Genomic DNA, 72089 nt, shown 5'->3' with positions numbered 1-72089 from the left:
ATTGGGGTTCACCTGTGCACACGTGAGTTTTGTCCTGTCTTTAAAAATATTTGATAGTATATTGTGAGCATTTCCTTTCACGGCACTTTGAATAAAAAAAGGAAACACAAGATTTTATGTAAAAAATATGACTGCACACTAAAAATAGGAAAATAACCTGTTAACCTTAGTGCACTTAGCTCAAGAAACAAACAAATCATGTAGATTTGAAAAAAAGCAGGGAGCTTGAGCTCTTTCCTCAAGAAGAATTATGGGATCTTCTGAGATAGTGATGGTCTCCTGTGAGCTGGGAACGCAAAGGCATTACTGTGCCATAAAGGGAATTTGGAAACTGAATGTAATGGATTGTCTTAGGACCATAATAACCAAAGGCTGATTCAACATACATATGTAGTCCGGAAAAGAGGCTAAAACAGTAGCACACTTTAGCTCTCAAAACCCCCACCAATTCCAATGAGACAAACTCAGATATAAATGACTAACATTTAGAAAATGATTACTTGTCAGCCACTGTTCTAAGCAATTCACGTGGATTAACTCATTTAATTCTTTTTTTTAAAGATTTTATTTATTTATTTGACCGAGAGAGATCACAAGTAGGCAGAGAGAGAGATGAGGAGAAGCAGGCTCCCTGCTGAGCAGAGAGCCCGATGCCGGACTCGATCCCAGGCCCATGGGATCATGACCTGAGCCAAAGGCAGAGGCCCAACCCACTGAGCCACCCAGGCACCCTAATTCTTAAAATAACTCTTCGAAGTCAGACTATTAGTTCTCTTATTTAACAAGATGATAGATTCAACTTTTGCTGTTCAATTCCGGAGAATGGCGACACGAACCACCGGACTTTACCTCTTCCCAAGATCGAGACAAGCAAATTGCTTTCTCGCTCCCTCTGGTCTCGCTCCCCTTTTTTCCCTTCCTTTTCTGCCCACCTTCACATGCTTAAATCCATTTTGTAAACCCGCCGGGCATTAAGGTTTCAAGCAAATATCCTGGTTCCGCTCTTGATGAATGACATCACATTGAGACTATGAATCATGGAGCAGACGTTTGGTTCTTAAATTCTTCAGAGCATGGTAGTTACAAGACAAAACAAAACGTCTTCCTCTTGGCAATCATTGGTATTATCTTCATCGAGTGTCGATCTTTTTTGTTTTTGTTTTTTTAAATCAGTTCTCTCTTTCCACAGAAATGGGCAGAGCAGCGAAAAAGGAATGGAGGAGAGGGAGAACCCCAACTTGCTACACATGTAATTGAGAACAAGGAAGGAGCAAAACAAAATAGTCCCTAATAGTTTTGTAAAACTACAATCTAATCATACTTGAATTGATGATGGTAAGTTATTCTGATGGCGTTTGCAACAACAAAGGTAATGTTTTGTTTTATGTTTAGTTTTTGAGCTGGGAACTATTGATTGCCAAGTCATTGAGGCACATCTCCAAGATTGCTTTTGCTTGGAGCTGGTGTTTTGTTTATCTGAAAGAAAAATACTGCCACTGTTGTTGACTGTTACAGACTTGTAGATGGGACATTTTATTTCTTTTGTCTCATTTCTGATTGATTTGGCAAAATGTATTGAGTGCTAAAAATATTCCAATGCAGGGAACGAAGGGGAAACAGGACATGGAAGATATGAATTGCACATTGAACGTGCACATCACTCTATTTAGCGTGACAGGACAAGGACATACTTGTATGTATGCAACAACTGGTTGAATTCCAAATTGCAGCTACAAATTCCAAAGTACAATTACTTGTGTGCGTGTCAAGCAGATTGTTATTTACCTTGTGGCTTCTGGCAGGAAAAAAAAAAAAAATAATTCTTCCCTGTAAGAGAACACTCACATTTCTGGGATAGAAACATAAAATCGACAAGATGGCTTGTGTGTTTCCTTTATCTCTACTCTGAAATTCAAGCACTGTGTTTCACAAGATCATTTTTTAAAAGATTTTGTTTATTTATTTGAGAGAGAGAAAGAGAGCACGTAGGGAGAGGGAAAGAGGGGAGAGGGACAAGCAGACTCAGCACTGAGCACGGAGACCTCCATGGGGCGCAGTCCCATGACCCTGAGATCACAACCTGAGCAGAAACCGAGCATCAACTGTCTAATGAATGAGACACCCTGGTGCCCCTACAAAATTATTAAGCCAGTAGAATGTTCTCTGTTTTCTTGGGGTAGTCACTGAAAAGATGGAAAAGGAGCTGGAAACCATATGATCTATGTAAGCAGTACTGTTGAATGATCTAGGTAAGCAGTGCTGTTGTATGATCTAGGTAAGCAGTGCTGTTGTATGATCTAGGTAAGCAGTGCTGTTGTATGATCTAGGTAAGCAGTGCTGTTGTATGATCTAGGTAAGCAGTGCTGTTGTATGACCCTGAAGAAATACTCCTTTTCTATCAGAGAAGTAAATTCTCTTTGAGCAAAGCTCAGTGTTTAGAAGCCAGTCTTCTTTTCTTTATAGATTTTACATCTGGGGAGGAAAAGGCTATAGAGAAGAAAGTTGCAGAATGGCTCCCCCTCCTTTTGCACATCTTTCCAATTTTGGAGGGCTTTGCCACCATGGAAGAGTGACCCCAAAGAACTCAGGAAGGTCCTTTGCACATGGAGGAAGGTTGTGGCCGGGACTTAGTCTGTCTCTACTTGACGATCACAAGGCATGTAGGTTATGCAGGGCCCTTATCTGCTCTGTCTCAGTGGCCTCATTTGGGGAATGGGGTTAGTGACACCGGCACAGGGTTATATTGTCATGTACGATTCAGGAGCACGTGCAAAACGCCTTGAAAATGTGGAAGCATGTTATATGTACAATGTACTGTTCTTTGCTGATGGAGACTCTGCAACAAACATTGAGATGCTTTCTCATGTAGGAAAACTATCTGTGGGTCATGGGGGTGAATATTTTTGAGAAATACTGGTTTGGATTCTGTTTCCTAGAGGCCAGTGCTATCTTCTAAGTAAACGTCACTACCCGATTATTTTGATCTGGGTGTTATTCTTTCCTAACTGAAAGGCAAGACAAGTGTTTTCTTCTACCCGGGGCATCTCCAGTGTTTTAAATTACGACTGTACTCTGTCATCATTTGGGGAATATTTGGGTAAAGTGGCAGGAATCAACCTTGTAAAATAATTCATACTTAAAGAGCACACTTTACTTCAGAATATCAAGTCTTGCTTTCAACTTTAGCATCCAATGCTGGTATCATCCACTGTTTACATTTAATGTGTTTGAATTTCATGTTTTTCAAAGTTCTAGAGAGGCAGAAAGAGAAGTAGGAAGAAGGGGATTGCTCCGATAGCTCATTCCCAAAGCGAGATTAACACTGATGAGTCCTGTGGGAATTAAGGCTTGGCAAACAGAAGGAATGGAGGCCAGTGGTCTTGTCACGTCCACCTCAGCCCCACCTAGGTCAGAGAGTGATGACGCATACCTGGGGGCCACCCAGACAAATGAGAGCTAAGTTCTAAAGCCATCTGTTCTCAGTGTCCCTAGATACTGAGCCCAAGATGTTTCCGTCCTGAATGTGACTCATCCAAACTCCAAGCTCTGTGACTTCACTCCCTTCGGTTTCTCCACCTTGACTTCAAAACGTCTCTCAATGTTCAAGCACGAATCAGGTCTTCAAGGGCGAACCCGAATAATTTGATAAAAATGTGGTGTGATACGCCTGACCATTCTGTCCTTCCTCAGTGTGTGGTCTTAGTCTGTTTTAGGACTGAAGGTGGTCTCCCAACTAACTAATGGCAGCTCTGAGAGACCTCCACAGGATTCATGAGTCTCCCGGGAGACACAGCTTGGAGAAAGGGAAGGTCACCTTTATCTAGTTGGAAATAAATTTGAGAGTCTCCCAAACATGAACCCAGAACATTATTAAAAACAAAGAAAGAAGCTCTGCCAAGAATGTTACCCAAGCAAATAGCTCAAGGGCCAGTCTTCTGGGACTGATAAAATCACGTACATGTGCTTAAAGCCTGTAGGAATCCTCCTGTGTCACAGCTGTGCACTAACTGAGTTTACTGACCCCAAATACCAAGTGTGAGAATAAACCTTCGTAGGAATGAGCTCGAAGCCAACAGCAGGCTTGGCGGGAAAGACAAAGGGATGGGTAGGTTTTCTTCCCCCCAAATCTGTTTTAGATGCTCAGCAATGGGGCAGGAATGAGGTTGAGGAGAAAAGATATGAATAAAGGTAGCTACTGGTGATAATTCATTTTTAAAAGAAAAGTACCCAGATGGGGAGGTATTATCTGTAAATGCAATCTCAGCTCCGGTGGCTATGTCAGACTTTGACAGTATACTTTGGGTCAGTGTTCCTCTAGGGGCTTTTCTCAGAGAACAAATTTATCATCTATCTTTGTGGCCTGTTTTACGAAAACAACTGAGATAGACTTCTAGGGGACAAAACTAGAAACAAGAAGAATTATCTAGAATAAGTCCTTACAAGGAGTAAACTATTCTATTCCTGGGCAAGTTCCCCTTCTCTCTGGCTCTCACAGGTCATGAACACTAGGCTTTGTTCCCCCACTGAGCACAGAGCACCCTGAGACTCCCTGATTCATGAGCTGACCTAGAACTTTCGCACGGTCTGGCCAGGCCACAGATACTTAAGTAGAAATGCCTGCTTTCAGCTAATAATTGCCCAAATAACTACCCAAAATAACTACTCAAGCTCTTCCCAGGATACTTGTTCAAACTATATGATACTTTAGTTAGGACAGAAATCTAGCTTTCCTTCAGTATTGAGGGAACACATCGAGAGCAAATATTCGGCCCCAATATTCCAAATATTGACTTCTTGGTTTTTCTTTTTCTTTTCCCTTTTTCATTTTTTTTTTTTTTCAGTTCAAGTGGGTATGTTGTTTTTTATTTTTCAAAAAAGTATTTTTTTATAAGGAGAAAAAAATGAATGTTTTGAAAGGGAGTTTTCTATTGTTCGCCTGTTACAATAAAGAAAGACACTTGAGGGTAGAGGAGAATAAGTAGTGTGTGAAATAATAGCTCACATTGTTATCAGTTTTAATGAGCTCCTCCTGAGTTTCAGGTAGATACCGGTACTCACTCATGACATGCAAGCAAAGGATGGTGTTGTTCGTCCCATTGATAGATAAGGAAACCAGGCTTCAGAGACAGGAAATAAGATCCTACAGAGGAGGAATGTGGATTTGAACTCACAGTGTTTTCAGACAAGCTTGTGTTTTCTCCCACTTTACCACGTTACTTCTCCACTTACTATGTTTATTAAGATAAGTATTTTCTCTCATGAACAGAGAGGACATGAAGGAGCCATGTTTTCTTGGAAGTGAGTAGCTGGGGATGATCCTTCACCTTCTCTCCTCCTAGTGGCTGGTGTCACCCTGGATCGAAAACCTCAAACACCAAGTACAACCCCTTAGCCTTTTCAGATTTCCAGCCTCCATCATCCTACCTTTGGCCAGCCAACTTCCTGTGATACGGCCCAACCCTACATTTCCAGTCCCTTCTGCCATGATTTCCCTCCAGGCATGCAGGACACAGGTCCACCCAGTGACTAGTGTCCTCTCTTATTCTCAGCTCTCCCACTTCCAAGACTCTTCTGGAACTGCCAGCTCTCCCAGGGAGACCCTTCCCTCTCCCCCTTCCATGTACACCAGCCTCACTCCTGCCATTTTGCCCAGCCCTCCTCAGAGTCTTCCCTTACTTCTCATGGCTGGAAGCCATTTCTCCCTCTCATGAACTTTCATAGCCTTCTCTCTGTATGTTTTGCATACACTTATCACTTTTCACATTGTAATATGATTACTGACATTTGAGTCTTCTCTCACCCTTTAGGGCCAGGGTAGGATCTATACCAGATTCACCGTAATCCATAGAGCTCAGCTCTTCCTTGTAAGGATGTTAGATTTAGAAGAACTGTATATTTAAAGAGGACATCTAGCTAAATTTGAATTTCAAATCAAATATACTTTTTAAGTATAATATTTGAATATGCACAATATACTTCATGGAACATCCTTGTATTTAAAAAGAGTCTTCATTCTTTATCTGAAATTCAAATATAAGTAGGTAGCCTGCATTTTACTGAGGAACTTTACTAATAGATGCTCAACACATTGCTTTTAAATGAATGGATTTCATCCTAGTGATCCAAGTCTGTGGTACCCTTAGCACTTACTGAACTAAGCTCAGAGAGTCATAACTGATATATTTGGAAAGGATCATGATGGCAATTGAGCCCGACCTTCTTGTTTTAGGATTATTTTTAAAAATGGGATCTCTCCAAGACTTGCTCCAAATCATGCAACTAACTGATGTTCTAGTGTACACGTCATGGAAACTGGAATAGATCACCAAAGTTTCGGAGAGAGCTAAGGATGGAGAGAACTTGAACCTCATGTCTGTACGTGCTCAGTGGCTCCTTTGGGATCTTCCATTTACAAGTGTTTTAGCCCCTGTTTTACTGATCTTTATGTCTCTACACATTTGCACGTTGTTTCAAACTGTAAAGTCTTAAGAATCAGGGACCGTCCTGTCTGGTCACTGGTCAAACCTGCCTGCTAAATGGAATAGAGTTATGAGAAGACCCCTGATAGACATCAAGGGAATGGGGACGAACCTCAGTAAAGTGATCAGGCCCTAGTTTCGGCTGCCCCTCCCACTCTGGCAGCACCTCCTCCCTCTCTCCTCGCCCTTTGGAGACTCAGCCCAGCCCACCGGGCTTCTGTCCTTGGTGGGCCTCCTCCCTCCCTCCAGCACTTCTTCCCCCCTTCAGAGCCCTCCCGCTTTCTTTTAACTGCCAGGCGGAGAAAAGAACCTGACGAACTCCTCTGAATATGGATTTAGAGGGCTTAATGGGCTCCTCCTCCCAGGATCAGCTTAAATGTCCTGCTTTGTGTGAAGACTATTGATTCCCCTGGAGATTCGCAGCTTCCTCCTGGGAGCTGTCATCACCTACCTTCCTTCCTTCCTTCCTTCCTTCCTTCCTTCCTTCCTTCCTCTCTTTCTTTCTGATTTTATGCATTTATTTGACAGAGAGAGACAAAGGGAACACAAGCAGGAGGAGTGGCAGAGGGAGAAGAAGGCTTCTCCCCAAGCAGGGAGCCTGATGTGGAGCTTGATTCCTGGACCCTGGAATCAAGAACTGAGCTGAAGGCAGATGCTTAATGACTAAGCTACCCAGGAGCCCCTGTTACCACCTATCAGCCCTCTGGTATCCGTCTTCTCTAGTTGAGGTATAATTAGCCGTTCATAAACATGCACATGCCCAGAGGCACATGTGCATGCACACACACACACACACACAATGACTTTTTCAAGAACATGGACCATATCTTCTACACACTTCTACTGCCCACATCTAATATAACGCCCATCTAATACTAGGCAATCAATATACATTTGTTAGATAAATATTTTGATAAATTTATGGAAATGGGATACCTATGTCTAGAACAGCCAGTATAATGACTCTTTAATGATTAGAAGCTCAAACACTGAAAACAGCCCCAAAAGACAACTTATTTTGGTCTCATGTTTTAACAAGCCGTCTTTAGTTATGTCTAGCAGTCAGGCCTGGAGATTCCATCTAAGAATAGGATCATTACTGGCTCAGGAGTGTTTACAATGCCAAGCACTATAAATTCTAAACTGTTTTGTTTCCTTTAATTATTGCCTCCAACTATGCTATTTTGAATCTCTCTCTTTTGTTTCTTTAATCGCATCTTGGCAGATTCCACAACTTTTGGGCCACTTTCAATCATTAAAACATAGATTTACCAATTCAAAACAGGAGGGGAGAAGGTGAAGCTCTACCCCTACTCCCCTCTCTTCTTTCTAGGCCCATTTTCTTTGAAGCTGAAGGCAGGAAGGAGAAACAAGAGACCCAGAGTTCATCCTACAAAACCAGCTCTATTCTGGACCAACATGGAAGGCATTTCTGGAATCCCCCTGGTCTGAAGTGGCTCTCCTTTGCTGGTGGCTTCTGTGGATGTGGTGGTCTCTGTAAGGAAGGAACACTTAGTTTCTTGGAGAGGTGTTCAGTTGTCCTCAGGCTAGACTAACTCCACCTCTGATGTAATATTTTTGGGAGGAGGAGGGCTCCCTGCCTTGGTCCTATGGCTGCTTAAGCTGCTCTAAAGATCCTGCCCCCGACCCAAACACTCTATCCTTTCATTTGGAGCCTCAGGTTTCATATCATGGGTTCTCTTCCCAGGTATTTATTTCAGTGCCGTTGAGCCCTGCAGGTACAGGCTACACCAGCGTACCCTACGTATTCATAATGTCTACAAAAGAAATAGGCACTTTCTGTCATGTTACAAACATGTTCTTACTCTGGATTCCTTGTCAGGTTGTCCCAAGGGTTCTCTCCCCACAGTGATCTACTGTTCTCCAGTGGGAGCTCTGTGGTGGGCCACAGGTTCTGCAGATCAACGAGGGAGAAGAAGACAGAGTCTCCCGTTGGTGGGCACCTCCATTTTTACTTGGGATTCCCTTGCGGCGTACGCCCCTTGACCATCCTCTCAGGCAGCTTTCCTTAAGTAGGGTCACTGGTCCTCAGCTGGTCAGCTCTGAGAGATGCTCTGGACCGGCGTCACTGTACGTGGTGCCCCCTGGTGCTGGTCTAGAACTGCCTGCAGAGCTAACTAAGGTGGACTCTGTCACAGGGCTCCCTGAAAACAAGCTCTTTCATGGTTAGCAAAGTCGCATGTTATCAGCAGCCTGGGGCTTGGGAACCCTTCTGAAGTTGTTTCTAAACCCATACTTTGTTTATCTCTGTGTATTCACCTTTATCTTTATCTCTGTGTATTCACCAAGTGCCTAGTTTAGAATTCACAGACACTGTCAGTCCTGGGGAAATTTAAAGCAATCCTCCAGGCTCGGTTGCATAAAACCCCATTTTTTTTTTTTCCTCCATGAAAGAGATCCAAAGAGTCACCAGTTCAATTAACTTTCTGTTTGTTCATTCTGAAGTTATCCAGACTGCTTTTTAAGAGCGCAGTTTCTAAGAAAAATAAAGTGGATCATACGGATTCAGCATGTTGCACTCAAAGAGCATTAGTAATATAAAAATAATAAGTAATTAGCTCTCGGTTTTCCAAAGTATGAATCCAGGAACTGTACTGTGCTCCGAGGGGAGCTGGCACATTTGTCCTGGCTTGAGCCCTCAGGCTATTTATAGACCTTGTGCAGGAAGGCTTTTCGTTCATGATGTTGTGATCCATCTTCTATGGGTTAAATTGTGTTCTCCAAAAGAGGTGCATTGAAGTCCACATCCACAAAAATCTCAGAATGTGACCTTATTTGGAAACAGGGTCTTTCTGGGCACAACCAAGTTAAATGAGATCATTAGAGTGGCCCTTACTCCTATATGACTGGTGTCCGTGAAAGAATGGGAAACTGGGACCCAGACGCACATACACAAAGAATGTCATGCAAAGATAAAGGCAAAGATTGGGGTGGTACATCTACAAGCCAAGAAAAACCAGACATGGCAGCAAACCGTCAGCCTCTGGGGAGAGGCACAGAACGGACCCTTCTTCATAACCTGAGAAGGAACCAATACTGTTGATACCTTGATCTTGGACTTCTGGTCTCCATACTGTGAGACAGTGAGTTTCTGGTGTTGAAGCCAACCTGTTTATGGTACTAGCTATGGCAGCTCTAACACATAACACGTTTTTCTTAATCTCTTAATTTCTAAACTCATATACCAAGAGCCCTCACCTCCCATTTGGGAGCAACAAACGCCATAGGAGGTGAGGCTAAAGCAGGGGGCAGGGCTACTGGGATTCTGTGGCCAGGCTGCCCAATGAGTGGTCTTCCCATCCTTACCTCTCCAGCCCCTGCTACCTCTCTCCCTCATCCGCTTTCTGGGAGATGTCATCATCTAGGAAAAAAACCTTTATTTTCCCTGAAATGAAATTGTTTCCCCCAACTCAAATGTAGAATTCTCCATTGGCAAAGCGGTAAATAGTTGGGAACTTAATAAATAAAATATTCATAGTATTATTTGTGAAATAAAAATGAGAATCTTTGTCTTTTTTTTTTTTTAAACCTATCTAGAAAAGGCCTCCATTTCTCTAAGAAGGAAACAGAAATAATAGGCAAAATATATGGTTTCTCTCCTCCTGTCCATGCCCGCTCCACCCCCTGGTTCCTGGCACAGAGCTTTTAAAACCTTGTAACATCCTCAGCAGTACAAACACTAGGAGCATCTTTTGTTCTTGTTTTTGACCCTAGTTCCTGACACGGGGCTCCTAAATTTCTTGGAATTTCTTGGGAGACAGGAGTTATCTTTTATTCTAGTGAGGTGACTCTGGGTGGGCTCTGGATGGCTTCAGAATGGAGCTGGTCATCAGAATGACCAAGTCATGATTAGAAGCTTAGAACTTTTCAGCCTTTCCCCCATTCTTAGGATAGGGAGAAGAGATGGGGATCGGGTTAATGATCAATCATGCCTATGTGATGAAGCCTCCATAAATATTCCTATACGATGGGATTCCGAGAGCTTCTGCTTGGTGACGGTAGTCACTCATCAGGAGGTGGCACCCCAACCTCATGGGGCCAGAAGCTCCTGCACTCGGGACCACCCTAGACCTCCTTCTGTGTGTCTCTTATCATATCCTTCATTACGCAGTAAATGGGTAAATGCATTCCCCTTAGTTTTTTGAGCCATTTTAGCAAATTATTAAACCTGTTGAAGGGGTCATGGAAACCCCAATTTATAGCTATTGGTCAGAAGCACAGGTGTCAAACCTTGGGACCTATATGATTGGTATCTGAAGTGGGGCAGCCTTGTGGGCTGGGTTCTTGTGGGACTTGATGCTAATCCCTGGTAGTTAGTGTCAGAACTGAATTGAACTGTAGGTCACCCAGTGGGCATTGGAGAATTGGTCAGTGTGGGGGAGAAACCCGCACATTTGGTGACTAGAATTGTGATAGAATGTGGAGAGGAGAAGCAGAGTCTTTCCTTTGCACTGGCCTAGAAAAGAATAGAAAGTTAAAACAATATTTTGCACTGGTAATATGTCCTAATTTTTGGTCCTGAAAATATAGTGTCAGACACATACAAGTTTTCAATGAATTCCCACGGACACACAGTATATGTATAGTCTATACAAAATCTTTGTAATGCTTGTTGAGTCTGCTTTGTCCTGGGGTTAGAAGCTTAGTTCTAGCCAGGTGGTTTGCCACTCTGCTTTCTGTCTCCATGCTTAAAATGAAAACATAAGAGGTTAAATAGAATGTCCACATTCTCCCGCATGACTACACACTTGCTGTGGTTAGGGGAGAAATAAAGTGACTTCAAGATAAATAATTCCTTGTCAGTCAAGGTAAAAAAAAATCCCTTAGCAGAAGACAGTTGGTTTGTTCCCAAGAAATAAGGTCAAAACTGTATAAACATTATGATTAGGAATTTCTCATGGAAAGCAAATAGTGGTTTTCTTAAGGAAATCAACTCTTGGAGTAGGAGAATTTATTAAATGTGTTATGTTTTAGTTAATATTAATCCCTGGAGAAAAACCCCGAAAGGAGAGCATGTCAATGAGCAGAACCAGAAGCAAGTGGCAATCAACAAATGGCGATTCTGTGAGGCTTCCTTTTAAGACAAAGGAAGAACCCAGGAGAGCCTAGGACTTTGCCCTCTTTGGAGTGATGGTATTCCTAGAGAAATAGGGAGACTTGGAAGCTGCCAAATTGTGGAAAAAGAGGGTTAGGTATGAGAGAATATCTACCTAGGACATCTCTGAAGGCCTAGAATCTTCTTGTGAGGCTCCCAACCCACCCCAAAGCCTTCAGAGGGTCATGATCCCTGGAACAACACAAAGAAGCCAAGAAGTTGGGTGAAAGGATCCATCAACTAAACCCGAAAGGAGCCACTCAATGCCCCATAGCCCCTCTCATTGGTTTTGTGTGTGTGTATTGCAGGGATGTGGGAGAGGATAGAAGGTATCTAGGGATACAGCCTTGCTACAAGGACCTAGGGATACAAGCTACAGAACGGAAAGAGAAGGGGTCTGCTGCACAGGCTACAGGAATCAGCCCTGATCCTACTGCTACGCTGCAGGGGTTCATAGGTGGTGCAGTGGAGCAGCGCAGGGCAGGTCTTCTACCATGAGAGTACTTGGGTTCAACGTTCGGCTCCCTGATCTCCTAGCTATATGACTATGAGTAAATTGTTAGTTTCTTTGGTGATTTTCACTTTTGGTTTTTCATCTGAAAATGGGCATAGAAACTACTTCATGTAGCTGTTAGCATTAATGAGGTAGTGCATGCAGAGGAACTGGTACCTGGGACATTTTTTGGAAACGCAATTTCTTACTATTAAAGCACCACAAACAAAAGATATTATAAATGAGATATATAATAATGGGCTATACTAGCAGCAATATTCAGTATGAATTTTGACTCTATATGGCCAAACTCTTATTTACCAGGTTGAGTCTGCTTAATAAGTAGTGGATGAAAATTGACAGGTGAAATTTTTCTAAATACCAAGGATGAAATTAGATACTATTATTTCGTACTTACACCAAAATTTTTTGATAAAACACGCAGAGTATCTTTCTTGAGAGAAAGCAGAATTAGGGTCTATGAAAAGATGTTGGGAACTCAGAAATGATTTCCCTCTCAGGCTTCACTAAACAGAGTCTATATTAGACTTACTCTAGATAACAGAAGTCACTAGCATTAAGGGATCCATTGACAATGTGATACTAGAACTGTGACAAAAGCTGTTTGTCCCCAGAGTTTTCTGATTTGTGCTACTCTGTCATTACTGGTTTCATTGTAACTTTCTCTTCCAAAATTTGTTATGAATGATTAATTTTAACATTATTATTCTTTAATTTTTTTCAATGTTTTATTTAAATTCCAGTTATTTCACACATAGTGTGATATTAGTTTCAGGGGTAGAATTCAGTGATGCATCCCTTGCATACAACACCCAGGGCTCATCACAACAGGTGCCCTTCTTAATACCCGTCACCCATCTAGCCTGTCCCCTACCCACATCCCTCCCTTATTATGTTCTCCTATCATTGAGAGTCTCTTTTCTGGTTTGCCTCTCCTCCCCTCATCATCTGCTTTGTTTCTTAAATTGATTAACATTAATATTCTTTCTCGAGACTCTCACGAGCTCCCTTGAAATAACTGGAAACACTACAAGATATTTTAATGACAACACTGGAAATACCCAGGGCATGAAAATTATATTTGGAAAAAAAAAGTCACATTGGACAAATATTTTTATCAATGTCGCATTCGTTTGAGCTATTAATCCCTAAGGTATTCTATATTAACATCTTATGTTAAAACAAGACGTTGGTGTGAAAGGTGGTGAGGAGGATCCTAGAGGGGTTCGAGTATAACATACCATGTGTTTTCTCCCTTGGATCTGGTTTAGAGCTCATCAGAAATGAGCAGAGGACATGTGTTTTATGGTTTCAAACTAAAAATTCCATTTGAATCCACAACAAAAATTATGTTTAAACCATTGCAAATGTAGAGTTCAGTTCCCAAATCCACTAACAAAGATGTACACAACTGAGGGATGAAGTACATCAATGGGTCTGGAATGATTAAAAGATAATCAAAGCAGACAGCTACTTTGACTTCAATGCTGTTTTTCTTAAGCCTGAACTCTGCACATGTATTTTAAAGTCAATAAATTTAGAATCTAATTTTTCCCCCTAGAACATTGTGTTTGATGTTTATCATTCTACTTCCGTTGATTTTCAAGGGGCATAAGGTTAACGTTAATACAACCACGCCACCCAGTGAACATGCCATGCATACAGAAATGTTACTCGAATTTGCTATTTTCTTTAAATATTCACACATTTTCAGTAGCTCTATAGCCCCAAACTTTTATATCAAATTATACACAAAATAGTAATTCAAAAATCTATAAAAGCATTGTATATCTTTAGTTATTCATTTTAATTAACTGTTAAAACGTGCAAAGGATATTCCAACACTTGTGCAAAGGGCTTTGCATATCAGATATAACCTGTGATGTTGCTGAGAAATAGATGTTAGATAACACATTGTCTTCTCTCTTATGAAATGTTAGGGAGGCATAAAACTACGAGACTCCTTTGCACTAGGTGTTATCTACATCTCTGGATATGCAGCTTCAAATATTTTGTCTGATGCCCTTCATAATTTTACTTCAGTGGGCTACTCATGATTAGTCATCATTTTAAAGAAATGAATAAATATTATTAAGTGATTTAAATAATGGCATCAATGATGCAACAACAAATCTGTGAATCAGTCCGGGATGTGGTCAAAAATGCTGTCATGATTTCAGACATTACCATCCTATCTTACACTGACCAGACCCTAGTCAGAGTGTGGTTTTCAGTCTAATGTTCAGAAAAGTTGAGCAGAACACTTTTTTGGCCATCCTTTTATTTTTCTTAAGAAATATAAGCACATAGAGGGGGGACCATAAGTATATACAATCAGAATCTGCTTTTACTCTGACTCAGCCTCCCCTTTTCCCTCCTTAGAGGCTACTATTACTGATTTCTCCTGTTAGATGAACCATTTTTTTTTTTTTTTAGATGAACCATTTTAAAAAAGTAGCTCCTTTCAACAACAAACATTAACTGGGTGCTCTGTTTGTGCCAGACGTGGTGTTAGGTGCTTGGGAATCAAGTCATTAAGAACAGCCCTGGATAGTCGTTGAGACAGACATGAAACAGACTATTTCAGTATAATAGAAACTTTTATTTATATATTTGTTTATTTATTTATTTCTATGTATACAAAGAATCCACTGATCTCTTCCAAATGCCATGGATCTGGACATTTTCATGTGTATCTCCCACAGGCGCGTCTTGAGTTTGACATGCCTAAAACTCAACCACCACTCACCACCAAATGAGTTTCCCTCTATAAATCAGAATGACCATTTGTCTGGGTGCTTGAGTCAGAAAACTCTCACAGAACAACATTTATCAAGCATCTACCCTTAAGGACCTGTACTAGGCTATGAATATATGATAGCTGGACTCAACCCCAGGTCCCTGGGATTATGACCTGAGCCGAAGGCAGATGCTTAACGACTGACACCCAGGTGTCCGCACCACTTTTTCTTAAATTCCTTTGGGATCTGTTTCCTTCACACTGGCAATACCCTTGTACAGGCTGCGGTCTTCATTTCTCTGGATTACTATAATGATGTCCCAACTGGTTTCTCTCCCTCTTGAACTCGTTTCCCTGCCACTCTTGAATTCCATTTTTCTCAGACTAGCCGGAATCATCACCTAAAATATAAATCTAGTCATGTCAAAATCCTTCAAGCTTTCTATCGTCTTTAGTAAGAACTCCTTAACATGACCAGAATATTCATGATCTGGTCTCTATTTACCTCCTCAGCCCGTTGTCTGGAATCTGTGTTCCCAGACTGTGCTCTCCTCTCCTGAAAGGGCCTTCAAATGACTTATTACCTCTATCTGCAGCACCTGTCTCGCCTCCGTTCTCTCCCCCCGCCCCCATCTGTTAAAGCTGGCCAATTCCCAGATATTCTCAAGCACGGAGCCAATCTGGCTTAACTGCATTCTTTTAAAACATCTTTTTATTACCTGCATCCCTTCCCTATGAGACTGTCAGGTCCACTGTTGGATGGGTTTCTATCAATCTGTTCACTATTATGTTTCTAGTATGTAGCTCAGCATCTGGCACAAAATTAGGGGCTTAATAAAGTTTTTTGAATGAAAAGATGATTGCCAGTAAAAGCCAGGAGGAAAGTCAACTAATTCAGACTGCAGATTGGGTAAAAACTTCTTGAAAGGCCCTCCAAAAAAATAAGTAAGGATAACTAAAAGTCAGGCAAAGAAAATCAGGATAGCCCAGACAGTCAACAAAAATAAGGTCTCAAAGTATAAAACAGCCTCATGACCCGGAAGTGGGTGTGGTGAGAGGTCAGGTTGGAAACATCAACAGTGACAAGATCATGAAGTTCTTAGCATGGCAGGCTATGAAGTTAAGACTTTACCTTGGAGGTGACAAGAAAGATGAATGGAAGAAATATAAGCAGACAAGTGAAACGTTTAGATTTACATTTGGGACTGATCATTATGGTTCCTACTTACAAGATGAATTTGGGGGTGTGGGCAGGGGTGGTAAAGCTAGAAACAGCACCAAGATAATGGAAATGAACAGGATAAGTTAAAGTTGGAGTGGTTCATGCACCCTCCCAAGTGGATCTATCTAGAAGCCAAGGAAATTATTGGAGTCACCAAGAGGACATGACCACTGGTTGACCTGTGAGCTGGACACTGGCAACTGGAGGCTTCTCACTCCACCCCCCGTTCTTGGAATGGGTGTCCAGCTTGCCTTCTCTGCACCCAGAAGCTGCTCCAAGGACACAGCCTTGAGATAGTGATGTACTGTCGAGACCCATCTGGATTGTATACGTGACTTAAAGGATATAAACTTTCAAGATTTGGCAGGCAAGTCAAGAGATCTTCTCCTCTTGCAGCCACCCAAGACAAGTCTTGTATATAAGTTCCTTTGCTTATTCAACCCGCCACCTACCAATCCAGCATGGCCTACCTCTTTCTTTTGCCTTGTCCTGCCGTCCAACTGTGGGCCTGGTTTCAGAATACATCTAGGAAGGCCCCAAGGAACTTGTCAACCAATAGAAGTGAAAGCCTGAATCTCAAGGGAGAAGTCCGGAACAACAGTAGTTTTAGGCTTCGTGAACAAACAGATTAAAATGGTGAGTGGATGATACGCCCAAGGAGAAAACAGACAAAATAACAGTAACGATGATGATGCTGCTGGAACTTACACTATTTAAAGAGAGGAAAGAGCCAGCTAAGAAGTATGAAGTAGCGAGAAGAAAAAGGAGCAAAGCAAAGGGAGTTAGGTTTTAAGAAGGGACTGATCAGTGGTAGGAATACAGCTGAGAGGCCCAGAAAGAGAACCACTGATCAGCAGCCCAGGCCAATGAGTAAGAGGAAGGTACGCGAGGCAGGGACGGACACGGGGACGCAGGACCTTAAGGTGTGTGTTGCATAACGGCTTGAATTTTCTCAGTTAACTTGAAACAAGGCGACTACTGGACATGAGTGTGGCCCCTGGGGAGCCTCTGTTCCAATGCATGGGTGCCTGACGGCAAGTAGGGAGTAGAATCCAGCTTCGTATTTTTGCCCATTTCTACCACCCTAGATTAAGCGAACCAAGTTTTCGGCCTTATTGATCTGCTAACTGCTAAAAACAAAGCAGAAGCCACAATTTGGAACCCCTCACTTTAAAAAGAGATGTTTATTTTAACCTAAAGTAGAAGCTACCACTGAGCACCACCTGCACTAAAGGGGAGGTCCCAGCTGCAGGCTGTCGTCGCCTCGCTGAGCATCCCCATCATGTCACTCGAAGGTCCGCTCAGTCCTTGCAGGTCTGTCACCCAGCCTGGAAAGTGCAATCTGGAAAGGGAACATGGAATTAAACTGAGATCAGAAACAGGTATAAAAACTGTAGATGCTTGTGAATGTGTTACGGGCTTAAAAACACCTTTCAGACTACACTGGCCACCTTCTCACAAAGATGGGAGTTGGGGCTGGGAAGGGGGTTTGTAAGAAGGCACTGAAAGCTCTAAGGAAACCAATGGACTGTCAAGAAGCAGGAGGTGAGCCGAAGCTGGAGACCACAAATGTGTCATATGCCCCTGTGTACTGTTTCCTTCAGGGAGCCGAGCTCGGGACTTGTGGGATGCATTCGGGGCCACAGTTCTGACAGGCACCTGGGTCAGAGGCCTTAGACACAGGGAGTCTGGATGCTGATAAACCCGCAGTCTCGGCTGGGAGGGAGGCCATGGCCTGAGCACTGACAGGGAAAATGAAATAGAAGAGCGGATACAGATCATGGGAGGGTGTCCGGGTGCAGAAAACCAGGACGCCACAGTCATCAAGAATACTAGGTTCAATATTCTGCTGTAGGTAGTGTCTTTATGGAGGAGGATTAAAATTCCAGAAAGTCCAAGTTGAGGTTTCTGCCATTCCACCCTCCACCTCACACTACCCAGTGACAGGCAACTGAATTTTTTAAAAAGTCAAATTTATCCTTCGATAATTTCAACAAACACCCATTAGCCCTTTCATACTTTTAATTCTAATAGAACTATCAAAATTGCCACACCTATGGTAAAATCATCCCCCAATCAAACCATTATATTGTAAAGTTGTCTTCTTTTTCTTCCCATCGGGTCCCTTCTATTCTCGGGCCACATACAGGTCGCTCTTGTCTTGTCTGGATTCTCAACAGTTCCGATATTTGTGGAGTGCTTACCACGTGCATAGGGACCAAATACAAATAATAATCAAAGTAACAGCTAATTCTTACGGAGTGCTCACAGTTCTGCTGGGCACTTAACACGAACAAATTCATTTAATCTTCATGACAACCTACGGATGACAAGAGCATTATCTCCATTTCGCAGAGGTGGAAAGCAGCCTAGTTAGGGGAAGCCATTGCCTGAGTCCACATAAGCAGTAAGTAGTGTGACCTGAAATTCAAACCCAGCTACTGATTCCGGAGCTGTGGCCTCCACCCTTAGGTGTCTCCCCTTTCCCTGCCTCCGAGGAGATGTGCTCCAGTGGAGGGTAAGTGAGCACAAGTAACACATTTGATTCGGCAACTGCCAATAAAAGTTTTTTTTTTTTTTTCGCCTCTCTCTCTCTCCTTTCCTCACTGACTCTCTGAGATCTTTAAAAGTCGACTGTCCTGGGGCGCCTGGGTGGCTCAGTGGGTTAAGCTGCTGCCTTCGGCGCAGGTCATGATCTCAGGGTCCTGGGATCGAGCCCCGCATCGGGCTCTCTGCTCCGCGGGGAGCCTGCTTCTCCCTCTCTCTCTGCCTGCCTCTCTGCCTCCTTGTGATCTCTCTGTCAAATAAATGGATAAAATCTTATATATAAAAAAAAAAAGTCGACTGTCCTCACCTCCTTTTGAGTTTTTACTACATTCTGACTTTGAGACTTAGACTTAAGGAAACAGAAGCCCTAAACCACTTAATAGGAACCGTATTTTTGTTAGACACGGGCATCCACTTCTCTATCAATACTCAGTAAAAAGCACCGGAATGTGTCTACTTCCAACACAGTTTTTCTAGCGTGACGTTTCATTTTCTCCAGGCCAGACGCGCCATCCCACACAGGACCTCCACCAGCTCCCGCGGTCGGACGCGACTCCCATTCTGGCCCCCAAAGCCCCCAAACCCAAGGACACCTCCCGAGCGCTCCCCCGACGCCCGTTCGCTCCCGCCCTGCGCGGCAGAAGGCGGACCGGGGTCGCGTATGAAGCACCTTTCACCCGGGGACGTGCACGTCGGGGGAGCCGCCGGGGGAGCCGTCGGCGTCGGGAAGCGCCTGCCGGGCCGGCTGCTGTGGAGAGACGCCGGAGGGAGGCAGAAGCTAACGGTGGGGAGGCCTGGCTTCTACTCCCAACAGTGCGGCTGCTACAAGCCGCGAACAACCCCCTTCCAGCCCCGTCCGCCCGACGAGCCTCAGCTTCCTTTCGCCTCTCCCGGCCGTGCCTCCCCACGCAGAGTACGGGGACTGGGGTCTGGATAGTGGTGGTGCTGCTTGTGGGCCCCACATCCGCTCTCCCTTCTCACCCTGAGCTTAGCTCAAGTCTCTACAAACTGTCCATCTGCTTTTGCTCCCCACCTCGGGCCCCAGACGGGCTCCGTGCTGCGGAAGAACCGCGCAGCGGCCATACTTCTAAGTTCCCAGCCCTTCCTGCCAGCCGCGGCGCTCCCACTTCCGGTGGAATTCAGGTCCGACGAGACGCCGGCGCCGCGAAAAACGGTTCCGGCCCCAGCCCGGCGCCCTCTCTCGCGACACAAGCCCCACACGCCTCCAGTCTATTGAGCCTTACCGGCACCCGGCGCGGCGGCCGAGGAGGAAGTGGGCTGGGCGGAGGGGGCGGGACTTCCAGAAGGCGGCGGCAAGTTTGAAAAGAGACAACCGTCGGTGGTGGACGTCTGTTGACTTCTGACCGGGCCTGCGGCAGCGCCGCAGCTCTTCGCCCTCCTGCGGGCGGCCGGCTGGCGCGGTGAGGGAACGCGAGCAGACGCGGGGGGACGGGAGCCGGAGGGCGTCGTCCCTCCGGAGGCGCGGGCAGGAGCCCACACCCGGGCTCGGTGGCCGCGCCGCGCTGGGGGCGTCTGGGGGAGCCGGTCCCCGGGAGATGCGGTTCCTCAGTTTGTGTCGGTCCCAGAAACAGCCCGAGCGTAGTTCCCGCGGAACGACGAGTGTCTGTTGCCCCGCAGACCGTGTGAGCAGAAACTCGAGCTGAAGCTGGCCCGTCCAAGCTTGTGTTCCTATGTTTGGAGCCCATTGATCTAGAAGCGGCGGGATTGGGGCGCTCGGCAGCCTGGCACACGCGTCCGCTGCGCACGCATCGCTCGGCCGCCGCGAAGGTGCGGTACTTCGAGCAATCCAAGATTCGCAGGAAGAGGGCGGTGTGTGCACGGCCCTCTGCGCGCATAGCACCTTCATTTTCCCTGAGCGAGTTCAGGGAACTTTTTACTTGATTTATTGAGGTCGTGTTTGTTTAGTCTTTGCCTCCCGGAATTTTGATTTCATGAACTAACTTGTTTTAGCAAAACGAAGAGTGTAGGGTAGGACAGGTTTCTGTCAGCCTCCACTCCGTGCAGCTGCTGGGGGCTGCGGGTCTGCAGAAACCAGAGGGATAACGAGCGGTTGGTACCACCTACTTGCCAGGCGGGCTGAGGGTCACCCTGGTATATGACTAGGTTGTTTATGTGCTTTATGCCACTAGAGACCTCCTACCGTTCAGCTGGAAGGCCTTTTCCCCCACCTCCCCAAAATGCCTTGGAACGGAAATTGTACTATCACAGAAAGATAGAAATTGGATATGGGAGAAGATTCCAAAAAGGAACCCTGGGAGTTTGGGAAACATCTTGGAGGAGACTAACTTGAAGCAGAAAATTCATTGATTTATTAAATATTGGAGTGTTTTCGAAACCAACAGAAAAATTTGAATTTGATGTGGAGGGTAGGGTTACTGGAGTATTTTTGTAAAGATGTTTCATGGTGCATTTGGTGTTTGTAAGGATTGATCTGATAGAGTGTGCAAGACACATTAGAGAAGGATGTGCAGTAGTGATTATGAAGGCATTTTACACCTCCTCTTTCTCTCTCGTGATAATTCTTTTAAAGATTTATTTATTTATTTGAGAGGGAGAGAGAAAGAGCATGAATGGGAAGGGCAGAGCAGAGGGAGAGGGAAATCCCAAGCAGACGTCATGCTGAACGCAGAGCCTGGCCTGGGGCTCCATCTCCTGACCCGAGATCATCCCCAGTGCCAAAACCAGGGGTCTGTTGCTTGACCGCCCCTCTATTGTGATAATCTTCGATCCGGATGTAGCTTGTTTTGGAAAAGTGACTTTTTCTACAATCTTTTGGCCAAGTATTTCTGTCAGTAGTTTTTAAATCTGTGACTTAGATGAAATTGAGGAATGGGTGTTTATGCTGAAAAGGACATTTAATATGTGAGGTGTGAGGATCTGGAGTCAGAAAGATGCTGACTATGGAATGAAAGTGTGAAATTACAAAATTCAGTAATGGGAGGGCAGATCCTTGCTTACGGTTCAAATAATTATGTAAGAAAAATATGGGGAAGTCCTGGCTTGATATCAATGGGTCACACTGAAGGAGTTCCGGGAGTTTTCTTTGTGTGTGTGTATGAAAGAGAGAGAGACAGTGACCGAGACAGAGAGTACATGCACAGTCGTAGACTAGATTAGCAGTGGCTAATGTCTACTTATATTAATACTCTGCCTGCAACCTGTATCTGAAGTATTGCGTTTAGTTTGAGCATTACGTTTCAAGAAGACATAGACAAAATTGCTTTAGAGGAAAGTGAGTAGAATGGTAGTTTCTAAAATAATATCATGTAAGCGGTGGCTCTACTTAAAGTATACTTAACCTTTGAGAAGAGATGGCTAAGCAGAGGTGTGGTATCTTTCTTCACATTTTTAAAAGTGGTGTCATGTAAACAGAAGTTAATACATTATTTGTAGCTGCCTTGACGGCAAATAGGACCAGTGGGTAAAGATTACAGCAAACAGATGTCTACACAGGGTGAGGAAGAGTTACCTAATCATGAGAACCACACTGAAGTGGAAAAAAGTTGCCTTGGGAGTTAGTGAATTTTGTGATGTTTGCACGTGTTCACAGAGAAGTGCAAAGTTGTTTGTCAGTCATCCTTCAGAGTGGCTGCCCGCATTTATCAGAGGTTAGGGAAATTGTTGAAACTTCTTTTAGCTGTAATAGTCTATGAAATATTAGGCACCTAAAGAAATGGATTTCCAGAATTTGGGGTCATTTCAGTTTGTTTGCAAAATTGAATGTATTCACATTGGGTCTTTTGAATTACGCTACTTCCTCACGGAGTAGGGGATCTGTATGTAGTAAACCCGACATTGTTCACTGAGAGGCAGAGGCGGCGCGGCTGTGGCCGGTGCTCCTCCTGCTCTTGCCACCACTGCTGTTCTGCTGGGTACAGCTAGAAATAAAATGAAAAGGTGTCAGCTTCTGGGGGCTCAAAGTGTAGTATCACAGTTCTAGAAACATCACAATACACTGTGGCAGGCATTATAACAGTTAAATGCAAGGCTCTAGGACATGATTTCTTAACCTCAGCATTATTGACATTTGGACTGAATAATTCTTTGCTGCGGTGGAGGTGGGGGGGCACTTCTGTGCGTTGTACGTTGTTCAGCAGCATGTTGGGACACTTACCACTAGATTCTAGTAGCACCCATTCCAGTCCTGACCCCCAAAGATGTCTCCACACATACCCTGGTGTCCCCCCACCTGGGAGGGGAGGTGCGAAATTGTGAGAACAACTGCTGTAGGGGGACACAGATGGGAGTAGCTCACATCTGAGGACATTAGGGGAAAGTGGTGGTGGTGGTGGTGGTGGTGGTGGTTGTTTTAAGTTATCTCTCTGGTGATTGCAATTCCCACCAATTACAGCATTCTGTTTTTACTATATTTTTTCACCTCTCTCCTCCCATATGCATCTTAAATCTTACTAACCATCTCACTATGTATACATCAAATAGGATGTTAGATCAGAGTACAGTTTTATTATCCTTATGTTGGTACTCTTTATATGTAACACTTCTGCTGATAGTATTGCCTATAAATCTTGCCTTGAGGATTAATTCTCAGGACCAATCTTGTTAAACCCTAAGTCCCCTAAATTTAACAAAGGAAAAAAACCAAACAAACCAGGAATTTTCACGTATATTCAAGCAAAGTCCTCTTTCCCATATGAAAGAGAATAGCATTAGGAAATTAGAGAATGACTGAGCCATTCATAAAAGATATTTCAGGACAGATACACACACACACACAAACACACACACACTCATAATTTAGGATATACACATGTGTGTGCTTTGTGTTATCTTATGAGGGTGTTTGCTTATAGTTAATACGACTATGAATGGTTCGACATTGGCTTGTTAGTTTTGCTTATGTTTATCAGCTTCCAGGTAAAGAGAAGAGCTAGTTGTGCCATGTTTCTCACCTTTGCTTTTTCTTCCTTCCAACCAGCAGGAGATTCCCAAGATGGAAACTTTGTCTTTCCCCAGATATAATGTAGCTGAGATCGTGATTCATATTCGCAACAAAATCTTAACAGGAGCTGATGGTAAAAACCTCTCCAAGAATGATCTTTATCCAAATCCAAAGGTATGATGTGGTTGTGTTTGCATGTGGATGATGGTATTTAAAGAGAAATGAAACTACTCGGCCTATAGAATTTGCAGAAGGGCATGTACCCTACTACTTGATGTGGGCCAGTCATTTTAATCCAGAAGCAATCTCTCACCAAATGTAATTTTAAAATAATGTTAAGTTTATGTGTGAGGTGACATCTACATTTCCATTAGGAATTCGATTCCTTAATATGGTTGTTTTCTTTAAAAAAAAGAACACTTCTTAATCATAGATGTATTAAAGTATATTAAATTTTTTATTACTATTGGAGTGGTGGTCTGAGTGTATCATTTATTGGTAGGGCTTGAAGGAACGTATTCCAAGTGGTTTCCAACCATAAAAAGTGCTTTGAAACAATTCTCTTTGGAAGCTTACAGATTAATTTTCTTGCATTATGCCCCAAGGGGGGATTGACTTGTTTTGACAAGTCATTCTTATTTCTTTAGTTATTAAATGCAAAAATGAACTATTTATATGTCACAGAAAATCCCAAAGTCTCCTTCCATTTTTCTGTGCTCATCTTGACGTGATAACATAATAAAACCTGATTTAATGGTGTAGAACTCAAACTTTTTGATCTCAGTCCCTTTTTAATTCTTTACAATGGAAGGAATAATCTCAAAATAAATGAACTTGCATATGGATCAGAGCAAGTTCTACAGGCCAGTATTTAGCAGCTCCTGAATTAAAAGAGGAAACTTTTGAAAATGCCTTGCTACTCTATTAAATTTATACCCCCAGGATTATAGTGTTCACTTAAACTTTAACATCTCAGGAAACCTTAACATCTAAAGCATGAAAGAAGTTTGCCCATGATCTTAAAAAAAAAAAACAAAACTGAAAACAAAAACAAAAACACTCTCAGCGTGCCATTGTGTCTGCCTCATGACTGCCGTCTATTTTGAAAGACTAAACCGTCTTCCCTGATGCAGATGGATTTCTTGGATTGGTTTTGGGTACACTTGCTCTCATTCTGCATGTAAGGTTAAATGGCTGATCTTACTGAGCACTTATTACACCTGAGCAAACTGGTAAGTACACAGGTATTCTAAAATTCGGAAAAATAAAATATTTCAAGAGAAATAGAGTAATTTTATTACTCTATTCTTTGCATCCATTGTCTACTGTGGCAGCTGATGGTGATTCAGCTGGAGAGTCATGCGTCGGAGTATTAAAAGTTTGTTTTTCTGTTGTAGCCTGAAGTCTTGCACATGATCTACATGAGAGCTTTGCAAATAGTATATGGAATTCGGCTGGAGCATTTTTACATGGTGCGTTTCTGATGAGGCAAAATTACTTTGTTTTGCTGCATTTCCCTGGTTCACATGGCATACTGGTTTAAGGATAGAAAGTTCACAACTTTATTTTTAACAAAATCAAAAGGCTTATGTAAAATTAATGTCATTTGCAGAAAAATCTTAGGCATACTAGTGGCATACATTGATAGTTTTAGTAAGACAACAGTACTAGACTTAAATGACACAGTGTTTTAGGTTAGTTATGAAAATTAAAGAAGAATACATGTAAAATTCTCAGCATAGTTCCTGACGTAGTAGATGCTGACTTTACCCCTTTGTGCATTCACTTAAAAAAACCTTACTGAGCATGTACTGTGAACCTAGCTTTATTAGTAATGACTCTAGTTTTGTGCTAGGATCTTTATTGTTAACTAAATTTTTAACATTTAATGGTAAATGTTATTTTGATCTTAATTTATGATTAACAGGGGGTGCTCAGGGGAGCGTATGACTCTTGATTGAAGGGTCATGAATTTAGGGAGCCTACTTAAGGGGAAGAGAAGGTAATTTTGAGGTTGAAGATTTTTCTCATTTTATCTAATCAATGTGTAACTTAGATCTTGTGATATTACATTTAGATGCCAGTGAACTTGGAAGTCATGTATCCACATATCATGGAAGGCTTCTTACCAGTCAGCAACTTATTTATTCATCTGTGAGTAAGGGGGATTTATTTTTCCGAGACTATAAACATTCATTGTTTTTTTTTTGCATTAAGCTTCCTTAATGTCAGGATTTTCTTTTTTTTTTTTTTTTTTTTTTTTTTTTTAAAGATTTTATTTATTTATTTGACAGAGAGAAATCACAAGTAGTCGGAGAGGCAGGCAGAGAGAGAGAGAGAAGCAGGCTCCCTGCTGAGCAGAGAGCCCGATGTGGGACTCGATCCCAGGAACCTGAGATCATGACCTGAGCCGAAGGCAGCGGCCTAACCCACTGAGCCACCCAGGCGCCCCAAGGATTTTCTTAGAGAAAGAATTTCTGTCAACTCCCTCTCCACTCCATCAGTACACTGAAAATTGTAGACTTCCTTCAAATAGAACTAATTGCTTCCCTCTGTGTCACTTTCAATTCTGCTTTCAGTGGAATTTTAAGACGTTGTGAATCTAAAATTGTTTTGGAGGTTTTGAGTTTTTTTTAAAGAGTCCTAGTACCTCCAAAAGCGTTTGTCGCTTATTAGAGTTTATAACTATATCTTGGCATTGCTTGAATACTGGCGTAGGGTACAGATAACGTAGATCTCTGTGCTACAGAGTTTTGTATGGTAGTAGACTTCTGCTTGGTCTTTGGACATTGAGAAACATATCCAGGAATCTCTTGGAAAATAAAATGTTTATATCAAATGGTTTATATATAACTTAAAATATTCTTTGTCCACCTCATCTTTAAGGGACTCCTTTCTGCCCATCTGTCGGGTGAATGACTTTGAGATTGCTGATATTCTATATCCAAGTAAGTGAGAATTCAAAGCAATTTTTAATATCTGACTTTAATATTTTACTTCTTCATCAATAAATGTAGAAAAAAATAATAAACTACAGGTAATTGGCTTTAGAAAGTCAATTTTAAGTCTGAGTTTTTTCATAGCCTATTACTGGAATTGTTTTCCTTTGAAGGTCCACAGGAAAGCTGTTTTTCTGATCTATTTGTCTTACCTCCTTATATTTAAAAGATATCCTGTAAATTTGAAAGCATGAATATGAGTAATATGCAAGCTGGATTGTGGATTCATCATACAGTTTTCTCCAGTGTAGCAATTATTTTTTACTCTGAAGAAAATATCTTTTAACAGTGATAAGAATAGTCTTGATATGATATTAACATAACAATTTGTCTTCACTTTATTTAAATGTCCCTTAATTCTTTTGACTCACATTTATGCATCAAGTTATTTTCTGTTGCAAGAGATTCAGTTTGCTATTTAAAAATGTTTTTTTCCTCTTTTTCATCTACCTTTTTGTTTTGTCTATTGATCTATAATTTACACAAAATAAAATTTCAACAATTTTAAATGTGTAACTAAATGAATTTTAACAGAGGTACATGGTTGTATAGCTATTGCCACGATCCTGTGTAGGAATTTCGATGGCCCTACAAAAGTTCCCTCGGTTCCCCTCGCAGCTGATTACTCTGACTGAGCCCTCTTCCCTGGCAACCACTGACCTGCTTTCTGTCACTGTGGTTTCTTGACTTGTCTGATATTTGATGTAAATGAAATAATAGTCCGTATTCTTTTGTGTCTGGTGTCTTAGCCGAATGCTTCTGAGATTCATCCGTGTTTGTTGCATTTATCAGTAATCCATTTCTTTTTATTTTGGAATAGTATTCCATTGTAAATAAAAACTGCAGTTTATTTACCTGGTGGCCAATTGGTAGACATTTGCACTGTTTCCACATTCCGGCCATTGTGAACAAGGCTGCTCTGAACGTAGGATAAAAGTCTTCCTGAGGTCATGTGTTTTCATTTCTACCTAGCAGTAGAAATACTGGCTCATGTGTTCAGTATATTCTTAATGTTTTAAGAAACTGCCGAACTGTTTTCTAACATGGCTGCCTCATACCATCCACGGCATCTGTTAAGTTCAATTGCTCCACGTCCTCCCCTGCACTGATATTGGAAAGTTTTAATTTTAGCCATTTTAGTGGCTGTATCACTGTATCTCATGGTTTTAATTTTTATTTCCCTGATGACTAAAAGCAGCATATTTCCATATGCTTATTTGCTATCTGTATATTTTCTTTGGTGAATTGTCTTTTTGAATCTTTTTTTTAAGATTTTGTGTTTTTTTTTAAAGTAATCTCTGCACCGAGTGTGGGGCTAAAACCCATAACCCTGAGATTAAGAGTCACATGCTCCCCCGACTGAGGCAGCCAGGCACCCTAGTGTTGTTGTTGTTGTGTTGTTCTGTTTTTGGATTGTTTGTCTTATTATTGAATTATAAGTCTTCTTCAGATGTTATAAAAACACATAGTTTATCAGATAGGGATTATGCAGATGTTTTCTCCCAATCTGTTACTTGCCTTTTGAATATTGTAACAGTGTCCTTTGAAGAGCAAAATATATTTCCATTTTGAAGGTTCTAATCATTGTTTCTGTTTTCATAAAAATGATTCATAAAACCATTTTTGGTGTGTACTGTTAAGAAATCTTGGCCTCAGAGATGCTAAGATTTTACTCATATGTTTTAAGCGTATCATAGTTTTATTGATTTATTATTTATTTACTTATGAGAAAGAGCGAGCGAGAGTGTGTATGTGAAGCGGGGAGGGGAGGGATAGAGGGAGAATCTCCTTGAGGTTCGTTGGGTTCGATCTCACAACGCTGAGATCATGACCTGAGCCAAAATCCAGTGTCGGACGCTTAACTGACTGAGCCACCCAGGTGCCCCAAGCGTATTGTTCTGGCTTTTGTTATTTAACACTTGAATTTTTATATATGATATAGGTCAGGGTCTTTCTTTTTTAGAGTTTTTTTTTCTTTTTTGCATAGAGTTATCAAATTATTTCAGCACCACTTATTGAAAAGATTCTTCTTTTTCCCATTGAATTACTGTGGCAGTTTTGTCAAAAATCAATTGACCAACCACCACACACCTATTAGAATAGCACACATCCAAACACTGATAGTATCAAATGCTGGTGGTTTCCTGCCAGCGCTCCTGAGTGAGCTTTGGTGTTTCCTTTTTTCAGGGAATTTATCCACTTCTTTTCAGTTGGCAAGTTGATTAACATAAAGTTGTTCATAATTTTCCTGTATCTTTCTTTTTAAATATTTTATTTACTAGAGAGAGAGATCATGAGTAGGCAGAGAAGTAGGCAGAGAGAGAGAGAGGGGGAAGCAGGCTCCCTGCTGAGTAGAGAACCCGATGCGGGGCTCGATCCCAGGACCCTGAGATCATGACCTGAGCTGAAGGCAGAAGCTTAACCCACTGAGCCACCCAGGCGCCCCTTCCTGTATAATTTTTAACAGTTTTGGGGTTCAGTAGTGATGTCCCCTCTTTCATTCTGATGTTTTTCATTTGTTTTTTCACTCTTGTAGTTTTCCCAGACCAGTCTGGCCAGAGGCTTATCAATTTTGTTTATCTTTTCAAAGAACAGCTTTTGGTTTCATTGGTTTTTCTGTATTTTATTTATGTTTTTGTTCTCTTGTTTTCTGTGCTTATATTGCTATTCCTTTCTTTCATGTGTAGTTTGGATTTGCTCTCTCCTCTCTCCCCCACCCCTTTTTTTTAGGTAGAAGCTGAGGAAGTTCATTTGACTTTTCTTCTTTCCTAATACAGGTGTTTAATGCTATAAATTTCCCTTTTGTCAACTTTAGCCGCATCCCACAAACTGAGGACTGATTGTTCTTCTGTATGTGTGGATGCATACGCCCACATGCCTTTGGATTATAAATGTAATCTTGTCTTCAGCAGGGTAGCCCTGTGATCTTCTGCTCCTGGGGTTGAGGCCACATCCCTCCTGGGATACTTTCTGCTGTTGGCAGTTGTTCCAGGGTTATCACTAGCCAAAGATCACCTCATTTGTTTCTCTTATGGATCGCTGTCCTGTATTGCCCGTCGTCTGGTGTCTAAAATTTTTAACTTTGTATATTTTATCTGGTTTTCTTGTTGTTTAAGATGGGAGAATAAGTCTGTTCCTTATTATTTTCTCTTGGCCAAGAATGATTTATTTATTTATATTTATTTATTTATTATATTTATTTATTTTTTTTTAATTTTTAAAGTTATTAATGCAAAGAGAATTCTGATCTTTATATTAGAGCACATTTTTTGTGATTTGGTTAATTATAGCATGCGTGCAGTTTTGTTCTATGCGCTATGAGCAAAGTATATCGTGGGAGAGGATGAATTTTTATTTTTACATTGTTTCAAAGATTTACTTAAGAAGTCTTGCTCTCTGTTTTAGAGGCAAAACGGACAAGTCGGTTTTTGAGTGGCATTATCAACTTCATTCACTTCAGAGAAGCATGCCGTGAGACATATATGGAATTTCTTTGGCAATATGTAAGATTTAAATATATTTTTGAGTCACATACCAGATTAGTAATATCACTTATGAACTACTAAACTATTTTGAAATAGTAGTCGCAGATAACTAATTGTCATATGGCTGTTAGAATCATTTATTTTAATATTTATGCAAGTTGCAGATTTTTGTTAATGGAAAGCATGTATCAGAATGAGATTTTCATCGCTATTGGATAACATTAGGGAAAGGCTGGGGTTTTTTGTTCTAATCTTATAGCTGAGGAACCTTTTCCTATATTAGGTTATGTAAGGGGAGAAATAATGACAAATACATGTTTTTTGCTTTGGAGTTATACTGTAGTGTTCTTTATTTAATTGAGATATTTGAGGTTGATGTTTGCTTTCTAAAGAATGGCCTAAAATGATGTTTTGTTTATCATGCTGGCCCAACATTGCATTATAAGATCCAGTCCAAGTAAATCACTTTAACAGATGGAAACTCATTTCATCAACAATTTAGAGAATTTGGAAAGATTACGGGTCATCCATGTGATTCGTTTCCATCTGTCCCAGTCTTGGGTTATCATATTCTTAGTAAAGTGCCAAAGTAACACCAGACTATTAGAACTTCCCCTCCAGCGACTGAGTTGTATAGATAGAAACTTCCTTGTACAAATCGTGTCAAGCTTAAACTTCTCAAACATCACATACTCTCCAAAGCTTCATGTGGATTTGCTAACACACACACAGAAACATACAATTTTGCTTGGCTAATTTTTCCTCATTCTTTTAAGACACAGCTCAGAGTCTATCATATTCACGAAGCGTCCCTTGATGTTCCTCCCCAGCCATGACCCTGGTTGGCTGGTGTCGTTATCTTTAGTCCTGTAGCAAGTTGGTTTGTGGACTTACATGCATATATCTGACCCTTCGAGGAGAATGCGCTACTTAAGTCCCAACTATACTACTTCTTGGGTATTATTCTTGGCACTTAGCCCAGTACCTGACCATGGTAAGGACTCAGCATTTATGTGCGAATAAAGAAATTTCTCATTCCCTAGTCACAAATGCCTGTTGTCTCTTAAACATGTCTTAATTCTGATGGTGAAAGCTTAGGACTAAGCATTTTTCAGTGTGTACTGGTAGTTTTCTTTTTTTTTTTTTAAATACATGTTGTGTTTGTGTTGAAAAGCCCTAATATGAAAATTGCTTTCATAGAAATCTTCTCTGGACAAAATGCACCAGTTAAATACTGCACACCAGGAAGCATTAATGAAATTGGAGAGACTTGAGTAAGTAGGAGTTTTACAAATTAAATGAGTATAATTTCAAGATGCAGAATGGATCATGAATAGTATTTGACAACCCTGCAGGATACCTCAAGTCTCCTTCTCCTTCCTCACTAAGAGCAGACTATTTAAGTTTATCTGTTCCAGAGAAAGAAAAACTCGTTCTCCTTCTTTCTAACTGTTAGGGTATCATATGTTCTTTTACTTTATTCTTGTTATTAGTGAATTAGCATGAGATGTTTAAAGCCATTAACTTACCTCCTAAGTTATGTCTGGAAGTAGTTATCTTGTATAGGTGAGCAGTAATTAAGTGGACTTTCTTTCTTTCTTAAAGCCAGTTAATTCTGTTAAGAGAGCTTTGTTTTGTTTTTGCCTCATTGGTCCCATTGGAGTTATGAGTTCTTGGCCAGACAGATCGATTTTGAGCAGACGGATTTTCTATCCCTTGTACTTTCTTGCTGGCTCTGAGTTTCTTTGTTTCACTGGAGAGCTTTCCTAACCTGCCCTGGTATAGAGTGTCTCAGAGACAGCAGTAGGCTGCAAAGACTGGGAACAGGAGGCAGATACTAAAATCTCACAGGTAAATTTAACATAAATGAAGTTAAGAGATAAATGACAAAGTGGGGTGTGGCTATTTGTAGCCTACGCAGCAGAGCAGCACCGTCCCTAGTGAGAAAGCCTGTGTAATATTCCTAACACGTGGAGAACTCCTACAAACCAAGGACAAAAGGATAATAGAAAAATGGGCAAAGGCTAAGAACAGGGCATTTATAGAAGAATGACTACAAATAGATAATTAAAAACAGGTAAAGATTATTAAACTCATTAGCAGTCAGGGAAATGATCATTAAAAGCATAATTCTATGCCATGTCTCAAAACAGAAGTTGAGAACCATGTGCACGGCAGAAACTTTTACACAGATGGGGCTGTTAAGACGGATGGGCAGAGCGAAGGGAGTGGCTGGTCTGGGAGAGGGAGGCGAGGCGAGGAGCCAGGCAGGAGCTGGCACTGGACAGGGAAGGGAACGTCCCACTGGTTTTATTAAGAGCCAAGTTAGAAAAGGCAGGTATGAATGCAGATGAGTCCATATGCGGACTCGCTGGTGGAAGGCTGAAGGAGCTCATCGGATCTTTATTTTCTGTGTTGCGGAGGCCAGGTCATCTATTTTAAACCTCTGTCACATGGAAGGATGAGAATTCAGAAACATGAAAGACAGTTTATGTTTTTTTGTGTGTGTGTGTGTTTTTTTTTAACTTGAGTCATTTGAGGACAGAGACTATTTTGGCCTTGCAGAGTTAAGGACTCAATATATGTTATTTTCATCTGTTTTGCTATGTTTAGTTCTGTTCCAGTTGAAGAGCAAGCAGAGTTCAAGCAGCTTTCGGATGACATTCAGGAGCTGCAGCAGTCACTGAATCAAGAATTTCGTCAAAAAACGGTATCAGCTGTGTTGACCTTAAAAATTAAACAGCCAGTTATCTTATCAGCAAAAATGGGTTTATTTGGGAATAGCAGAGGATTGCAACTTGGTACAAGTGAGCTGCAGGAAAAATCATAGATGAGTCCAACAAACAAAGGAGAGAGATGTTATTTTATGGAGGAGGAGGAGGTTAGGAGGGGTTGCTTGGAATCAGAGTCCTTGGAAGGAAAGCAACAGTCCAAACACAGTCTCATTCATTATCTCACAAAAAAAATTCTTCCTTTCAGACACTTTATTTTTGCTCAAAGCTAGGGAACACTAGCAGAAAGCACAACAAAGTAATTGCTATGCTCGAACTTCGAGAACGCTAAGAGAACCACCTTTCTTGGGGTCTGGAAAGACTAACCTAGCATGAGGGTGGTGATGGTTTCTCACTGGGGAAGCTACAGGGGTAGTGGCTGTCCTGTAGAGACGTGGGGGATCTCTTGCCCTGGGCAGGGGCCTAGTTGAGGCCCTTTGGAGTCCACTGGGCCTACTGCAGCGTGAGAGCTCCCCCTCCTGGCCTCTCGACTCCATGTGAGTGAGGTTTCATTGTTTTTTCATAGTTGTTTGCTTAAAAAAACAAACTTTTTTTTTTGGTGGATGGGAGCAGTAAGAGCACGTCCGTTACTTTTAGTTACGAAAGCTCTAGGGTATGTTGCTGCGCCCATTTGTGCTCCTTGTCACGGATATAAACTTCTGTCAAGTGTGGTTATCTATTTGTGTTGCCCAAGTTCTGTGCTGTCTTGTTGACTGGAATTTTTTAGGATTTGCCTTTTTCTAAACTTGCTGTTCCCAAACTATAAGGGAGCCCCCTGGACTTGACAGGAAACCCTGTGGGGTTTGGGGGGGGGCACTGCAGGATATTTCAGAATTTCATGGGAAACTGAGGGTCAGCACGTCGTACTCTGCTTGAACTCCTGGCTCAAGGCAGTCCACAGTTCCAGCAGCTCAGGCGCCTTCCGTTCATGTCTTTGTGAACCTGGGTTCTGGCATTTGTCCTGGTGAAGAACCAGTACCTGAACAACCTTACAGAACAGGAGATGAGGAAGTCTTTGTCCAGTCCGATTCCAACCTTTGTGAATTAGTGCAGTGCCCAATAGGTACCCATCCAATGTAGAAGTAGTTGTGGTTATTTAAGAATGAAATAAACATTATTTTTTTCCGATTTGTATGCATGACATTTTCAAAGAGCTACTAAGTTGTTAGGACTTGAGGACTTACACAGTACTCGGACTCCACTGCTTACTAAAGGAATCTTTAGGTATTTCTTGTGGCCTGGGGCATCGTACACAGAAAATTTGAGAATTTCTGCTCTAATCCATTTAACTCCTCCTTTACCTTTATTTTATGAGAAAGCACTGAGAGGCTAAATTTAAATTTGTTTTGGATCATCACAGAAAACAGTTGTTGGCTTTTTTCCTTAGATAGTGCTCCAGGATGGAAATTCCCAAAAGAAGTCTGATATTTCAGAGAAGACCAAGCGTTTGGTAAGCATCTTTCATATAACCAGACTTACGGTTTGAATATTTTCTGTGGGGGAGTATGTTAACTGTGTGCGTTGTTATAGTAAAAGTTTCTTCCTTTTTCCTTAAAATGAATCTAGTTTAACTTTTTTTCAGGTTAAATATAATAGCTGACTACTGTTTTTTTTTTTTAAATGGAAATACAGAAATGTGTAGGAGAGTGAAAATCACCTGAAGGCTCACCACATGGTCTGAGATGTGCGTAGACGACATTTTTCTATGCAGAGCCATATGCAATGTTACGTCAGAGGTGTGAGACTCTTCATGTCTCACACCTGTCTTTTTTCACTGAACCCAAAAGAGCATAAATACTTACACGCCACCGGAGAGACTCATTGTCTTAATGGCTGCTTATGGCTGTGCGTCACACTGAGGTTGATCTTTCCGGTGTCCTGTTGGTGGACACGCACTGGCTTCTGATGTTTCTGCTACTGGACAGCAGTGTGTGTGCTGCACACACACACACACACACACACACACACACACCCCGAGATCTGTGTACAGGGCTGCTTTTTTTCTTAGACCATATTCCTACTTGTAGGATTTCTGGGTCAAAGGGAATACACATTTAAAACTGACCCACCTTGCCAACCTGACTTCTAAAAAGATACGCATTTACATTCCTACCAATACAGTGTGAGTGTTCTTTTTCCCGCCGTCTTGCCAAAACGGGAGGTTTGTAGTTTGCTTTCTCTGTTGCTTTTATAGGAAAAAAAAAAAACCAAAAAAAAAAACCCATTTTCATTTTGATTTTTTTGCTTCTTAATGATTTTGACATCTTATTCAATGGTTTGTGGTTATGTCTTATTTTGTAAACTTCCTGTATTCCTGGCTTCTTTTGTTTTGTTTAAGGAACTTTATGAATTGGGGATATTAACTACTTCTCCTTTAAATTCATGATTTTTTTTTTTCATTAGAAGGCTTAGGTTTTTAATGTAAAATTTATAAACATGGCCTTTATGGTTTGTGGCTTTAATTCTATACATAGAAAACCCTGTCCTATTTCTCATGTTTTTAGCCCCATTGTACTGTTATGTCTTCCCTATTGACACTTACGCTCTAGAACCACCAGAAATTGACTTTGATGTACTATAGTCCTTATTTTTCTGTCTCTCGTTTGATTAGCAAATGCTTTCACCTGAGTAGTACTGACCATGTTTTTATTCATTTCTTTCTGTCCCACTTAAATCTACGGTCAAACGAAATCATTTAGTAATTACACTATCAGGTTTAGGCTTTTTATAAAGTGAAGAGACGTAATGAAAGTCAACATCAGGTGTGAGGAGGGCGGCCTCGGGTTTTGTAGAGGATGGAACACGTATGGCCATTTGCTGAAATAACAGATAAGTTGTGTCAAACGTTCAATTTTGGCCTCAGTGTTAGCTGATCAAAATGTAAGATCATTTGTGGTTCTTTTTAGTTGAAAATCATCGGCGGACAAATTACAGAAGCCGTCCAGTAACATAGTCCTGTTATAAAATACTCAATGACATACCTTTGTGTATGCGTATGTGTATGTATAGTGAGAGAGGGAGTCCGACACAGAAGGCCTCTTCCCTGGGCCTGCTTCCCCCGTAGGCTCCTCCCTCCCCTCCCTTTCCATGGCATTATGTGCTCGAATGCAGACTCCTGCAGTTCTCTTGCTGTTTCATTATTTAGTTCCTAGAAATGGGCTTGTGGTGTTTGTTGATCTGTAATTGATTCTTTCACTTAATATTTCTTGGAAATTTTCCCATATTGATACATAGTATCTCAAAACAAAGTAAACACAATTCATCAGCTAATACTTAGGGAGGATGTTCATATGAATATTTTTTAATCTTTTTATATAATTTTAGATTTATAACAAAGTTTTCACCAAATTCTCCGATGCCCTTCACCTCAATTCCCCGAATGGTTTAAATTCAGGAGAGTAAGGGGAAATGGGTTGTAATTCAGCCGGCTTGTACTAAGTGCCTCCTCAGTGCCATGGCTTTGTCTGTGTTCTGGGAGAACAAAGATAACTTCTCAGCACTCCAAGCTGTGCAGTCAAATTCAGTCACACAGATTAAGTACATAATTATAGCATTGCATGTACAGTGATTGTACTGTTCATAGAAGGAACGCAGAGGAAGTGGGAGCAGGATTTCCAAGGATTAATGAAACTCAGGAGCAGTACAAGGGTGACATAATGGTGTTCAGGAGGACCGTACTGATCAAAGAGAGATCACTTGCATCTGCTCTAACCCAGGACTGGCATTAGCAGGCTGTAGGTACAGAGGGCACTCGCAGCAGAGGACCCCGTGAGGACAAGAGGAGTACACAGTGAAGGACCTTGAATGTTCTGCTAAGGGGCTCGGTCTTTGGCTCATAGACAAAAGGGAGCAAATAAACAGGTGATCTAAATTTTTCCCCCACTACGACGAGCACAGGCCCAGTTTCTTTGTTCTTTTCCATTATTGTAATGGTAAGTGAACAGTTTTGTTATTGTATCTAATATGTAAATATGTTTTCTCAACAGAATGAACTAAAATTGTCAGTAGTTTCTTTGAAAGAAGTACAAGAGAGTTTGAAAACAAAAATTGTGGATTCTCCAGAGAAGCTAAAGAATTATAAAGAAAAAATGAAAGATACAGTCCAGAAACTTAAAAATTCCAGGGTGAATTTCCTTTTTTTGATTTTAATGCTTTTCTATATATTTTTTTCTTTTTAGCAACTTCTGTTTAATTGTGTGTTCATTCTGTGATTTCCAGTTTATCGATACTTCTTTTTCTCTTAAGGTTTTCGCCCTTGTCGCTGATACGCAGCTCTCCTGGAAAGTTAGTGTACGGAAAAGAAGTACAATTTTGAGACATTTGTCCAATGATGCAAAAAGTTTGGGGGACTTTGCCCTGAGTGATCAGAACAAAAATTCTCTGTTCTCCTGAGGCTTACTTTATATAAGGGAGAAAAGTTTTAAGTTTATAATTAATGATAGAATTACAGGTATATATTATGAAAATATATAGGGTGTGCGCATGTTGGGATCGGAAGTACATGGGAAATCCCTGTACCTTCCGCTCAGTTCTGCTGTAAATTTAAAACTGCTCTAAAAATATTTTTTAAAGAGCACCAAAAAGAAATAAAAAAAAAGTATAGGCTTCTTTGAAATAATGTAATGAGGGTAGCCTAATTTAATGTTTTGGAAATCTGGGGGTGGGAAGGGGAAGGAAGTAGGAATTGATGTTGACATCTGAAGAAGAAATTGGTTATCCTCCTAAATGTGTGCATGGAAGACCCTTGGAGGCAGAGAAACAGCATGTGCAAATTCTTTGAGTCAGAAGGAAGCAAAGTATATTCTAGGAACAAAGCCTCATGCATAAGAAGGGGAGTGGCATGAGGTGACCATAGGAAGATAAGCAATGGACAGATTATTCAGGGTGCTCTGGGTTTTACTTTAGGAGCAAGGGTACACCGCTGTTTAGTTTAAAAGGGGGATGTTGGAACATGATACAACTTATGTTTAACAAGATGATGGGTGTCTGTGGGAGATGGATGGAAGCTCAGTGGGACAGAAGTAGAATTGCGCAGACAAGTTAGCATCCTTGGTGGGGCAGGGCTTTTAAACCATCAATTACTAGAACTTTTCTGGTTTATCCCTGAATTTGGTGTTCTGATCATTCCTAATAATTAAGAATTATCACCCAGGAATAGACAAAGATTACTAGAACAGAAATGAGAGTGAAAAACTATATCTGAGTATTTATGAGAAAAGTATAGTTCATTTAATAAAAAACAGCTCTGGTTCAATTGGCTGTTCACTTTGAAGAAAAGGGAGCTGGGTCTACATCTTGCACCATTTACAAAAATAAATTTTATGTGAGTTGAACAATTTTAGAAATTTTAGGATAATGTTTGTATAATCTTGAGCTGGGATAATTTTTTTTTTAAATTAATATAGAGAGGGGCGCCTGGGTGGCTCAGTGGGTTAAAGCCTCTGCCTTCAGCTCAGGTCATGATCCCAGGGTCCTGGGATCGAGCCCCGCATCGGGCTCTCTGCTCGGCGGGGATCCTGCTTCCCCCCATCTCTGCCTGCCTCTCTGCCTGCTTGTGATCTCTGTCTGTCAAATAAATAAATAAAATCTTTAAAAAAAATTAACATAGAGAAAAGGACATCAATGGAACATGTTCATAAGGCATATGAGAGGGAAAGGGATTATATCCATGACATGCAAAGATTCAAAGAGTGGTTACAGACTGGTAAGAAAAGGACAACAAAAATGAGCAATGGTATGAGTAAGGACGTCACTGAAGACAAAATCCAATTGATTAAGAAGGTGGGCGGAGGGATAGGCTGGTCACCGGGGAGAAGAAAAGTAAGTCCGTATTGTTACAGTGGTTGTGGGGAACATGTTCATTTTCTAATTTTAGAAGAGGAATTAATCTTTTAAAAAAGAATCAGCCATAGTAATAGTTATTATACAGATGAATAGGAAGATCATAATTGGAAATACAATTGCCCAGGAGCAATTAGGAGCAGTTTGAGTATTAGCAGACATGAACGCTTTTCAAATCATTGTGAATAATCTGTGGAAGGTACTTCAGTGAGTGATTTAGTAAAATTGTGGCAGTTTTCCTTTGTGTAAGGATATTTGGCAATTAAGAAGCATAATTATATATACTTAGACACATGTCAGTAATAGCACTTTCTTAGTGACCTAGAAACTTAATTGTTCTCTGCTCTTAAGCTTTCAGTATTAAGTGCAGAAATTATTTAAGAGCAAACAAACTGACAGGACTGCAGTTTCATGAAGGAGACTATCAAACTGATTTTTATGTTTCTTTCCTTGAAAGCAAGAAGTGATGGAAAAGTATGAGATCTACAGAGACTCCGTGGACTGTTTGCCTTCATGTCAGTTGGAGGTGCAGTTATATCAGAAGAAAATACGGGACCTGGCGGATAACCGGGAAAAATTAACCAGCATCTTAAAGGAGGTTTGTGTTTGTGTGGAATTTCAATGTTTTTATTATGGAATGGTTTACTGTAGTTCCGTGGCTTTGCTTTTACTTTGTGTTACTGTTTGCTGAAAGGAAAGCAAAATCATTCTAGAGTATAACAGATGTGGCAGTATACGCTGAGCAAGAAAACATCTTCTTAAACACAGCAGTGGTAAGACCTATGTTAACCTTCAGATGAAATGAATGATTAATTAACATGGCATGTTGCCGTGTGTATTTTGGAGGAAAGTCATGGAATTTTAAACCTGTTCTAACAGTTGGAAATGATCTTCCCACCAGTAAGCCCCGAGTCCCAACTCACGGCCTCACACCATTCCTGGGATTTAAGTTTATGCTTAGTGCCTGCCCTGAAGATAGAGAGCCAGTGCCAATGTTCATTCTCCCAGGCTGAAAGCTTGAAAATCCTTCTCTGCTTCTTCACTTTATCATAGTAACCTACATTATCCCCAGGATCACTAACAGTGCATTTGACAAAGGATTTCTTTTTTTTTTTTTTTTTTTTTGAGAAAGTAGGGGTTAGAAGGTGAGGTGGTCTGAGATATTCTATCCCAATCGTATACTCCCTTGTCTGCCATCCTGAGTCAGCAAAAGGTTGCTTTTAATGGTTCTAGGATTTCCCCTTTTCTCTTTTACTCCTTCTACCTTAGTTCAGACCCGAACCCTCTCTGTGTAGCTTCGCCGGGGTCCTGTTCTTTCCCAGCGTCCCCAGCGTCCTGCTCTGTTCTCCTCCTGACACTGTCTTCTCCTGCTCAGCTTTAGGGCTTAAATGGTTTTATCTCGCTTTCAAATTGTATCTCCGTATAGCTCATCCCAGGAAATAGATGTTCGTTTTGTTTTTAAATCCTAATTGGTTGTATCGACTTTAAATACTTCCCGTCAACTATAGAGCCTGAACTTGGAGGACCAAATTGAGAGTGATGAGTCAGAGTTGAAGAAGTTGAAGACAGAAGAAAATTCCTTCAAAAGACTGATGATTGTGAAGAAGGAAAAACTCGCCACAGCACAATTCAAAATAAATAAGAAGCATGAGGATGTCAAGCAGTACAAACGCACAGTGATTGAGTACGAACTTGTTTTCAGTTTAATGTGTTAGACAGTAATTGGGAAAAGCTAGTCCATTTTCTCCCCTAGGATCCCAAAACTCCTATAATTTCAACAAGGTATTCCACCTTTGGGTGACTAAAAAAGATTAATTAATTATGAATCTTACAATGTTAGGTCGAGATTTAGAGCTGTTTTCATTTCTCGACTTTTCCCTGTCCAGATACCACCCTTCCAGATCCTTTGCAGGATTCCCCAGAAGGGTTCTGGTGCCCCTGTCTGTTTCAGTGCATTTAGAGCAGTGGGCTGGGGCTGCAGCGGATGAGTTAACCTGTCCATCTTGTGCGTATAGCTGGGCTCCGGCATTATAGCATCTACGTATTGAGAAAAGGTCCTTTTTTTTTTTTTTAATCAAGGTAACAAGTAATATTTCACTAAGTGTTTTATGGCCATTGTTATCCAGCATGCTGGGGTATTCCTGTGGTAGAGCCTTCTTCCTGTCAGTTCTAAGAATGTATTTTTAGAATACACTCCCCAGATAGTGTATGAAATGTCCGTGCTTCAGCCTGCACGTCATGAAGATTTCCTTTGTTCTGGCTCATGCAGATGAAGACAAAGGGCAGAATTGGCAGATTTTGTATTTGCTGCCAAACTGCCTCGCAGACAAGTTGTCCGAGTCACATCCACTCCCCGCCCCCTCATGCCCAGTAGTACATTCGTGAGCTTGGCTGGGGGAGTGCACCTTCAGCCTTCAAGTCTCCGGTGTAAATGACAACCCTCGGCCACAGTACCCACTGGGGTTCACAGCTCTTGGTTTTTATGTCCGAGAAGGAGTTTAGGCTTGTCAAACAAATATATGTGATCTCTTTGGAACCAAAATTAAGAGTTTCATGTTTTCCTTTTCAGATGCTTGAGCGGAATTAAAATTTAGCTGTCTGTTTTCCTTTAGAGATTGCAATAAAGTTCAAGAAAAAAGAGGAGCTGTCTACGAGCGAGTAACCACAATTAATCAAGAAATTCAAAAAATCAAATTCGGAATCCAGCAACTGAAAGATGCCACTGAGAGGGAGAGGCTGAAGTCTCAGGTGAGTGGGTGGCCGCAGGGGCAGTTCTGGTGGTCTCACCAGCTCACGGCAGCGACTCTGCCAGCCTCACGGCGGTGACTCTGCCAGCCTCACGTTCAGGACACTGCCGGCTCTCTGAGGTAGAGATGGACCCCCAGGGCCTTGGTTCTGATCGCATTTCCAGCCCCTTTTCCATTACCAGTGTTTGTTGGAATGTATGGCTCCTTCTTACATTTTCCCCCAGGTCCTTCCCCTGACCTAGCCAAGCATGGTGCTCTGCAGTAAGAGTGCGGTGCTCCAGAAGGACCCTGAGCTTTTGTTTTTAATTAATCTTATTTTTTTAACTTCTATTCAGCTAATTAACGTATAATGTATTATTGGTTTCAGAGGTAGAGGTCAGTGATTCATCAGTCTTATGTAATACCCCGTGCTTATTCTGAGCTTCTTTGATAGATGAACTTGGATAGTGATTTTTAAGTAATGTCCTCTGAAAAGTTTCTGCAGTTTTGGTTTTTTTTTTTTTTTTTGGTCCTGATAAAAGGATCTCAAAAGTATTTCCAGAGGTTCCTGGGTAGCTCAGTCAGTTAAGCATCTCCCTTCTGTTCAGGTCATGATCCCAGGGTTCTGGGATCGAGCCCTGCATCAGGCCCTCTGCTCAGCGGGGAGTCTGCTTCTCCTTCTCCCTCTGCTGCTTCCCCTGCTTGTGCTCTCTCTCTCTGACAAATAAATAAGTAAAATATTTAAAAAAAAAATTTGTCACCATCAGTGTTAAATGTCTTTGAGTTGTTACCTGAAACAGAGCAGCTGAGGGCAGTCCCTATGTGATGAGACCTTCCATGATCTCTTTATTGTAATTGCCTAATGTTACTGCTTTTATTCTTGCCTTGTTTCAATATATTTTATCGTTTCATAAGCAGTCCTAAGTTTCATGAGGACATACGTCCACATTTCTGTCCTTCCAGAATGTCAGGACAGCGCCAAACATGTGTTGACCTCTTTCTGTCTTTTTCTTAACCACCCGTGTCTCCAAGCAGTCTGTTCCTGATGTGTGTGTTATATCTCATTTTCTCTGAACTTTTGAACTTTGGCCTATATTTTCCAGATTATCCCAAAATGCTCTACTAGAAATCACTAAGAACAGCCCTTTATTGGGTGAAATCCCATGGCCTCTTTTTTCCCCCTCATTCTTTTACCCCCTTCCCTTTGTTAACATATTGGATCCAGGTTTCCTAAAACCCTGATACCTGGGAAATATTTAAATACTTCCACCATCCACATCCAATTTGCGAGCAGTCCTGATACTAAAAGCCACCGCACCCCATCCCCTCGCCCATTCTCCAGAACTTGTATCCCCTCCAGAGCTGGCATCGCTGCCTGTGCCCATGGAAGCGCGCGCCGACATACCCGAGCGCTGTCTCGAGGCTGTGAGAAAGGAACAAAGGAAGGACGGACGGAACAAAGGCAAACCGAAGGGAATGACTGTCTTTCCGGCTGTGCTTGACCCAATCTGCTGTCCTGACTTTCTGTGTTCTTCCCTTTCTTTCCACATTTCAACTACTTTTTCCTGCCCCTGAACTGGATATTCCCGAAGGCCCAGCTCTCTGTTTATCTCTAGAATGTGGGTTAGGAAGATCATGGGAGATATTTAATCCTACTTCTTAATCAAAGTAATAAATAAGTTAATATTTATTTGTTATCACGTGGTCAGGCTTAGCTCGTGAACCTGCTACCATGTGCCTCAGCACTTCTGGCCTGTCAGTCGTAAAGGCACCCCTGCCGGCCTTCCCTCACTGTGTCGGGTCTGTCTGTCTCACCAAGAACATGTTCAGTTTCTCAACAGTAGTGATCATGTACTTGGCTACCTTAGTATGTCCTGTCAGACCATGCCTGGGATGGCTCCTTATATGTAATATGTTTTTCATCAGTATTTGTAAACTTGGATGGTCATCTATGTATTAGAATTCAGAAATGAACAAACAGCCACCTGCCCCAAATGCCCTGAATTAGGATCATCAGCAACGGGGTTCATGAACCGGAATTTTTTACTGTGGCTTTTGAGAACCATTGATACGTTCTGCTTCATTGTTTTCAATATCATCGAGCTCATAACCACCCAGGCTGTTCTGCTAGGACCGCTTTAGTGGTTAAAATGTTATTTCTTATTTCGAACTTAAAATATAATTTCTGTACTCAAGTGAACCAAGATCTCTCTGGAATAAATCTGTATCGTCCTCTGCTTAATATCACTTCAGACACTTGAGGATAATGATTGTGGGTTCCTCCAGCCTTCTCATCTGGGTTAATGAGCCCCAGTTTCCCAGCCATTCTTTATATAGCTTAATTTTCAGATTCATTACTATCCTGTTTACTGTCTTCTCCCCTCTGTTTCCTGTTTGTCATTATTCTGTTTAAAATGTAGGACCCAGTACTAAACATAGCCTTCCAGATAATGCTGTGACCAGTCCCAAAGCGCTGTGCTTCTGTTAATGAAGTGTAATACTGGCTTGGAGTTTTAGCAGCAACATCTCGCCCTTGGCTCATATTGAGCTGGTGATCAATTAAATGACCCCGATCCGTTCCACATGTAGTTCTGCCTGGTTAAATTGCTTCACCATACTTGAATGCAGCCATTTCTTGGGACTTTTAAATCAGAATTTTACTAGTATTTCTCTAAGGCTTCATCTGTTTACTTCTGTGTGGATTTCAAAGTATCAAGGTCATTTTAAATATTTGTATCATTCACATTAATGATATTTCATGGCTTAGCGTCACTTGCACATTTGATTAACATGCCTTTTTCTCCAAAATAAAAATGTTGAGTAGAACTGGGCCCTTGGATACAGTAGGTATGTCTTCCTTCAGACTGACTTAGAGCACTGAGTAGAACTTTGGATACAGTTGTTGGAAGTTGCTAAGTTGTAACTTTTCCCAGTCTGCATTGTGATACCCGTGTGTCCTGAACAGCGTGGGAGAGTCTAAAATTACTGTAGTGAATCGTGACACATTTTTCTCAAGAGTTCATTTTAGCTTCCTTCCTCACCCCCCTCCATGGGAAGGAAAAGATGGGCTGCAGTTGCCCATTTGTTCTCGGTGCAGTTTCTGTGAAATCCTAATGATCTTCGCACCCTTCTCTCCTTAAATATTCTTTCCCAGAGATCCTTGTCTCTGCTGCTTTCCCTTAACACCTTCATTTAGAGCGGCTTCTAAATTGGTGTCCTGTTCTGTCTGCTCACCCCAACTCTTCTCCTTGTTGGAGCTGCCTGTCGGATGTTGTCGGTGTTCTCGTCCATCACAGCAGAATAGCATTTATAGAATGCTTCCAGCAGCTTCCAGCGTCTCTCCTCCTCGCCCTCCTTTCTCTCTTCCCCTTTTACTGCCCTTCTTCGCAAATTTCTTCTTATGCTTTGATGGCTTCGTCATTTTTCCATCACAGAGAGTTGATATTTTGGACTTTCTGTAGATAATCCTGACATCCAGACAAGCACCAGGTTAGTGTTCGGATTTTCTTAAACGCCCTTGATCCTGTGCACCACAATCCCTTTCTGTTCTTCTCCTGTCACCTAATTTGGTAATGCTCATGGATTGTGGCAAAAACTTGCTAAATTTCTTCCTTGACCCAAGATTCTGTGCATCACATCTGCCCTGAATGCTAAGGGCTGCCAGATTTATGCTACTAAACTGAACTATCCCTGTTGCTGTGCTTTCCTGCTTAAAACGGGAGCTCGCGGTTTCCCCGTAGAGCACTCACTCTGTCCCTCGGTCACCTATGGCCTGTGCACCTGCTGGGCGCCCCCTGACTTGGAGTTAGTAGTGAATAAGGAAGGCATGGTCCCTGCCTTCTAGGCTTGTCACGCTTTAGATCTAGGCTTAATCATTTCCATTATTTACAATTTACTAGAAAGGATAGCCTCTGTATAACTTTCTCGGTTCCTATGACATATCTTCGATCTCTCTCCTCCCTCAAATACTCCTAGAGTGCTTTTAGTTGATTCTAGATAATCTGGGTTTGTGCTGTCCAGTTCGTAGCTACTGGCAGCATATGGCTGTTTGCATTTACATTTAAATTAATTATAATGAAAAAGTATTGAAATTTAAAATTTAGTACATAATTTTGGCCATCCTTTAAGCTCTTGGTATCCAGTCTGGTCTGGGTTATATGTTCCTTCAGGGTAAAAAGCACATCTGCATTTTCTAGTGTACTTAGGCACAGTGCTACTTCTAGAAGGTACTCAGTAATGTATTTGGTTGATGAATTAAATACGTACTTGTAGGGTAATGACTGGCTGTAAAACCCCATGTATATTATATACAATTGAACCTTGAACAACCCAGGGACTCGGGGTGCCAACAGCACGCAGTTGAAAATCCACATGTTAACTTCTTACTTGCTAAAACCTTAGCTACTAATAGCCTGCTGTTGACTAATAGTCTACTAGTAACACAAACAGCCAATTAACACGTGTTCTGTATGCTATATGTATTGTGTACTGTATCCTGACATTATGGAGGCCAGAGCAAAGAAAATGTTAGGAAGAAAATCACGAGGAAGAGAAAATACTGTTCTAATCCCATACTGTACAAAATCCATGTATGCGTGGACCCGTGCAGTTCAAACCCATGTTGCTCAAGGGTCGACTGTCCTCTTAAATTTATCTGATGCCAAAGTGAGGAAGTTCCCTGGACTGGTGCGGTCCGGTGGACCCTTGTGCAGTGATGGGGATGCTCTTCTGTCCTGCTCAGTACGGCAGCCACTGGGTCCCTGTGTCTGCGGAGGAGCTGACGTGGGATTAGTGCAGCCCAGGGGCCTGGAGGTCTTAAAATGTCCGTTTTCTAGCCACAGGCACCCGGCGGGTACCACACAGACACCACAGAACCAGACTTGGATTTTAAAAATATTTCAGTCTAGTGAAGTCATCACTGTAAGGTGGATTTGTTTTGTGGATTAAAAGTGTCAAGTTCTACTTGGATACGGAAGTTAATGGGAACCTGAAATAGTGTCCGTGAGGGCTGTGCTTGTTCCCGTTAACGTCCTCTCCGGGCTGCTTGTAACTTCGAGTGTGCGCTTGCTTCTTTCTGTTGATGTGCCCTGGACTGGGCTTTTGTTTTTTTCCTTAAGTCGGCTCCATGTCTGGTGTGGAGTTCAGCGTGGGGCTCAAGCGCACGACCCTGAGGTGAGATCGAGAGTCAGATGCTTATCTCCCCGAGCCACCCAGGCGCCTCCGGAGGGGGCTTCCACTTGTCGTTTCTGGCGGCTCTACCTGTGCGGTTTGGTTCCTCCACGAGAGTGTCTTTGTTCGTGGAAGGAAATGGTTTCTTTAGGTGTGTTGAAGTGGCTGGTTAAGTGTTGAGATTGTGTATCTTTATCTAACCACACTGAGTTTTAACAGTGTCTTAGAAGTACTATCTTTCTGCCAAATTTACTCAGCATCCTTTTTAGTAAGAATAAACATACAGTCCTATGGAACTAGGAAGTTAAATTCATCTATAGCTGCTGAATGTGCCGAGTTTTTTTTTTTTTTTAATGGTGTTTATACAAGCTAGCAACTAATTCTCCTTGTTTTTCTTTTAAGATTGAAGAAATAAAGCTTTCAAAAATGTTTGATTTATTTTCTTAATAATCCGTACTCCATCATTGTTGTAGTAGTGTGATGCCCAATTAGATCTTAGAAATCTAAATAGACTCTTGTATTTTTATATCAGGACTTAATAACGATCTGTGTCTGGATTTTTGGAGAGTGTCTAGCCTTAAGCATCTATTTATATTTGCTGAATCTTAAGCAATAGCTCTCAAACTTGCATACATGCGAGAGTCTGGAAATAGTTTGGTTCTTTTTTTGAAACACTATGAATTGTAATAAATTATAATCTCTGTAAGTTGTTCAAAATCGGAAAATATCTACACTAAAATTGAAACTAAGATAAGTAGTAGCCAAACTATAGGTTTTAAGAAAAATTTAATGGCAGGGACAATTAAAATTGAGGACATTATGCGCATTTACTGCTCCTTCCCACCATAGGAAGAGAACTGCTGTTTTATTTCAGTGATAAAAAAAACCGATCAACTTAAGAGTACCACTTCTTCTTATGTCTAGATTTGAGAGTTATTTTGTTCAAGAAAAATGAATAATACAAGGATCGAAATTGCACTGGATGAGGATGATAGAAGAAAGTGTTTGCAGGCTTCTTCTGTTACTCTAGTCCATCTGTAAACCTGGTTCTTTCATTTTTTCCTTCATTCTTAGCACATTCACATAGGTTCCTATGAAAACTCATTATTGCTTATAGTAGAATTACCCGATGGGTTTACTAAAACGTCTCTCACGTGTATTTCTTGGTTGTACGGATGACTTAGCACATCTGTTGACCTATCTTTCAGTGGTGACCAGGGCCAGACGCAGAGGGTCTAGGAATCCGCAGTAACCCAGAGACTTGTCTGGACATGAAAAGCTCCAAAATAAAAGCTTTTCCTTGGCAATGACAAATATGTTCTTCATGTTTTGAATCCAAGTCATTGTTACATGTCTCTGCTCTGCTCCTTCTAAATAGCAGGCTTTGATGTGTCTGTACCACCTAAAGAAGGAACTTTAAAAACGAACAGGCACACGTGTGTGTCGGGGGGTGGTGGGTCGGGAGTGCATGTGAGATTGTTTAGGCTTTAAAATATTGAGAAGTCTTAAAGAGATGATTAGAATTCTTGTTAGATGATTAGAACTCTTAGCAGTTTAGGATCATGCACGGGATAATTCTTACTCCATTTCATTTTCCACTTAGGAAATATTTCTGAGTTTGAAAGCTGCTTTGGAGAAATACCATGAAGGCATTGAAAAGGCCACAGAGGCCTGCGGCGCTCAGCTAGAGCAGAAGACGGCTGAACTGAGGAAGAGGATGTTCAGGACGTCGGCCTGAGCGGCACAGTCGCTTGTCTGCCTGCGAACAGGACGTCGGCCTGAGCGGCACAGTCGCTTGTCTGCCTGCGAACAGGACGTCGGCCTGAGCGGCACAGTCGCTTGTCTGCCTGCGAACAGCTCACCGCCTTCATTTCACCTTTGGAAAGGGAAGAGTTGAACTGAAGTCAACAGGAGCATCAGAAGCAACACATAATGTTCTGCATACTCTCGTAGGCTGTTCTTTTGTAAGACGATGCACTTAATGTAGACGTTCCTTAACTTGTAACTCAAATAACTTGTGCAGCCATTCAGCTCTCCACCGCTCTACGTAGTCGGAATGAAGCCAGAGGAGGGGCCTTTGGCAGATGCGATTTTCCACTTGTTGTCCTGGCTGTCGGGCTTTGTTCGTGGCCGTCAAGCGGTGTCGTGTTCCTGAGCATTGCGGTGGGGATCTCATTTGATCCTTCTTGGTCAACTCTGGGTGCACACTTTTATTACTGCTTTATGGGTGAAGAAGCCGTGAGGGTCCTGAGATTAAACAGCGGAGTCAGAATGCGCGGTGCTCTATATGAGGCTGGAGCCGGGAACGTGCCCCCCTGTCTCACGCTTTCTCACGTATCATTTGAAAGAAAGTTTGAGTGTGGGCTTCTGCCCTTGATCCTCAACCTCTGACTCGGCTTGAAAACTTGTATCTACACCCACAGCTCCAATCACCGAGACATCCATGCAACTTTTTTTGCATTGAGTACATGCATTTACATTTTGCCTTTTTGTCTTGAATTTCACACTTGGATGTCAATAGTCAGTAGATGTTTTTAACCTTTTGGCATTCTGTTGGAGCCTAATGGATACTCTCATGCATGTTTTTCATGCACGAAATGAAATACAGGATTGGAAGGGGAACCAATGAGATTCAACCAGGATTGTCAAGATACTTAACACGTGTTCTGCTAAATAGTAGGGCTCACTACACTTAGTCAGAAACCTTCCACTTTCCCTCTTGTGCACCTCACTCCTTTATAACATTCAGTTAGCAGAGCTGTGGACCGAGGTACCCAGCTCTGCCCCTTCTCGCGTCTCCCCCGTGCTTCCCCCCCGCGCTGCATTTTGCATTGTCCTTTCCTGCCTGAGAAGCTTACGCGGACCTCACCAGGCTCCCGGTCTCTCCCCACCCCTCCAACGGCCCTGGGGCATTCTAAACTTGCAAGTTAGATTATGTCCGTGATGTATACAAAGTGTTTTGGATTTTCAAACTGCTGCTGGGATGCTGTGGTGACCCCACAGGGAATAGCTGAAATTTGTAAGAGAAGCATAGAGGTAGTGGCTTTATTGGACGCTGTTGCAAACTGCTAGCCCAGGGTAGCTCACCGTTTCAGTTAGATTGCGCTGCATTCCTTTCAATGCAAACATCTTGATGAAGTGGGTTTCTGGCGTTTGCTGTGATAAGTATCATTTTCTTAGGGAATAAGAAATGAGGGTGGTGACATCCAATTAATAATTGGTTATTTAAGAGTAGAATAAAAATACCTGCAGTTTTTGTGTTACTTTTCTTAAACACACATTGTTAGAACGGAAATGCCCATTACACTGTTTTAATCTAACTACTTAATGATGGAACTCTTGAGTGTTTGTTGTTTTTTTTTTTTTGGACCAGGGGCACAGTGAAAGAATTTCCAAATTTCCCTCTCCCCACCCGGATACATAAAAAGCCACATTCAAGAAGCCCTCAGTATAATCCACATTTAAACCTCTGCGTGGCTATTTCAGTTGAAGACTACACTACAAAATTTGAATTTTTTTCCCCAAAGTCTCCTTGAATATATATGACGTCCTTGGGCCATATAGCTTTTTAAAAACCATATTAACAGGGCAATGACTGTCCTGAATGAAAAGAGAGACCAGTGTGTATGTGACATAGGCTGAGGCCTGATCGCGAAGGAACTTCTCCCCATATTTAGACTGTAGGCATCTTTTATGAGTCCGGCTCGTAGCTATATGTAGAGCAAATATTTAATTTCATATTCAACTGGCATATTTCAAGGAACTAATCCATTTTATGACAAAGCAAGGGAAATTGAAATATGCACCTTGCAGGCTGAAGTTAATACATCTGATTTTAGCTTAACGGGATGTTTCCTATTTTTAGTAAGACCAGAAAAGTTTCATATGAAATTCCATTTCAAATTCAGGGCCCGCCACCGACTTCAATTAAGTTGGCTCTCTCCCTTTGATTGAAACCGGCCTCTCATCTTCCTACCCATATTGCCACCAGGGGGCATAACAGAGCTTGCATGACCAATGCCAGAATAACTTGATTTTAAGATTTGGAAGCTGGAAAATTTAAAGGGATAGTTATAGCTCAAAAAAAAAAAAAAAAAAAAAGTGTCAGAAAGAATCCGGAGACAATCTATTTACACTCAAAATGGGTTTTAAGAGGTAACTTAAAATTATTTAAAATTTTGCTCACAAGGATGACACCACAGCACCAATTTCAGACCCAATTTTATTATCTTAATTTTAAGCTTATTTTATCTAAATCATCCTTCTAGGGCTTGGTGCTGGATTTCTGGCTCAGATTTCATGCAAGTATTAAAACTGAGTTTCCCTGAGACAAGAATTTGAGACACCCCATACGAGGATAAGCAAGTGACTTAGGAAACGACGCTCGATAGCCACCGGCATTGAGGACTCTGGGGACATCCTTTTTTCCTTATAGGATGATTAAATCAGTCTCTACCGCCACATCCTTCTCTAATCCATCCCTACGGCCACCCCATAGATCTCCGTATGGAGGTCCCCTTGGTCATCTCCCTGACTGCTTTCCCCATTCTGGGAACAGTCCACAGCCCTTGGAAGGACATTGTTGCGATGGAGGGAGTTCAGTGCAGCACAGCAGTTCTCAGACTGGGGGAGTCTAACTTTTGCCTGGGGTACTTGTCACACATGCCTTGATGTGTCGGGTCCCTGGGAACCTACACGTAAGACAAGCTCTCACTCTACACGTAAGTGGCTCTCAGAACCTCGATCCTCTGGGATCACTTTAAGAAGTGCTTCTAGGTGATCAAGCACTTGGCCTCACAACCAGCCCACATGTTACTATCTTTATTATAAAATGGCAATAGTAGCTGCATCTCTAGCTCGTAAGGACTGAGGGAGTTTGGGAAAACAATTAGCACAGTGCCTGCCACATGACCAGTATTCCAGGGGTAGCAGGTGCTCTTACAAATATGATTGTTAGTACACTGCTCCGGGGACCGATCTGATAGGCTTTCTACCTTCTGCACTACCTCCACGGCAATCCCTGACACCCACTTGGTGATGAATGAGTAAATGTTCTCTGAACTAAAGGATCCAGTTTGCTCGATCACAATGGGCACAAGATCCCAAAGCAAACAGTTCTCGGGGAAGACATCAGTTTTGTATTTTTGGTACAAAGAACAAACCTCAGGACAGTTTCACCTTACCTGGGAAAAGCTGCAGGTGCATTTCTGAGAAGGTGCAAACCTCCCTTGAGTCCACAGGGTGTCGCTGCTCGCTCTTCTTTCCAGGTAGAGCCGAGGCGCGGAGGACGCCGTGCTGAGCCACCTGCGCGCTCCACACCAGCTTCCCGCCCCAGCCCCAGACTCGGAGCTTCTGGTTCAGAAGGGCCGGGGTGAGGCTCTAGAACGTGCCTTTCAGTCAAGTTCCCAGGAGAAGCTGATGTTGCTGATTCGGGGTCCCAGTTAAAGCTTTAGGGGAAGCCACCCACAGCCGGATTGGGGTTTTTACAGGTCTCCGGTGTGTTCAGGTCCCCCAGCGTCTTGTGAAGGTGGAAATGCTCACGTGGTCGGTCTGGGTGAGACATAACCATAACCTGCATCCTACAGAGCTCGCAGGCGATCCGGGCGCCGCTGGGCCACACTTGAAATAGGACATTAACGGCCTCTTGTCGTTGATTCCTCCTGCTGCCGGTTCTTGGCCTTTCGAGGATGAGCTGATGCGCGCGAAGCGTTTGGCGCAACGGCCAGGCCCCGGTCACACACGACGTGCGCTCGTGGTCGTGAAGACCCGCCCTGTGGCCCCCCTTGTACGTCGTTGGAATGCAGCCCAGCGGGTCAGGGCGCGGGTTTTGGAAAGACTTTGGAAATCCGTGCTTCCCGATGACCAGCCGAGTGAACAGGGTGCGTTAGCGAACGGCGCTGAGCCTTGGGTTTCCCGCGTGTGAGTCGGAAATTACAGTGTCTTTAAGCTGCTCTAAGGATTAAATCAGATAATTAATGCGGACTACGTAGCACCCTTTGTAAATGGCTGTTGTTACTGGTAAAGCTGGAGACACTGATTTGACCAAACTGGCTGTGGCCCCAGGTGAGCTCTTACAGCTGGAAAGAAAGAGAATCCAAGCGGAAGAACAAGCCTCACTGTCTGTGGGATTCTGACTCGGGATTGTGGCACCCACTACCCGCACCAGTGTTTGTTTATGGCCATGGGCTCTGTCGCCAGGCAAAGGAGAGAGGATTCGGGAACTATGGATTGCTGAAAGCCATCCTTTTGACGAGATCGGAAGGAAAAAATAATGTCACGGGGACATTAATATCTTCTAAAAAGTTCTCAGAAATCAACTGCATTTTTCCAGGAGGGCGAAGCTGTTCTGTGTAACCAAGGCAACTTCCTATCAGTTCTCTTTTGGAGGCCAGGATTCATGTTTTCATCGTTAGATCTTAGCACATAAAGGAAGCGAAATAATATTTGGTGAAGAGACTTCACCGTCCTCAAAGGCATAGTAGGCTGCCCCTCAGTAGGTTCTTACATGAATTCTCTGCTTTCCCTGGAAGGTTCCTCTAATGGGGCTCCCTCTGTTACAGTTTCAGTGCTCATGTCCCACATTCAGGGAACGCCTGCATTCTAGGCAAGCCAAGATGGTTGGTCTCCCTAGACATTTCTTATCCATGAAGTCCTATTCACCCCAGGGTCCCCTCCGTGGTCGGGCTCTCTTTATTTGCACAAAGTTTAGTCCCCCACCTTTGCTCAATAATTCAAGCGACAGCTACCAAGAATCCGTGATATAACAGGTCTAAACCAGGTGCCTGGAGAGAAGTGAAAGTGTAATTTCTGCTCTCCAGAAGTGTCCATGGATACTGTCAACTTTTTTTTTTTTTTTTAAGATTTTATCTATCTAAAAAAAAAAAAAAGATTTTATTCACTTTTTTTTTAGAGAGAGGAAGAGAGCAGGAGCTGGAGAGGGGGCAGAAGGAGAGAGAGAATTTCAAGCAGACTCTGCACTGAGCATGGAGCCCAACATGGGGCTCAATCTCATGCCCCTGAGATCACGACCTGAGTTGAAATCAAGAATCAGACACTTAACTGACTGTGCCACCCAGGCATCCCGATATTGTCAACTTTTTTTTTTTTAAATTAATTTATTTATTTATTTGACAGACAGAGATCACAAGTAGGCAGAGACAGAGAGAAAGGGAAGCAGGCTCTCTGCTGAGCAGAGAGCCCGATGCGGGACTCGATCCCAGGACCCTGAGATCATGACCTGAGCTAAGGCAGTGGCTTAACCCACTGAGCCACCCAGGCGCCACCGATATTGTCAACTCTTAAAGACTTGATCTCCATCCAAATGTTGCTAGTCTTCCTTTTGCTCCAATCCTTGTGTTAGTGATCCATGGCTCTGTAACACCTTAGGTCACCAGGCCCCAGATTCTCCTGGAGAGAGCAAGGCCATCCTTTGCCAACGCAGAGAAGGATGACTTTTTTTGCTCAAGTTTTATATTCAGGGGAAGTTCCTATGAGTGAAGATTCTTTTTCCAACTGCCCAGAAGCAAAGTCAGGGCCCCACATGCCCTCCCACCCTACAAAGCGTATGCCTAGAGGTACGCCGCCGTGCTCCCTCACACCTGGCCATCTGCGGGATCTAGGCATTCAAGGAGAAAGCTCCTGTCTTCTACACACTCAGTCAGAGTCCTCCCAGCCCTGGCAACACATCCTAGCTGCCCCCCTTTCTTAAGCAAATGGAAAGGAAAAAAAGAAGCAAACATTGGAATTTTAGCTAGAGAGTCTCCCTCCTGCTGTGACTTTTTAACTACGCATCGATGTACCTCATGTCTTGAAAGTTGGTAGTGTTCTAGGATTCTGTCACACAACTCTAATTTCTCTTTATCTGCAATTAAAAAATAAAGATATTAAAGATTTAGTTATTTGAAAAAACTATTTTCTTCCATATAGGATCTGACATTCTTTAACTTTTACCAGAAGCAATCAGGTATCTATTAGCCATATTTCCAGAATTTTGGAGCCTGGAGGATAAACTACATCCAGGTATGATGCTAGAGATATAGATATATAGATTTTGGGATGCACTGTTTGGCTTCCGAGTAGGGGTTCCCTTATAAGAAATACAAATACGGCTCTTTTCCAACTTCCGTTTCTATCGTGGCCCTCGGAGGTTACCACTAACCCCCTCCCCCATATGTATCTTGGTTCACTTCAGCTTTCCTTTGACACTCAAGACCAGTCCCGCCTGCCCTAGTCCCAGGGATTTGACAGTTACATAGCATGTCCCAGAGAGTTGACTTATTTTCCAAAGGTGGTTTCAGGGTCAAACAGGCCCACTAAGTCAGTTCTGCCTCTGTCAACCCCAGGAGAAATGTCTCCTTGAAGTCTTTGAAGTAGATGGTTGGCAAGCATGGACAGATAACACGGCTGTAACTGAAGCAGGGCTAAGAATCCAGGTCAGGCTTGGAGCACCCACTGAGAAGTTTTCCCCGACTCTTACAGATCAAATTACTCCTCATTTTATACTTCCCTGAAGGCGACCATCTTTTTTTTTTTTTTTTTTCCTTCCTGGTTACAAGGGAATTTCTATTTATAAATATCAGACATGGTGTCCTAGCCCAGAAACCCTGATACAACAGGTTACAATTTAATGTCTAATGCTACCAAATCACAGCACTAGTTTCAATGTAATGAAAACTCTAGAATGTTACTTTCTCAAGAGCTAGTTGAATCTATTCTAGATACTCAGAATATCAGGCAGACTCTTTAGTGTTTAAAATGTTTGGTTTTGACACTTAATAATCAGAATCTTTACATAATGATTGAATGCGAAGACACTTCTGTTATCCTAAAAGAAAGGTATTGTATTTCAGAAATATACAAGGCTACTACATGGTGAATAATAATAAACTTCCCTGTAGCGTCCCCTAATTTTAAAGAGAGCACAAATGCAATTAAAGCCCCACGATAACAAACCCCCTCACTGCTCTCAGGCAACCATTATCTTGAAATTTGTAGTTTATTATTTCTATGAATTTCTTTATACTTTTACTATTAATAGGAAGCATCCCTAACAATACACGGGCCTAATGTTGAATATCATGTTTTATATGTTCTTCTGCAACTTGCTTTTTTTTCACTTACTGGGAATGACTTACAAAGGATGGCTTTGTTTTGTTCACTGTTATATCCGCAGCACCTAAAACTTTGTGCCCAAAACAGCGAACACAGTGGACACTCAAGTCTTCCCGGACCGAATCAGCATTACATTCTTGAGCTATGTCTATATTTATATGGATAGCTCTTGTTTCACTTTTACTTCTGTGTAGTATTTCACTGCATGGTTCTATTGCATACTCCTATCGAAGGGTACAGTTAGAGCATTTCCTTTTTTTTTTTTTTTTGCTATTATAGACATGCTATGCACTATGAAAATTTGTTTACCTTCCTATGCACATAGTGACATTTCTGGAATATACATCAAGAAGTAGAACAATGGACTCTCCAAAATGGTCTGCCATTTTATCTTAGTGCCAGTGATATTTGTGCATTCTGGAGATATCCTATGTTTTTCACACTATGTATAATCAGAATTATGTTGGCCATTGAGATGTGAAATGACATTTCACTGTGGTTTTCATTTTTTATCTTCCTGTTTGTTGTTGAGGATAAACATCTTCTCATATGTTTATTGACCATTTAGATTTCTTCTTGGGCGAATTACCTGTTCATATTTTTTGACCACTTTTCTGATTGGTTATTATTTTTTTTTTCCCTTACTGCCTTCAAGAATATATGTATTTTTAATTCTGGGTACCAGCCTTTGTCAGCTTTACGAATGTCTTATTTCATTTGTGGCTTGTCTTTTCATTTTCTTCTCCCCATAGTATTTTTTTAAAACTTGCACTGTAGTACTTATTACATCGAGCTGTAATTTTTTTAAAAAGATTTTATTCACTTATTTGGCAGAGATCACAAGTAGGCAGAGAGGCAGGCAGAGAGAGAGGGGGAAGGAAGCTCCCTGCTGAGCAGAGAGCCCGATGCAGGGCTTGATCCCAGGACCCTGGGATCATGACCTGAGCTGAAAGCAGAGGTTTAACCCACTGAGCCACCCAGGTGTCCCTGAGCTGTAATTTTAAAATCCATTACATCCATTAAATCCATTAAAAATACCTCAGCCACCAGATTGTGGAGTTCTTGAAGGCCATGGTTCCTATCATTCGTGGTACCTTGTACGTACTGGGGCCCAGTAAATACTTTTGATTTTGATTTTTGAAATGGATAGGGCTCTGCCCTCAGACAGAATGAAAAGCAGCAAGTAGGGAGTAGTCCAGGCTTTGGTAAACCACAGCCCATGGGCCAGACCAGACTGCTCCCTGCTTTTGGAAATAGTTATATTAGAACACAGTCATACTTATTGCTTATAGATTATCCCTATGGCTGCTCTCTTGTTACTGTGGCAGAATTCAGTAGTGGAGATAGAAACCACAAGGGCCACGGTGCCAAAAATATTTAATGTCTGGCTGTACCAGGGAGAAACTTAGCGTGTCTGACTCCATATTGCTTCTTTTTCCCTTGCTGCTGTGACCTAGCGCTTAGAAACTTCCACTGAGCCCTGCACATTTGCATGTTATAGCTGAGATTTGCAAAATCAACTTTTTACCCGTAACTACCTCTTGAGGAGATAAGGAGGTGGGTGCAGAAAAGACTAAGCATGTCTAGATTTATGGGAACGACATGACCAGATTCCCACATGAAGGTCAACTGACCAAGGACAAAGCGGTCACAATCTTCCTCTGGTGTCTACAGAGGTTAGTCACAGGTTGAGGCCAACCCCTCCTGTCATAAAAGAATCTTTCCCCTGACATAAAAGAATCTCAAATTTCATGCCCAGGGAAGATGCTCTTTGGGACAATGATCTACCATCTTCCCTGTTCGCGGGCTTTCCGAGTAAGGTTGCTGTCCTTCCCCAACTTGACCTTGCTTCTTAACTTCCTGGCCTGTTGAGGGGTGAGCAGGACAAGCTTGGACTCCATTCTGTGGCCGTTTACAGAGGACCGTTGTCACCCCTGATCCAGCAGATAAAGGTGATGTAATGGAAAGAATGTGCTGATCACATACTCACGCCTTCAAGAGAAAAAGTGCACCTAATCCTTCCGTCGCTTCCCAACCTCGCAGCCTATGTATGTTGTGTGTGTGTCACAACTCCTCACCTCAATGTATGTTGTGTGTGTGTCACAACTCCTCACCTCATCCTATTTTAAAAGCTCAATAACAAAATATACAGAATATTTTAAAATAATCTAGGGGCGCCTAGGTGGCTTAGTCGGTTAAGCATCTGACTCTTAATTTTGGCTCAGGTCGTGATCTGAGGGTCCTGGGATGGAGCCCGCACAGAAGGCTCCACTTCAGAGCAGAGTCTGCGTCTCTCTCTCCCTCTGGCACTGCCCCCACTCGGGCTCTCTCTCTCAAATAAATAAATAAAATCTTTTAAAAAATAAAATAAAAATAATCAAAATGAATATTGGTCCTCAACGATGCCATCATTCTATCTTCAACCTGCCAATACAGAAATGGTTATTGTTTCCTAAAAATTTCTACCCTAAGTTGCCTCCATTGTCACCCACTACTTAGGAAGTGAGAAAGTGTCTTTGAATTCCTTTGTCACCCTCCCTCCCCTGCCTGCCTCCCAGCACCAGCCCCCTGCCCCCAAGCCCCACCGCAGTCAGTGCTGGGCGCAGGGAAATTGCTCCATAAATGAGGACTTAGGGCTGCTGATATTATAGCACGTTATTTACCTGGTTGCACTTTGTAGGAAATAATTGGGGCAGACAGAGGGGACCAAGGATGGGAGATGGGGGGGAGGGTGTATGGAGGGGGCAGAAAGACAGAGGGAAGCAATGAAGAATGATCTTCCTGAAAGCACTTGCTCATTTACAACTTCTGGGGCTGCTGAAACCACTTTCGGATTTTGCAGCCTTTGACATTTCTGCAATTTTTCCGTGTCTTTTCTGCTCTTCCAGGACCCCAGATAAGAAACCCTCAAACCTCTCTCTGTTCTGTAATAATGAGACTGGAAAGAAAAGATCTTTTTCATCTTTTTAACATTAAAAAAATACTAGTCAAAGCCCGGCAGTTCAACAAATATTACTCATGTCGTTGGCAAGAAGAAAAGGGTACTTCTGAATTAAAAAAAAAAAAAAAAAAAAAGGACAAGATGAACACAGAAGCATTGTTTGCATATCAGGAAAATTAATCTACGTAGGAAAGTGTGAGAGCCTGCAATTCAGAAAGCAAAGAATTAGGACAGCCCAGCTGAGAATAATTTTCTAGCCAGTTAATTTAATTGCATAAATCATTCCTTTGTTAGCAATAAAGAGATATAATTAAAATGAGATTGCCTCTAGTTCCTATTCTCTAGAAACTAAAGGGATTGATTTTGGGCAAAGCATTCTTCCAAATACCGGATCGGCAAATTACATTTACCTTTTTAGAAAAGCTAAATTATTTTGCCGTAATATTATGGTGGGTTTAATTAATTATAGATCTGCCATATGATCTTAAAGAAATAATTTATTTAATGTCCTTAGAACAGAAGTTTGCAATCATGTGTGTATCCCTTTGGTAGATGGTGTGCAGATTTTTACAAACAGGTCAGAAGTTTAACAGGCAGCTGTCAGGAGGAATTTGAAGCACTGTAAGGATTGTTTGGGGTTTGGATTTGCTGTCCTTATTTAAAATAAAAAACGCCACTACTTAGTATTGCATAATTTAACTGAACTCATTTAGATTGGCTTTATTCTAAAATTGCTACTGGTAATTATTTGCTGTCTCTGAACCTTTGGGATTTAAAGAGCCTATAATTGTCTATTAAATAGGGGGAAATCAGATCAAAGAGGAATGCAAGAAGTCTCCTGCTATAAAGCACAGGTCTGCTGATCAGTCAATTGAATGTCAGAGAGAATTGCAAACGGTGACAGAGAAGAGGCTCATTTTTATGGTAATGAATTTGAATTTTTAAAAAATGTACTAAACCCTGCTTGCTTGCTGCAGCTTTAAAGTTCCCTGGCATTCCTTGGCAACAGGGATTTGTGGGGTGGTGGGAGGGAATCTCACCAGCCTTCAGGGGGCCTGGGCTTCTGGAAAACTGCGTCCCAGAGCTATGGCTGCCTTGGAAGTTCTCACACCACGTCCAAGACTCACAGGGGCAGAGGCCCCTCTTTCCATTTTAAACTTCAGTCACTTTCAGGTTAGTGATTACTGGAGAATGGTGAGGTGCCTTGTCCTCACGGAGGGCTAGAGTAAAGGCTTGGCTGGATTGCTAACGCTTTCTTTCTTTGGTTAGGTGATGGTATACAGGGATGTCCATTATTATTCATGATGTAGCAACATGACATATTTCTGAAAGATAAACACCTTCCTTAAAGGAGAACAGAGTGTTGTTGTGAAATGCTCTGATTCATTTTTATACTGGATACAATGTTCCGTGTGGCTGCTGGAGGCTTACATTACTGACCTGTTAGAACAAGACATACACCACCGTTTATCCGAATTCCTGGCTCATGAGAAGGCAGCCGGAGGAGAAAATCAGCCCAGTGCTCAGGGGAAATGAAATCTTTCTGCATGATTTCCACTGCTTCCTGAAGATCTTCCCGAGAGGCTGGACAGTGAGGAAGACACCTCCACACCCTGCTTTCACTCCCCGGGACAGACCCGTTGGATCTGTGCACCTTCTGCCGAAAGATCACAGAATATTCCCGTCTCTACCATGGCGGTTGCTGCAATGGACACCTGGATGGGGCAGGGTCCAGCCCTCAGATCCCAAATGTCTGCTAGACTTGTCACCTAAAGCCACAGCTTCTGGTCTCAAATTCTTCCCGTTGGCTCACTTCTGGGCACCACGACCAACCGGCTGGTCCCTTGTCACCCTTCCAGCCCGCTCAAAGCTGTCATTACCTCCTTCCCTGTGCCTAGTCTTTGTGACTAAAACCATGGACTTGAGCAGACCATTAACACAGCAAAAATAACTAAAAATTAATGGCAGGTTAATCAACAAATGTTCTGATTTATTTGGAAAGTCTAGACTGAAAAATTAATGTGGAGGACATAGCATTTAAACGATGGCTTCAGCCAACATTGCTACGGACTCTAAATAAAATGACATTGTTAAGATTAGCAACAGCTCTTAACCCTGGAGCAGTTGCAAACTTATCACCGGATTCTGGATCATCTCTGCTACTTAAGCCCAACTTCAGGCAATTTGGGTCCTGTTCTGTAGATTGTTTTTCTTAATCCACATCAGTCACATGGAGAGTCTGACTTGCTCTCCCAGTACTGTGGTTTCGCTCATTCTGTTTTCTATAGTCAGTAAATTTTAAATTCAGTAAGTAAGGCATAGATAGTGTTGCTGCTTGAGTGCATCAAGGGAAATCCCAACACACAACACCCAGGTCCTTCAGATGCGACACCTGTACTGAAGATACATCTAGAAATATCGATCAGTGTTACCGGGTGTAACTAGAAGAGTTGGGATATCCTGGGCCACTTCCCAAGGGGGTGACCTGATTCGAAGACATCATGACATCCGTCCTTATGTGGAGAGTGTTTCATATGCCTCCTCTGTGCCCCCACCTAGATTACAGATGAAGGAACTTAGGGTCCGAGAAGTTTGATATCCCAAACGTCTTGTATGTAGCCCACACCCAGGAAGAAAATTGCCAACAGTTCCCGACAGCAGCTTCCGTTTTTCCTTCTTTAGACCCCATCAGTGACCAGGTATGGACCAGGTGATATTCAATCCAACCATTTTGCCATAGAAGCTTTCATTTTTGGTATGTTTGAAAATGGGTAAAAAATGCCCAGCAGCCCACAAGCATTTCAGGAACCATCAGGAGTTTTAAGGGCTTTATCTCTGCGAGTCCTGACAAGGACTGTGACCATTAGCTGGTACCACCTCTCCATCCTAGTATTAGGCATTTGGCCACAGCCACGGGTCAGGTGCAACGCCACCTCTCCCTTGTGTTCCAGACCACCACTCACCCCGCCCTCTCCTGTGTCCCACAAGATCCTTTCCCTATCTTTTTGTGCGTCACAGTGGTTTCTTGTTGTTTTCCTACATGAGTAACTCCACCTCCATCTGTGAGCTTTTGGGCCCATTCACTGTTTGATCTCCAACATCCAGCACCATGACTGGTGTAGAGACACTCCGTGACTCATGATTGCTGTTATTACCAATATGGAGGGTGGGGGAGTCACCCCACATCCATGGCCCCCATAGCATCCTTGTCAGGTCCCTGGCCTCCTATACACAATTCTTACCAAGAGGTACATTTACTGTGTTGTACCATGTTTCACAAAGGACCTTGATCATGCTAGGTATATAATAAGTTTTGCAAAATTAACATCATCCTGAGCTGTGCCAGGCCTTTGGACAACTGCCAGGAGACATGCTCTGAGGGCGTCCAGCTTACAGGCTTAATGTTGGACGTGGGAAACGGTCATGCTCCTGAGTGACTATAGCTGGCTGTCCCCAGGTCCCCCATGCAAGGTCTACCCTTTCCCTCAGCTCTGTAGTCTGCTATTCCGATAGCTGCATGTGCCAGACCTTTCTTCTAAGCCCAGACTTATGCATGTTCCTTTCTTCTGAGCTCCCTCACTTAGATGTACTATAGGGACCCCATTCCAACACATCCAAAATATAATCCATCATTTTCATCTCCCCTTCTTAGCAGATGGTACCACCAGCTACCCAGTTGCACAAGACAAAAAAAAAAAAGAGAACCTAATTGAGATTAAGCCTCCCGTGGCATCCTCACATATACCATATACATATACATATACCATCCTATCAAAACACTCAACATTATTGAAATTATTACTAAATATCTGCCTTCTGCATTAGACTATGGGGGACATCTTTCTTTTGATCTTTCTTTATTCCTTCCTTCCTTCCTCTCTTTCTCATTTCTATTCCCATGGCCTTGTGTACTTCCTGGCACATAATCAGGGCTCAGCAATAATTTGTGGAAAAATGCATGAATGAAGTCAATGTTGGAATGTATTTTCAGATCAGACCCCAAATAGAAAACGGTGCTTTTTCCCAAGACGGGGGACAAACGTCCCCTGTCACCGCAGCATGCAGATGACCCAATGGGGCAGAATGCTGAGCTCCATACCAAGCAGACAGACAGAGAAACTATTCCTAGGGCGGAAAGTAATTAGCACACATTTGGCAGAGTGTGTTGGAAGGAGGAGTGTATTGGAAGGAGCAAACATCCTTCGTAGAACTCTTGGAAAACACTCAGGATTTAGAGCTGAGAACAAACAAGGCCCAATGGCAGACAGTCACTAAGAAAAATCTTCACAGAGCCACAAGGACCTTGTTATTTGGGACCATCACTCTAGAAAGACCAGTGTGGGGGCGAGGACAGAAGAAAATATATGGCAGAGTCTCTAAAATTAGGGCTACATGAGAGAGGAATTTGGCTGTTGCCAGAACAGAGGGTTTTGTTGTTATTGTTGTTGGTTCTCTTGGCCACGTAGAGCTGAAGGGTATTTTTTTTTTTTTTTTTAAGATTTTATTTATGTAGTTGACACAGAGAGAGAGAGAGCACAAGCAGGGAGAGTGGCAGGCAGAAGGGAGAGGGAGAAACAGGCTCCCCGCTGAGCAGGGGGAGCCCAATGTGGGGCTCCATCCCAGGACCCTGGGATCATGACCTGAGCAGAAGGCAGATGCTTAACCCACTGAGCCACCCAAATGCCCGTTTTTTCTAACTTCTTAACGAGGAAGGAACTGCAGAGGAGGTTCCAAGTCCTATTTTATGGTTGCTCCGGCTGATTACAGGGAGTCCTTTCTCTTTCTCTGATGTTCACTTCTCTCCGAGTCAGTACGTTCCGTTGCTATTCCTACTTCAGGGTTTAAGTGCTCATTCTTTCCTGAACTCCAATATCCTGGCGCATTTGGACAGCGTAGCTGCTACGGTGACTCCAACAGTCAAACTTCTGGCTCTCGACTCAGCAGATTAGATAGTTTTGCTTAAAGAAGCTTATTTCTCTCCGGGTAAGCTACATAAAATTCAATGGAGTCATTTGGAAGATAATGAAATCCATGAAATGACTTGCCCAACCAAAGCGCACCGGGGTGTTGTGAGGAAAGAGTATCCAGCGGGGGCAAGGAATTCCTCCACTGCTGTGCTGACTCCGACACCTGGCCTCCTACCTGGATTCTCTCGTGTCCATGCAGAGTCCCGCTGTCTCTCTGAAGAAGGACCTTTGCCCTCCCAACAAACACTTAATGTCAGGGTTGGCATATAAAATACAGGACACCCAGTTACGTTTGAATTTCAGATGCACAACAATTTTTTTAAGAGAAGTATGTCTTACATTTATATTTGTTGTGTATCTGAAATTCAAGTTTAATTGGGCATCCTATAGTTTTTATTTGCTAAATGTAGCAATCCTAATTAAAATTCATTCATCACTACAAGAAGAAACAACCATTTCTCTCCGGTGTTGCTACTCACCATCACAGAAAGCCACAGAAAGTTAGACGGGGAAGTAAAAGAACATTCTGTGAGTTTTTACTAAGGTGCCAATGGCTGTCACAAAGCAATACACATACATTACAATCCTTGGTCTTCTTAAGAAGGGAAAAGAATCGACAGCTACACATAGGGTGACGTCTGCCAAGCTGGCGACTGGATTTCCACACATGACCTTCCATTCATATCTCTGCTAGCGTGGCCAGTTTGCTGTGTTTTGTTGCATTTTTTTCTCCTTTGGTAAACCAAGCAAGTTTACGAGGCTGTAAACTCGACTTCAGAACAGGTGATGTCTCTCCGTGGTGGGACCACAGCCCACGTTGCACTGGGGCCACGAGGGGTCCTTTGAGAAATCATAAACAACCATCTGATTGATTGGCTCTAGGAATTTAAATATCTAAGCATTCGTTTTAATTAAGCCCTTCATTGGAAAACACATAACATAGACTACTGTCACTAAAACTGTGACAGCTATATTGCAATTTTATAGCCCAAAGTTTAATCAGCAGGTGCTGATTAATCCTGCTCTGAAAATCTTCCTTAGCAGGCAGTTGCCAAATTCCCCACGCTTCAAAAGGGGAAGGGGCAGTGGGGGGGGAGGCGGGCGGGGTTGGTCACCACTGCCGAGAAGATAGGTTGTTCTCCTTTTAACTTCTGCACCCTTATTCTTGGGGAGTTTTGATCTCAGCTGAAAGCAAACTCTCTTCCTCTGCACCAGTGTCCTTATGACTATAATTTAATATTTTTGAAACCTTAGAAGAGAACCACTTTTCAAAATGATCTGGGTTTGTAAGGACTGAATTGAAATGTTCATAGCTGTCCAGACAGTAAAACGTAAGCCCCGTCCATGTGTCACGCTCCCCCCGGCCCCCCTCTTCATTTCAGTACTCTTTCCCTCCACCTGCGAAGGATGCTCTTCTTGACCTGTTCTACTGCCTTCAAAGCTCCGTCCTCCTTTGCTTGGCTAAATCGTCTTCCATCAACCTCCAGCTCAAAAGGCACCCCCTCTAGAAGCCTCTTCTGACCTCCACCCGGGCTGGGATCCCACAACTGCTTGGATGTGTCTACAGCAGTAGGTCATGTGCACTACATAATACATTTCTCATGTTAATTTCTATCTGCTTCTCAAAGCAAAGTTTGCTTTCAAAAAGTGAAAATTGTGAAAAACTAAAAATCACATCATTCTACCACTCAGAAGTACAATGTTAATATGTTGCTGGTTTTACCTTTCAAACCTTTTTCTATGTTTATGGGGATAGGTTAATTATAAAACATTTTCTCAGTTCTCCACCTCTGTCTATGTTCTGGTCCTTTGCCGTATGTCTTTGTGGTTCCTTCCTTCAGGAGGTAGGATCGACTTTCCTTCCCTTTTGTCAACCTAGAATTTTTGTCAACCTTGTGACTTTATTCAGAAAAATGGACGATGGCAGAAGTGATAATGTGGAGGTTCTGAGCCTTGTACCCTTCCCCTTTCTCTCTTGGAATCTCGATATGCCATGATAACAACCCGAGGCTGGCCTGATGAAGGACAAAAGAACATTTGGAGAATGGGTGAATCATTCCAGCTGAGGCCATCCTACACCAGCCAGCTCCCAACTGACCAGATAATCAAAGATGTCCAAACAAATCCAGATGAGAAGAATTGCCCAGGTGAGCCCAACCTGAAATGCCTGCAAAAATATGAGCAAATAAATGGTTATTTTAAATCACTAAATTTAAATTTGAATTAAATTAAATTAAAATTTAAATTAAATATAAATTAAATTAAAATTTTTAGGGACTGTTTGTTATGCAGCAACATCTTACTGATACATATATATATTTGCATGGTAGAGGTTACACCAATAACAACAAATTTGTATCTTTCTTTCCTCTTTTTTTTTAAAGATTTTATTTATTTATTTGACAGACAGAGATCACAAGTAGGCAGAGAAAGAAAGAGGAGGAAGCAGGCTCCCTGCTGAGTAGAGAGCCTGATGTGAGGCTCGATCCCAGGACTCTGGGATCATGACCTGAGCCAAAGGCAGAGGCTTTAACCCACTGAACCACCCTCGTGCCCCAAGTTATCTCATTGTTTTCTATTTTTTTACACATGAAGTTGGAATGATGTTCTTTCTTTATTAGCTATTTGACTTTGTTCTTTTGTGAGTGGGCTCTTCCTCCATGTTTTTTGTTTTTCTTTTTTTAGTAGCTGGGCATTGACTTGTACATCCCCTATATTAACAGTATATATTATCAGTAGCTACTATTTATTTAATGACTACTAAGAAGCTAACATTGCACATGAAGTATCTCCTCTAAATCTTCACCAGTAAAGTCTTTCAAGGCCTGGAGAAACTCAAGGTTGTACATAGGAGGTCCAAATTCTGGAGTCTGACTTTTACCCTTAGATACTACTACATCATTTTGTTGCTCACAGTTTTGTGAGGTGTTTGTTTGTTTGTTTCGTTTTGTTTTATTGTGTTTTGTCCTAACTTGTTTGTTACCACATTACAGAGAGATTATTTCTTTGCCAGTTCATCTGTCTTTCCCACTTGACTGTAAGATTCTTATGGTTGGACTCATATCGCTATACCTCCTACACCTAGCATGGCTCCTGGACATGATATACATCCTATAAACACTGGTCAAACTGAATTCTTTGGGGGCACATGGGTGGTTCAGTGGTTAAAGCCTCTGTCTTCGGCTCAGGTAATGATCCCGGGGTCCTGGGATTGAGGACCACATCGGGCTCTCTGCTCAGCGGGGAGCCTGCTTCCTCCTTGCTCTCTGCCTGCCTCTCTGCCTACTTGTGATCTCTGTCAAATAAATAAATAAATCTAAAACAAACAAACAAACAAAAAACAACTGAATTCTTTGCTCTCACATTAAGACTGAAACTTGATGAGCAAAGTTTTTGTCTGATGGGCTGTTGCATATATTAGAAGCCTCCCCTTCCCCAACCAGATATTATACAGTAAGCAGGTTAATCACATTAGATTATTTTACTTTGTCAATTTGTTTTCCCAGAATGAGATAGCAACTGATGCCAGATCCATGGTCTATAATCATGATTGAAAATAAATATCACTGGGTTTCATCATCCCCCAAAGCCTATAATCTTAAACCATCTGAAGTAGAGAGTCATTTGCAATACTCTTGAATCTTCTATATGACAGGAATTTGGCCAAAAGTACATTGGTTGTTCCTTTCCCCATCCCTCAAAAACTTAATGATATATCCAACTATTCCTTGAAAAATTGTTCTGGAAAAAAAAATCTAAATTTAGTTTCTGAAGACAAAACCTGTGTCTAAGCTTTTTGATCCTTTGGTCACTTTGAAAATAAGGTCCAGAGCTATGTTTAAGAGAACACCCAGCTATCATAATGATACATTGAACTGGTGATTCATTTTACAATGCCAATTTAAAAATTGTGTGTGATTCCTCTACCTTTAAATTCACCCGAAATTGGTCCAATTTTGACCTTTGAGAGCTTTCAGAGAGCCAGATTATACCCATTATTTCTATGGAAGTTTTTGGAAATCCTTGGTGAAAACAGAAAAAGTTCTGATCAGATTCATAAAAGGGAGCCTTTCTGATCCACCTGTGTTTTTGTCTGTGGGTAGAGTTAAATCTCCTTGGAAACAGGAAAGGTGATACCCACATATATTTAAACCATGAAATAGTTACCAGGTTAACAAATGAGTCCTCGTAGGCGCTTACTAAAATTTGTGTGTATTTGCTTTCTAAAGCAAATCAAAATTAAATAAGCAAGACTCTTTTCTTTCCTGGTGGGACATCTAGCCACCTTGGGGACAGACTGACAGAACTGCTAGCTTCAGCCTAGGGAAGAGTTGGAATCGTCTGGAAATGCTGAGCCATGCCTTTGTATAAATGTGCCGCACCTGGCACTAGTGTTTTAAAACCCCCTGGAGAACGTCACCAGTTTTTAAAAGCTGAGCAACAACTTGCTGGGCTCCAAACTAGGTCAGTGAAGAGATAAGGTGGGAACTTTCTGTGAAGATCAACTTCTCATTATATTTAATAACAGTTTCAAAAACAAGGTTGGGGGGGCATGCTGACAGTGAAAGAATCCACTTTCTTAGACTAATGCACACAGGATTTCTCAACGGAAAACCACCTGGCCCCAGAATTCTGAAGTCTGTTTAATGACATTCCAATAATTTTTAATTTATGGTTTACAGGAGGGGTTTTTAACCAGTAGATTGGAATCCTCTAGCAAATATTATTTTCTCATAAAAGTGTTTATATTATCAGGTCAGAAATATGTAAATAGAACAATTCGGTGGCCTAGCATGAGTAGCCTAGTAAAAAGTGTCACATATATATACGAATGTATTAGATGGTCACTGTGATGTTTCAAAATGATGGGAAATGGACAGTGTAGATATCAGAGGCTACCTGCCTATTCTAAGGACTAGGTAAGTAAAATTCCTTGCTTGTACCTTGGATAAAGGGAAATGCTGAAAGAACTAAGCATATGTGTCAGAATTACAAAAGTACGACACAATCTTATGTTCTGTTCCTCATTAATACTACGCATTTCCTTACATATTTATTTCTGGATACTTTATACTTTTTCTGCTGATGTGTAAGCACAGGGTATCTTTTTCAATTACAGTTTCTAGATGATTTGTCAGTATCAAAGAAAGCCATTTAATGTTGATCTTGTATCCAGCCACTTGCTGAATTCTTTAGTAATTCTAATAGTTATTTTTATATAGTTATTTTACATAGTTTTGTATAGTTATTTTTATTTTGGTTGACTCTCTTAGAATATATATATTTTTAATTTGAATATACAAATAAATATACATATGTATATTGTATATACATACATATAAATTAATAAATATAATTTAATTAAAAATAAATTAAATATTTACATATATTTCTTTTTGTTTATTTCATTAGCTATTAATTCCAGAATACTGTAAAACTTGTGATGAGGCGAGCATTTCTCTCACTTCTGGCTTTAGAGAAATACATTCACTGGTTCTTCATATAATTCTACATTTGTTACCAATTTCTGTTTCATGATTCTTACTGTTTTTAGAAATGTTCATTCTATCCAATTTTAATTAGAATTTTTGTTATGAATTGCTTCTTACTTTTAATAGATACTTTTTTTTTACAGTCATTGTTGAATGTTTTTTCTCTTTTAAATAACATGAACATATTTAAGGTGAAAAATCACTGAAAAGTAACTTTTAAAAAAATGCCTTTAACAAAATAAAACAACTATTTATTGCTGCTTTTCCTCCACCTTAATCTTGGAACAAACTCCACTCGATCATGAATAATTTTTAATGTGTTATATGACTCTCTGTTAATGTTTTTGTTGGAGTTTTTGTATCTAAATTCATAAGTGATAATGGGCTATAATTTCTATTTTTGTGCTTGCTTGTACCTTTTCTAATCTTTGACAATGTACACAATATCCTCTCCTAATACTGGTCTTTTCAAATCTCCTATCTCATCTGGACTGTTTTGATAATTTAGCTTTTCTGGAAATACGTTCATTTCGGGTACATTTTTCAAATTGTTAGATTACATCATGTATATATTTTTAAAAAATATTTTAGTTTTAACTGTGTTTGTAAACCTTTCTTGCTTCTGAATTTGTATCTTTTTGTTCCCCTTTTTCTTTCTTGTTTATTTCCTCTTGGAAATAAGTGTTTACATTTTTTCAAATTGTTACAGCTTTGCCATTGTCTTTTTGTTATTTCCTAGTTTCTGGGCTTTGTTCTTAAGAGAGGGTTGGAGTCTACTTTATGGCCAACTGCACAAATATGTGTTCTCCTTCCATAAGATACAAATTTCTATATATCCATGAAAACAAATGCACCTTTTGTGTTAACCAAATTATTTCCTTATTTACTGAACATCTACCATGCGCTGGGCATATACAAAGTACCAGGTTCATGGTGGCAACCAAACTGCTATGCTCCCAGCTTTAGAATGATCTTTTTTCCTCTTCAATTTTTAATAGTTTTAATGAGAAAAACTTTACATAAAATAAACTGTTCCCACTTAAAGCACACCATGAGATGAATTTTGCCAATGTGTGTGCTCAAGGAACCACAATCCCAGTCATGACACAGGACATTTATCCTTCCCCGGAGTTTCCTTGTGCCTCTTTGCAATTCATCTCTTCCTCTGCCCTGGCCCCAGGCAACCATTGATCTCTATTTTGACACTGTAAACTATTTTGTATGTTCTAGAATTTTCTATAAATGAAACCATACAATATATACAGTTTCGTGTTTAGCTTCCTTTTTTCAGCAGAATGATTTTTGGATTTCATCCAAGCTTCTGTATATGTCAGTAGTTCATTCCTATTTATTGCTAGGTGATATTCTATTATATGGATACAACACAGTTTGCTTATCGATTCCCCTCCTACGGGACATCTGGCTTATTTACAGGTTTTGCTATTATAGATAAAGTTGCTATGAACTTTCATGTACAAGTAGTGGTGTGGAAATATGTTCTCATTCCTTTTGGGTAAATAATTAAGAATGGAGAGCCTGTATTCTAGGGAAGCTATATTAGATTAATTTTTATAGACAGCACAACATTGGATTTGGAGTTTGAAACCAATATGTGACTTTTCTCGTTTAGCAATAAAACTTAATCCATATATATTTATGGACCCAGCTGATCTATAAAGTCTCATTTTATTTTTATATGCTTCCTTCTTATTTTTCTACTTAGATATTCTCCTTAATAACTTTTCCTCTATTGTAGCATTTCCCAAAATATGTTCTATAGAATAATAGCCCTATTGAGATGCTATACAAAAAGTAGTTTTTGTAATCAAATAAATTGAAGAAATGCTTCTTCTTAGATATTTGTAATTTGCATAGTATTTTAAGGGCTCTGTGAAGTCCTGCTTAATACTCTTCAGTGGTTTCCCATTGCTTTTAGACCAGATCCCCGACCCTTAGCATAGCTTGTGAACTCCTAGTGTCTGGTCCCTACCAAACCTCTTGACACTGTCGGACTTGATTGTTCTGAGAATATGCCAAGTTCTTTCCTGCCTCAGACCTTCACACAAATTGGTCCTCTTGCCCAGGGTTCTTTTTCTTACTTCTGCACCTAGATAACTTCCACTTCACAAGTCAAATACCATTTCACTGGGGAAACCTTCCAAACTATAGATCAAGTCCACATTATATTCCCAAAACAAAATGTGCTTTTCCTCTGTAGCCCTAGTTATAAGAACAAATAATTAAATAGTTACTTGTATAATAATTTGATTAATTGTTGTTTTCCTGGATGGATGGTAAACTCCATAAAAGCAGGAACTTGTCTGTCTTGTACATCAAGGGAATCTCAGCATCTACCTGTTCTATACGAAGAGTAAGCACTCCATAAATATGTATTGAATGAATCAAGAATCCAAGTAATTTCATTTAACATGACATTCCCTAAGCTTGACATCTTTTGCTAATATTCCATAGACTTCGTATCCAGTCAATAATGCTGCTAGGAATGCAGCTCCGTAGGGTGTATGTGTGTGTGTGTGTGTTGCTAGTGATTATCTTATTCACTTACTCAATAAATATTTATTGAGTACTGTTATGTGCTAGGCACCTCAGCTCAGAAGCACTGTGGGTCAGTGCCCATGCAGCTTACCTTTTAGTGGGGATGGACTTTTACACAATAAATGTCTAAAAGTCAGTATGCCCAGTGGTAATGAGAGCTGGTGAAGAAAAAGAACAGAGTGAGATTTGAAAACAGGAAATGGGGATTGTGCTTTAATTTATGCAGGTGGTCAGAAAGGATGTCTTCCATAAAGTAATGTTGGACAGAAGATGCAAAGGCGGGTAAGCTGTGCTTGCTTGCTGTTCTTTCCCAGGAGAGTGAACAGCAGTGGCTAAGTGCCTGACCTGGGAACTCCCTTGGCAGGGAGTTGAGTACTGCTATAGCAGAAGTAAGGACTGTTGGGGGCGTGGCAGATATGAGGTCATAGAAAGTGGAGCGGGCGCAGGGCATGAGACTGTGTAGGACTATGTAGAGGCTGCTGAGAGCTTTGG

General features: G+C 41.7%; 1 protein-coding gene across 2 annotated transcripts; it reads left to right on the top strand.

The window, feature by feature from the left end:
• The first annotated feature begins 19912 nt into the window (after positions 1-19912).
• On the top strand, positions 19913-48293 carry NUF2 (NUF2 component of NDC80 kinetochore complex). Of its 2 annotated transcripts, none has more exons than XM_059146329.1 (14): positions 19913-20039; positions 23579-23713; positions 24937-25011; positions 25617-25693; positions 26426-26487; positions 29944-30041; positions 31224-31297; positions 32637-32733; positions 34182-34244; positions 36781-36918; positions 39093-39233; positions 40144-40319; positions 41248-41383; positions 48134-48293. In XM_059146329.1, exons 2-14 carry the CDS (start codon positions 23591-23593, stop codon positions 48266-48268), a joined length of 1395 nt encoding a protein of 464 aa, XP_059002312.1. In that variant the 5' UTR covers positions 19913-20039; positions 23579-23590; the 3' UTR covers positions 48269-48293. The 2 variants fall into 2 exon arrangements, with proteins under 2 accessions (XP_059002312.1, XP_059002313.1); XM_059146330.1 differs by having other exon boundaries at positions 19923-20039; positions 23576-23713.
• The last annotated feature ends 23796 nt before the right edge of the window (positions 48294-72089 follow it).

This window comes from Mustela lutreola, chromosome 14, assembly GCF_030435805.1.
Source record: "Mustela lutreola isolate mMusLut2 chromosome 14, mMusLut2.pri, whole genome shotgun sequence".
NCBI classification, from domain to species: Eukaryota; Metazoa; Chordata; class Mammalia; order Carnivora; family Mustelidae; genus Mustela; species Mustela lutreola.
The sequence above is the reverse complement of the archived record's forward strand: the minus strand, read 5'-3'. Positions and strand labels throughout refer to the sequence as shown.

What these genes read in the sequence shown, in the direction of transcription:
- NUF2 (XM_059146329.1), top strand. Translation starts at nt 23,591, where the DNA reads ATGGAAACTTTGTCTTTCCCCAGATATAATGTAGCTGAGATCGTGATT. An exon ending in GGCTGGAGCATTTTTACATG is followed by an intron (nt 25,012 to 25,616) that starts GTGCGTTTCTGA and finishes TATTACATTTAG; the next exon opens with ATGCCAGTGAACTTGGAAGT. An exon ending in TGGAATTTCTTTGGCAATAT is followed by an intron (nt 30,042 to 31,223) that starts GTAAGATTTAAA and finishes TTGCTTTCATAG; the next exon opens with AAATCTTCTCTGGACAAAAT.